Source organism: Ranitomeya imitator, chromosome 7 (genome assembly GCF_032444005.1).
Source record: "Ranitomeya imitator isolate aRanImi1 chromosome 7, aRanImi1.pri, whole genome shotgun sequence".
NCBI classification, from domain to species: domain Eukaryota; kingdom Metazoa; phylum Chordata; class Amphibia; order Anura; family Dendrobatidae; genus Ranitomeya; species Ranitomeya imitator.
The window spans coordinates 198,907,045-198,979,133 of NC_091288.1; positions in this window are offsets into that span (position 1 = coordinate 198,907,045).

Consider the following 72,089-nt stretch of genomic DNA (forward strand, 5'->3'; position numbering starts at 1 on the left):
TGCCACCACCTACTCCTCCCTGCAGAGCTGTATGATCAGAGAAATCACCTCCACCCCGCAGAGCTGTATGATCAGTGCCACCACCTCCTCCCCGCAGAGCTGTATCATCAGTGCCACCACCTTCTCCTCCCTGCAGAGCTGTATGATCAGAGAAATCACCTCCACCCCGCAGAGCTGTATGATCAGTGCCACCACCTTCTCCCCCGCAGAGCTGTATGATCAGAGCCACCACTTCCTCCCCGCAGAGCTGTATGATCAGTGCCACCACCTCCTCCCCGCAGAGCTGTATCATCAGTGCCACCACCTACTCCTCCCTGCAGAGCTGTATGATCAGAGAAATCACCTCCACCCCGCAGAGCTGTATGATCAGTGCCACCACCTCCTCCCCGCAGAGCTGTATCATCAGTGCCACCACCTTCTCCTCCCTGCAGAGCTGTATGATCAGAGAAATCACCTCCACCCCGCAGAGCTGTATGATCAGTGCCACCACCTTCTCCCCCGCAGAGCTGTATGATCAGAGCCACCACTTCCTCCCCGCAGAGCTGTATAATCAGTGCCACCACCTCCACCCCGCAGAGCTGTATGATCAGAGAAATCACCTCCACCCCGCAGAGCTGTATGATCAGAGCCACCACCTCCTCCTCGCAGAGCTGTATGATCAGAGCCACCACCCTCTCCCCGCAGAGCTGTATAATCAGTGCCACCACCTCCTCCCCGCAGAGCTGTATAATCAGTGCCACCACCTCCACCCCGCAGAGCTGTATGATCAGAGAAATCACCTCCACCCCGCAGAGCTGTATGATCAGAGCCACCACCTCCTCCCCGCAGAGCTGTATGATCAGAGCCACCACCCTCTCCCCGCAGAGCTGTATAATCAGTGCCACCACCTTCTCCTCCCCGCAGAGCTGTATGATCAGTGCCACCACTTCCTCCCCACAGAGCTGTATCATCAGTGCCACCACCTCCTCCCCGCAGAGCTGTATGATCAGTGCCACCTCCTCCTCCCCGCAGAGCTGTATGATCAGAGCCACCACCTCCTCCCCGCAGAGCTGTATGATCAGAGCCACCATCTCCTCCCCGCAGAGCTGTATGATCAGTGCCACCTGCTCCTCCCCGCAGAGCTGTATGATCAGAGCCACCACCTCCTCCCCGCAGAGATGTATGATCAGAGCCACCACCTCCTCCCTGCAGAGCTGTATGATCAGAGAAATCACCTCCTCCCCGCAGAGCTGTATGATCAGTGCCACCACCTCCTCCCCGCAGAGCTGTATGATCAGTGCCACCACCTCCTCCCCGCAGAGCTGTATGATCAGTGCCACCACCTCCTCCCCGCAGAGCTGTATGATCAGTGCCACCACCTCCTCCCTGCAGAGCTGTATGATCAGAGAAATCATCTCCTCCCCGCACAGCTGTATGATCAGTACCACCACCTCCTCCCTGCAGAGCTGTATGATCAGAGAAATCACCTCCTCCCCGCAGAGCTGTATGATCAGTGCCACCACCTCCTCCCCGCAGAGCTGTATGACCAGTGCCACCACCTCCTCCCCGCAGAGCTGTATGATCAGTGCCACCTCCTCCTCCCCGCAGAGCTGTATGATCAGTGCCACCACCTCCTCCCCGCAGAGCTGTATGATCAGTGCCACCACCTCCTCCCCGCAGAGCTGTATGATCAGTGCCACCACCTCCTCCCCGCAGAGCTGTATCATCAGTGCCACCACCTACTCCTCCCTGCAGAGCTGTATGATCAGAGAAATCACCTCCACCCCGCAGAGCTGTATGATCAGGGCCACCACCTCCTCCCCGCAGAGCTGTATGATCAGTGCCACCACCTCCTCCCCGCAGAGCTGTATGATCAGTGCCACCTCCTCCTCCCCGCAGAGCTGTATGATCAGAGCCACCACCTCCTCCCCGCAGAGCTGTATGATCAGAGACACCAACTCCTCCCTGCAGAGCTGTATGATCAGAGAAATCACCTCCTCCCCGCACAGCTGTATGATCAGTACCACCACCTCCTCCCCGCAGAGCTGTATGATCAGAGCCACCACCTCCTCCCCGCAGAGCTGTATGATCAGTACCACCACCTCCTCCCCGCAGAGCTGTATGATCAGTGCCACCACCTCCTCCCCGCAGAGCTGTATGATCAGTGCCACCTCCTCCTCCCCGCAGAGCTGTATGATCAGAGCCACCACCTCTTCCCTGCAGAGCTGTATTATCAGAGAAATCACCTCCTCCCCGCACAGCTGTATGATCAGTACCACCACCTCCTCCCCGCAGAGCTGTATGATCAGAGCCACCACCTCCTCCCCGCAGAGCTGTATGATCAGTGCCACCACCTCCTCCCCGCACAGCTGTATGATCAGTGCCACCAACTCCTCCCCGCAGAGCTGCATGATCAGAGCCACCACCTCCTCCCCGCAGAGCTGTATGATCAGAGCCACCACCTCCTCCCCGCAGAGCTGTATGATCAGTGCCACCACCTCCTCCCCGCAGAGCTGTGTCATCAGTGCCACCACCTACTCCTCTCTGCAGAGCTGTATGATCAGAGAAATCACCTCCACCCCGCAGAGCTGTATGATCAGTGCCACCACCTCCTCCCCGCAGAGCTGTATGATCAGAGCCACCACCTCCTCCCCGCAGAGCTGTATGATCAGAGACACCAACTCCTCCCTGCAGAGCTGTATGATCAGAGAAATCACCTCCTCCCCGCAGAGCTGCATGATCAGAGCCACCACCTCCTCCCCGCAGAGCTGTATGATCAGAGCCACCACCTCCTCCCCGCAGAGCTGTATGATCAGTACCACCACCTCCTCCCCGCAGAGCTGTATGATCAGTGCCACCACCTCCTCCACGCAGAGCTGCATGATCAGAGCCACCACCTCCTCTCCGCAGAGCTGTATGATCAGAGCCACCACCTCCTCCCTGCAGAGCTGTATGATCAGAGAAATCACCTCCTCCCCGGAGAGCCGTATGATCAGTGCAACCACCTTCTCCCCGCAGAGCTGTATGATCAGAGCCACCACATTCTCCCCGCAGAGCTGTAGGATCAGATCCACCACCTCCTCCCCGCAGACCTGTATGATCAGTGCCACCTCCTCCTCCCCGCAGAGCTGTATGATCAGTGCCACCACCTCCTCCCCGCAGAGCTGTATGATCAGTGCCACCACCTCCTCCCCGCAGAGCTGTATGATCAGTGCCACCACCTCCTCCCCGCAGAGCTGTATGATCAGTGCCACCTCCTCCTCCCCGCAGAGCTGTATGATCAGAGCCACCATCTCCTCCCTGCAGAGCTGTATGATCAGAGAAATCACCTCCTCCCCGCACAGCTGTATGATCAGTACCACCACCTCCTCCCCGCAGAGCTGTATGATCAGAGCCACCACCTCCTCCCCGCAGAGCTGTATGATCAGTGCCACCACCTCCTCCCCGCACAGCTGTATGATCAGTGCCACCACCTCCTCCCCGCAGAGCTGCATGATCAGAGCCACCACCTCCTCCCCGCAGAGCTGTATGATCAGAGCCACCACCTCCTCCCCGCAGAGCTGTATGATCAGTGCCACCACCTCCTCCCCGCAGAGCTGTATCATCAGTGCCACCACCTACTCCTCCCTGCAGAGCTGTATGATCAGATAAATCACCTCCACCCCGCAGAGCTGTATGATCAGTGCCACCACCTCCTCCCCGCAGAGCTGTATCATCAGTGCCACCACCTACTCCTCCCTGCAGAGCTGTATGATCAGAGAAATCACCTCCACCCCGCAGAGCTGTATGATCAGTGCCACCACCTTCTCCCCCGCAGAGCTGTATGATCAGAGCCACCACTTCCTCCCCGCAGAGCTGTATAATCAGTGCCACCACCTCCACCCCGCAGAGCTGTATGATCAGAGAAATCACCTCCACCCCGCAGAGCTGTATGATCAGAGCCACCACCTCCTCCCCGCAGAGCTGTATGATCAGAGCCACCACCCTCTCCCCGCAGAGCTGTATAATCAGTGCCACCACCTCCTCCCCGCAGAGCTGTATGATCAGTGCCACCACCTCCTCCCCGCAGAGCTGTACGATCAGTGCCACCACCTCCTCCCCGCAGAGCTGTATGATCAGTGCCACCACCTCCTCCCCGCAGAGATGTATGATCAGAGCCACCACCTCCTCCCTGCAGAGCTGTATGATCAGAGAAATCACCTCCTCCCCGCAGAGCTGTATGATCAGTGCCACCACCTCCTCCCCGCAGAGCTGTATGATCAGTGCCACCACCTCCTCCCCGCAGAGCTGTATGATCAGTGCCACCACCTCCTCCCCGCAGAGCTGTATGATCAGTGCCACCACCTCCTCCCTGCAGAGCTGTATGATCAGAGAAACCACCTCCTCCCCGCACAGCTGTATGATCAGTACCACCACCTCCTCCCTGCAGAGCTGTATGATCAGAGAAATCACCTCCTCCCCGCAGAGCTGTATGATCAGTGCCACCACCTCCTCCCCGCAGAGCTGTATGATCAGTGCCACCACCTCCTCCCCGCAGAGCTGTATGATCAGTGCCACCTCCTCCTCCCCGCAGAGCTGTATGATCAGTGCCACCACCTCCTCCCCGCAGAGCTGTATGATCAGTGCCACCACCTCCTCCCCGCAGAGCTGTATGATCAGTGCCACCACCTCCTCCCCGCAGAGCTGTATGATCAGTGCCACCTCCTCCTCCCCGCAGAGCTGTATGATCAGAGCCACCACCTCTTCTCTGCAGAGCTGTATGATCAGATAAATCACCTCCTCCCCGCACAGCTGTATGATCAGTACCACCACCTCCTCCCCGCAGAGCTGTATGATCAGAGCCACCACCTCCTCCCCGCAGAGCTGTATGATCAGTGCCACCACCTCCTCCCCGCACAGCTGTATGATCAGTGCCACCAACTCCTCCCCGCAGAGCTGCATGATCAGAGCCACCACCTCCTCCCCGCAGAGCTGTATGATCAGAGCCACCACCTCCTCCCCGCAGAGCTGTATGATCAGTGCCACCACCTCCTCCCCGCAGAGCTGTATCATCAGTGCCACCACCTACTCCTCCCTGCAGAGCTGTATGATCAGAGAAATCACCTCCACCCCGCAGAGCTGTATGATCAGTGCCACCACCTCCTCCCCGCAGAGCTGTATCATCAGTGCCACCACCTACTCCTCCCTGCAGAGCTGTATGATCAGAGAAATCACCTCCACCCCGCAGAGCTGTATGATCAGTGCCACCACCTTCTCCCCCGCAGAGCTGTATGATCAGAGCTGTATGATCAGAGAAATCACCTCCTCCCCGCACAGCTGTATGATCAGTACCACCACCTCCTCCCCGCAGAGCTGTATGATCAGAGCCACCACCTCCTCCCCGCAGAGCTGTATGATCAGAGCCACCACTTCCTCCCCGCAGAGCTGTATAATCAGTGCCACCACCTCCACCCCGCAGAGCTGTATGATCAGAGAAATCACCTCCACCCCGCAGAGCTGTATGATCAGAGCCACCACCTCCTCCCCGCAGAGCTGTATGATCAGAGCCACCACCCTCTCCCCGCAGAGCTGTATAATCAGTGCCACCACCTCCTCCCCGCAGAGCTGTATGATCAGTGCCACCACCTCCTCCCCGCAGAGCTGTATGATCAGTGCCACCACCTCCTCCCCGCAGAGCTGTATGATCAGTGCCACCTCCTCCTCCCCGCAGAGCTGTATGATCAGTGCCACCTCCTCCTCCCCGCAGAGCTGTATGATCAGAGCCACCACCTCCTCCCTGCAGAGCTGTATGATCAGAGAAATCACCTCCTCCCCGCACAGCTGTGTGATCAGTACCACCACCTCCTCCCCGCAGAGCTGTATGATCAGAGCCACCACCTCCTCCCCGCAGAGCTGTATGATCAGAGCCACCACCTCCTCCCTGCAGAGCTGTATGATCAGAGAAATCACCTCCTCCCCGCACAGCTGTATGATCAGTACCACCACCTCCTCCCCGCAGAGCTGTATGATCAGAGCCACCACCTCCTCCCCGCAGAGCTGTATGATCAGTGCCACCACCTCCTCCCCGCACAGCTGTATGATCAGTGCCACCACCTCCTCCCCGCAGAGCTGCATGATCAGAGCCACCACCTCCTCCCCGCAGAGCTGTATGATCAGAGCCACCACCTCCTCCCCGCAGAGCTGTATGATCAGTGCCACCACCTCCTCCCCGCAGAGCTGTATCATCAGTGCCACCACCTACTCCTCCCTGCAGAGCTGTATGATCAGATAAATCACCTCCACCCCGCAGAACTGTATGATCAGTGCCACCACCTCCTCCCCGCAGAGCTGTATCATCAGTGCCACCTCCTACTCCTCCCTGCAGAGCTGTATGATCAGAGAAATCACCTCCACCCCGCAGAGCTGTATGATCAGTGCCACCACCTTCTCCCCCGCAGAGCTGTATGATCAGAGCCACCACTTCCTCCCCGCAGAGCTGTATAATCAGTGCCACCACCTCCACCCCGCAGAGCTGTATGATCAGAGAAATCACCTCCACCCCGCAGAGCTGTATGATCAGAGCCACCACCTCCTCCCCGCAGAGCTGTATGATCAGAGCCACCACCCTCTCCCCGCAGAGCTGTATAATCAGTGCCACCACCTCCTCCCCGCAGAGCTGTATGATCAGTGCCACCACCTCCTCCCCGCAGAGCTGTATGATCAGTGCCACCACCTCCTCCCCGCAGAGCTGTACGATCAGTGCCACCACCTCCTCCCCGCAGAGCTGTATGATCAGTGCCACCACCTCCTCCCCGCAGAGATGTATGATCAGAGCCACCACCTCCTCCCTGCAGAGCTGTATGATCAGAGAAATCACCTCCTCCCCGCAGAGCTGTATGATCAGTGCCACCACCTCCTCCCCGCAGAGCTGTATGATCAGTGCCACCACCTCCTCCCCGCAGAGCTGTATGATCAGTGCCACCACCTCCTCCCCGCAGAGCTGTATGATCAGTGCCACCACCTACTCCCTGCAGAGCTGTATGATCAGAGAAACCACCTCCTCCCCGCACAGCTGTATGATCAGTACCACCACCTCCTCCCTGCAGAGCTGTATGATCAGAGAAATCACCTCCTCCCCGCAGAGCTGTATGATCAGTGCCACCACCTCCTCCCCGCAGAGCTGTATGATCAGTGCCACCACCTCCTCCCCGCAGAGCTGTATGATCAGTGCCACCTCCTCCTCCCCGCAGAGCTGTATGATCAGTGCCACCACCTCCTCCCCGCAGAGCTGTATGATCAGTGCCACCAACTCCTCCCCGCAGAGCTGCATGATCAGAGCCACCACCTCCTCCCCGCAGAGCTGTATGATCAGAGCCACCACCTCCTCCCCGCAGAGCTGTATGATCAGTGCCACCACCTCCTCCCCGCAGAGCTGTATCATCAGTGCCACCACCTACTCCTCCCTGCAGAGCTGTATGATCAGAGAAATCACCTCCTCCCCGCAGAGCTGTATGATCAGTGCCACCACCTCCTCCCCGGAGAGCTGTATGATCAGTGCCACCACCTCCTCCCCGCAGAGCTGTATGATCAGTGCCACCACCTCCTCCCCGCAGAGCTGTATGATCAGTGCCACCACCTCCTCCCTGCAGAGCTGTATGATCAGAGAAACCACCTCCTCCCCGCACAGCTGTATGATCAGTACCACCACCTCCTCCCTGCAGAGCTGTATGATCAGAGAAATCACCTCCTCCCCGCAGAGCTGTATGATCAGTGCCACCACCTCCTCCCCGCAGAGCTGTATGATCAGTGCCACCACCTCCTCCCCGCAGAGCTGTATGATCAGTGCCACCTCCTCCTCCCCGCAGAGCTGTATGATCAGTGCCACCACCTCCTCCCCGCAGAGCTGTATGATCAGTGCCACCAACTCCTCCCCGCAGAGCTGCATGATCAGAGCCACCACCTCCTCCCCGCAGAGCTGTATGATCAGAGCCACCACCTCCTCCCCGCAGAGCTGTATGATCAGTGCCACCACCTCCTCCCCGCAGAGCTGTATCATCAGTGCCACCACCTACTCCTCCCTGCAGAGCTGTATGATCAGAGAAATCACCTCCACCCCGCAGAGCTGTATGATCAGTGCCACCACCTCCTCCCCGCAGAGCTGTATCATCAGTGCCACCACCTACTCCTCCCTGCAGAGCTGTATGATCAGAGAAATCACCTCCACCCCGCAGAGCTGTATGATCAGTGCCACCACCTTCTCCCCCGCAGAGCTGTATGATCAGTATGATCAGAGCTGTATGATCAGAGAAATCACCTCCTCCCCGCACAGCTGTATGATCAGTACCACCACCTCCTCCCCGCAGAGCTGTATGATCAGAGCCACCACCTCCTCCCCGCAGAGCTGTATGATCAGAGCCACCACTTCCTCCCCGCAGAGCTGTATAATCAGTGCCACCACCTCCACCCCGCAGAGCTGTATGATCAGAGAAATCACCTCCACCCCGCAGAGCTGTATGATCAGAGCCACCACCTCCTCCCCGCAGAGCTGTATGATCAGAGCCACCACCCTCTCCCCGCAGAGCTGTATAATCAGTGCCACCACCTCCTCCCCGCAGAGCTGTATGATCAGTGCCACCACCTCCTCCCCGCAGAGCTGTATGATCAGTGCCACCACCTCCTCCCCGCAGAGCTGTATGACCAGTGCCACCTCCTCCTCCCCGCAGAGCTGTATGATCAGTGCCACCTCCTCCTCCCCGCAGAGCTGTATGATCAGAGCCACCACCTCCTCCCTGCAGAGCTGTATGATCAGAGAAATCACCTCCTCCCCGCACAGCTGTATGATCAGTACCACCACCTCCTCCCCGCAGAGCTGTATGATCAGAGCCACCACCTCCTCCCCGCAGAGCTGTATGATCAGAGCCACCACCTCCTCCCTGCAGAGCTGTATGATCAGAGAAATCACCTCCTCCCCGCAGAGCTGTATGATCAGTGCCACCACCTCCTCCCCGCTGAGCTGTATGATCAGTGCCACCACCTCCTCCCCGCAGAGCTGTATGATCAGTGCCATCACCTCCTCCCCGCAGAGCTGTATGATCAGTGCCACCACCTACTCCCCTCAGACCTGTATGATCAGAGCCATAACCTCCTCCTCCCTGCAGAGCTGTATGATCAGAGAAATCACCTCCTCCCCGGAGAGCTGTATGATTAGTGCCAACACCTTCTCCCCGCAGAGCTGTATGATCAGTGCCACCACCTCCTCCCTGCAGAGCTGTATGATCAGTGCCACCACCTCCTCCCCGCAGAGCTGTACGATCAGTGCCACCACCTCCTCCCCGCAGAGCTGTATGATCAGTGCCAACACTTCCTCCCCGCAGAGCTGTATGATCAGTGCCACCACCTCCTCCCCGCAGAGCTGTATGATCAGTGCCATCACATCCTCCCCGCAGAGCTGTATGATCAGTGCCACCTCCTCCTCCCCGCAGAGCTGTATGATCAGTGCCACCACCTCCTCCCCGCAGAGCTGTATCATCAGTGCCACCACCTACTCCTCCCTGCAGAGCTGTATGATCAGAGAAATCACCTCCACCCCGCAGAGCTGTATGATCAGTGCCACCACCTACTCCCCCGCAGAGCTGTATGATCAGTGCCACCACCTCCTCCCCGCAGAGCTGTATGATCAGAGCCACCACCTCCTCCCCGCAGAGCTGTATGATCAGAGAAATCACCTCCTCCCCGCACAGCTGTATGATCAGTGCCACCACCTCCTCCCCGCAGAGCTGCATGATCAGAGCCACCACCTCCTCTCCGCAGAGCTGTATGATCAGAGCCACCACCTCCTCCCTGCAGAGCTGTATGATCAGAGAAATCACCTCCTCCCCGGAGAGCCGTATGATCAGTGCAACCACCTTCTCCCCGCAGAGCTGTATGATCAGAGCCACCACATTCTCCCCGCAGAGCTGTAGGATCAGAGCCACCACCTCCTCCCCGCAGAGCTGTATGATCAGTGCCACCTCCTCCTCCCCGCAGAGCTGTATGATCAGTGCCACCACCTCCTCCCCGCAGAGCTGTATGATCAGTGCCACCACCTCCTCCCCGCAGAGCTGTATGATCAGTGCCACCACCTCCTCCCCGCAGAGCTGTATGATCAGTGCCACCTCCTCCTCCCCGCAGAGCTGTATGATCAGAGCCACTACCTCCTCCCTGCAGAGCTGTATGATCAGAGAAATCACCTCCTCCCCGCACAGCTGTATGATCAGTACCACCACCTCCTCCCCGCAGAGCTGTATGATCAGAGCCACCACCTCCTCCCCGCAGAGCTGTATGATCAGTGCCACCACCTCCTCCCCGCACAGCTGTATGATCAGTGCCACCACCTCCTCCCCGCAGAGCTGCATGATCAGAGCCACCACCTCCTCCCCGCAGAGCTGTATGATCAGAGCCACCACCTCCTCCCCGCAGAGCTGTATGATCAGTGCCACCACCTCCTCCCCGCAGAGCTGTATCATCAGTGCCACCACCTACTCCTCCCTGCAGAGCTGTATGATCAGATAAATCACCTCCACCCCGCAGAGCTGTATGATCAGTGCCACCACCTCCTCCCCGCAGAGCTGTATCATCAGTGCCACCACCTACTCCTCCCTGCAGAGCTGTATGATCAGAGAAATCACCTCCACCCCGCAGAGCTGTATGATCAGTGCCACCACCTTCTCCCCCGCAGAGCTGTATGATCAGAGCCACCACTTCCTCCCCGCAGAGCTGTATAATCAGTGCCACCACCTCCACCCCGCAGAGCTGTATGATCAGAGAAATCACCTCCACCCCGCAGAGCTGTATGATCAGAGCCACCACCTCCTCCCCGCAGAGCTGTATGATCAGAGCCACCACCCTCTCCCCGCAGAGCTGTATAATCAGTGCCACCACCTCCTCCCCGCAGAGCTGTATGATCAGTGCCACCACCTCCTCCCCGCAGAGCTGTATGATCAGTGCCACCACCTCCTCCCCACAGAGCTGTACGATCAGTGCCACCACCTCCTCCCCGCAGAGCTGTATGATCAGTGCCACCACCTCCTCCCCGCAGAGATGTATGATCAGAGCCACCACCTCCTCCCTGCAGAGCTGTATGATCAGAGAAATCACCTCCTCCCCGCAGAGCTGTATGATCAGTGCCACCACCTCCTCCCCGCAGAGCTGTATGATCAGTGCCACCACCTCCTCCCTGCAGAGCTGTATGATCAGTGCCACCACCTCCTCCCCGCAGAGCTGTATGATCAGTGCCACCACCTCCTCCCTGCAGAGCTGTATGATCAGAGAAACCACCTCCTCCCCGCACAGCTGTATGATCAGTACCACCACCTCCTCCCTGCAGAGCTGTATGATCAGAGAAATCACCTCCTCCCCGCAGAGCTGTATGATTAGTGCCACCACCTCCTCCCCGCAGAGCTGTATGATCAGTGCCACCACCTCCTCCCCGCAGAGCTGTATGATCAGTGCCACCTCCTCCTCCCCGCAGAGCTGTATGATCAGTGCCCCCTCTCCTCCCCGCAGAGCTGTATGATCAGTGCCACCACCTCCTCCCCGCAGAGCTGTATGATCAGTGCCACCACCTCCTCCCCGCAGAGCTGTATGATCAGTGCCACCTCCTCCTCCCCGCAGAGCTGTATGATCAGAGCCACCACCTCTTCCCTGCAGAGCTGTATGATCAGATAAATCACCTCCTCCCCGCACAGCTGTATGATCAGTACCACCACCTCCTCCCCGCAGAGCTGTATGATCAGAGCCACCACCTCCTCCCCGCAGAGCTGTATGATCAGTGCCACCACCTCCTCCCCGCACAGCTGTATGATCAGTGCCACCAACTCCTCCCCGCAGAGCTGCATGATCAGAGCCACCACCTCCTCCCCGCAGAGCTGTATGATCAGAGCCACCACCTCCTCCCCGCAGAGCTGTATGATCAGTGCCACCACCTCCTCCCCGCAGAGCTGTATCATCAGTGCCACCACCTACTCCTCCCTGCAGAGCTGTATGATCAGAGAAATCACCTCCACCCCGCAGAGCTGTATGATCAGTGCCACCACCTCCTCCCCGCAGAGCTGTATCATCAGTGCCACCACCTACTCCTCCCTGCAGAGCTGTATGATCAGAGAAATCACCTCCACCCCGCAGAGCTGTATGATCAGTGCCACCACCTTCTCCCCCGCAGAGCTGTATGATCAGAGCTGTATGATCAGAGAAATCACCTCCTCCCCGCACAGCTGTATGATCAGTACCACCACCTCCTCCCCGCAGAGCTGTATGATCAGAGCCACCACCTCCTCCCCTCAGAGCTGTATGATCAGAGCCACCACTTCCTCCCCGCAGAGCTGTATAATCAGTGCCACCACCTCCACCCCGCAGAGCTGTATGATCAGAGAAATCACCTCCACCCCGCAGAGCTGTATGATCAGAGCCACCACCTCCTCCCCGCAGAGCTGTATGATCAGAGCCACCACCCTCTCCCCGCAGAGCTGTATAATCAGTGCCACCACCTCCTCCCCGCAGAGCTGTATGATCAGTGCCACCACCTCCTCCCCGCAGAGCTGTATGATCAGTGCCACCACCTCCTCCCCGCAGAGCTGTATGATCAGTGCCACCTCCTCCTCCCCGCAGAGCTGTATGATCAGTGCCACCTCCTCCTCCCCGCAGAGCTGTATGATCAGAGCCACCACCTCCTCCCTGCAGAGCTGTATGATCAGAGAAATCACCTCCTCCCCGCACAGCTGTATGATCAGTACCACCACCTCCTCCCCGCAGAGCTGTATGATCAGAGCCACCACCTCCTCCCCGCAGAGCTGTATGATCAGAGCCACCACCTCCTCCCTGCAGAGCTGTATGATCAGAGAAATCACCTCCTCCCCGCACAGCTGTATGATCAGTACCACCACCTCCTCCCCGCAGAGCTGTATGATCAGAGCCACCACCTCCTCCCCGCAGAGCTGTATGATCAGTGCCACCACCTCCTCCCCGCACAGCTGTATGATCAGTGCCACCACCTCCTCCCCGCAGAGCTGCATGATCAGAGCCACCACCTCCTCCCCGCAGAGCTGTATGATCAGAGCCACCACCTCCTCCCCGCAGAGCTGTATGATCAGTGCCACCACCTCCTCCCCGCAGAGCTGTATCATCAGTGCCACCACCTACTCCTCCCTGCAGAGCTGTATGATCAGATAAATCACCTCCACCCCGCAGAGCTGTATGATCAGTGCCACCACCTCCTCCCCGCAGAGCTGTATCATCAGTGCCACCACCTACTCCTCCCTGCAGAGCTGTATGATCAGAGAAATCACCTCCACCCCGCAGAGCTGTATGATCAGTGCCACCACCTTCTCCCCCGCAGAGCTGTATGATCAGAGCCACCACTTCCTCCCCGCAGAGCTGTATAATCAGTGCCACCACCTCCACCCCGCAGAGCTGTATGATCAGAGAAATCACCTCCACCCCGCAGAGCTGTATGATCAGAGCCACCACCTCCTCCCCGCAGAGCTGTATGATCAGAGCCACCACCCTCTCCCCGCAGAGCTGTATAATCAGTGCCACCACCTCCTCCCCGCAGAGCTGTATGATCAGTGCCACCACCTCCTCCCCGCAGAGCTGTACGATCAGTGCCACCACCTCCTCCCCGCAGAGCTGTATGATCAGTGCCACCACCTCCTCCCCGCAGAGATGTATGATCAGAGCCACCACCTCCTCCCTGCAGAGCTGTATGATCAGAGAAATCACCTCCTCCCCGCAGAGCTGTATGATCAGTGCCACCACCTCCTCCCCGCAGAGCTGTATGATCAGTGCCACCACCTCCTCCCCGCAGAGCTGTATGATCAGTGCCACCACCTCCTCCCCGCAGAGCTGTATGATCAGTGCCACCACCTCCTCCCTGCAGAGCTGTATGATCAGAGAAACCACCTCCTCCCCGCACAGCTGTATGATCAGTACCACCACCTCCTCCCTGCAGAGCTGTATGATCAGAGAAATCACCTCCTCCCCGCAGAGCTGTATGATCAGTGCCACCACCTCCTCCCCGCAGAGCTGTATGATCAGTGCCACCACCTCCTCCCCGCAGAGCTGTATGATCAGTGCCACCTCCTCCCCGCAGAGCTGTATGATCAGTGCCACCACCTCCTCCCCGCAGAGCTGTATGATCAGTGCCACCACCTCCTCCCCGCAGAGCTGTATGATCAGTGCCACCACCTCCTCCCCGCAGAGCTGTATGATCAGTGCCACCTCCTCCTCCCCGCAGAGCTGTATGATCAGAGCCACCACCTCTTCCCTGCAGAGCTGTATGATCAGATAAATCACCTCCTCCCCGCACAGCTGTATGATCAGTACCACCACCTCCTCCCCGCAGAGCTGTATGATCAGAGCCACCACCTCCTCCCCGCAGAGCTGTATGATCAGTGCCACCACCTCCTCCCCGCACAGCTGTATGATCAGTGCCACCAACTCCTCCCCGCAGAGCTGCATGATCAGAGCCACCACCTCCTCCCCGCAGAGCTGTATGATCAGAGCCACCACCTCCTCCCCGCAGAGCTGTATGATCAGTGCCACCACCTCCTCCCCGCAGAGCTGTATCATCAGTGCCACCACCTACTCCTCCCTGCAGAGCTGTATGATCAGAGAAATCACCTCCACCCCGCAGAGCTGTATGATCAGTGCCACCACCTCCTCCCCGCAGAGCTGTATCATCAGTGCCACCACCTACTCCTCCCTGCAGAGCTGTATGATCAGAGAAATCACCTCCACCCCGCAGAGCTGTATGATCAGTGCCACCACCTTCTCCCCCGCAGAGCTGTATGATCAGTATGATCAGAGCTGTATGATCAGAGAAATCACCTCCTCCCCGCACAGCTGTATGATCAGTACCACCACCTCCTCCCCGCAGAGCTGTATGATCAGAGCCACCACCTCCTCCCCGCAGAGCTGTATGATCAGAGCCACCACTTCCTCCCCGCATTGCTGTATAATCAGTGCCACCACCTCCACCCCGCAGAGCTGTATGATCAGAGAAATCACCTCCACCCCGCAGAGCTGTATGATCAGAGCCACCACCTCCTCCCCGCAGAGCTGTATGATCAGAGCCACCACCCTCTCCCCGCAGAGCTGTATAATCAGTGCCACCACCTCCTCCCCGCAGAGCTGTATGATCAGTGCCACCACCTCCTCCCCGCAGAGCTGTATGATCAGTGCCACCACCTCCTCCCCGCAGAGCTGTATGATCAGTGCCACCTCCTCCTCCCCGCAGAGCTGTATGATCAGTGCCACCTCCTCCTCAAAGCAGAGCTGTATGATCAGAGCCACCACCTCCTCCCTGCAGAGCTGTATGATCAGAGAAATCACCTCCTCCCCGCACAGCTGTATGATCAGTACCACCACCTCCTCCCCGCAGAGCTGTATGATCAGAGCCACCACCTCCTCCCCGCAGAGCTGTATGATCAGAGCCACCACCTCCTCCCTGCAGAGCTGTATGATCAGAGAAATCACCTCCTCCCCGCAGAGCTGTATGATCAGTGCCACCACCTCCTCCCCGCAGAGCTGTATGATCAGTGCCACCACCTCCTCAACGCAGAGCTGTATGATCAGTGCAATCACCTCCATCCCGCAGAGCTGTATGATCAGTGCCACCACCTACTCCCCTCAGACCTGTATGATCAGAGCCATAACCTCCTCCTCCCTGCAGAGCTGTATGATCAGAGAAATCACCTCCTCCCCGGAGAGCTGTATGATTAGTGCCAACACCTTCTCCCCGCAGAGCTGTATGATCAGTGCCACCACCTCCTCCCTGCAGAGCTGTATGATCAGTGCCACCACCTCCTCCCCGCAGAGCTGTACGATCAGTGCCACCACATCCTCCCCGCAGAGCTGTATGATCAGTGCCAACACTTCCTCCCCGCAGAGCTGTATGATCAGTGCCACCACCTCCTCCCCGCAGAGCTGTATGATCAGTGCCATCACATCCTCCCCGCAGAGCTGTATGATCAGTGCCACCTCCTCCTCCCCGCAGAGCTGTATGATCAGTGCCACCACCTCCTCCCCGCAGAGCTGTATCATCAGTGCCACCACCTACTCCTCCCTGCAGAGCTGTATGATCAGAGAAATCACCTCCACCCCGCAGAGCTGTATGATCAGTGCCACCACCTTCTCCCCCGCAGAGCTGTATGATCAGTGCCACCACCTCCTCCCCGCAGAGCTGTATGATCAGAGCCACCACCTCCTCCCCGCAGAGCTGTATGATCAGAGAAATCACCTCCTCCCCGCACAGCTGTATGATCAGTGCCACCACCTCCTCCCCGCAGAGCTGTATGATCAGTGCCACCACCTCCTCCCCGCACAGCTGTATGATCAGTGCCACCACCTCCTCCCCGCAGAGCTGCATGATCAGAGCCACCACCTCCTCCCCGCAGAGCTGTATGATCAGAGCCACCACCTCCTCCCTGCAGAGCTGTATGATCAGAGAAATCACCTCCTCCCCGGAGAGCCGTATGATCAGTGCCACCACCTTCTCCCCGCAGAGCTGTATGATCAGAGCCACCACATTCTCCCCGCAGAGCTGTAGGATCAGAGCCACCACCTCCTCCCCGCAGAGCTGTATGATCAGTGCCACCTCCTCCTCCCCGCAGAGCTGTATGATCAGTGCCACCACCTCCTCCCCGCAGAGCTGTATGATCAGTGCCACCACCTCCTCCCCGCAGAGCTGTATGATCAGTGCCACCACCTCCTCCCCGCAGAGCTGTATGATCAGTGCCACCTCCTCCTCCCCGCAGAGCTGTATGATCAGAGCCACTACCTCCTCCCTGCAGAGCTGTATGATCAGAGAAATCACCTCCTCCCCGCACAGCTGTATGATCAGTACCACCACCTCCTCCCCGCAGAGCTGTATGATCAGAGCCACCACCTCCTCCCCGCAGAGCTGTATGATCAGTGCCACCACCTCCTCCCCGCACAGCTGTATGATCAGTGCCACCACCTCCTCCCCGCAGAGCTGCATGATCAGAGCCACCACCTCCTCCCCGCAGAGCTGTATGATCAGAGCCACCACCTCCTCCCCGCAGAGCTGTATGATCAGTGCCACCACCTCCTCCCCGCAGAGCTGTATCATCAGTGCCACCACCTACTCCTCCCTGCAGAGCTGTATGATCAGATAAATCACCTCCACCCCGCAGAGCTGTATGATCAGTGCCACCACCTCCTCCCCGCAGAGCTGTATCATCAGTGCCACCACCTACTCCTCCCTGCAGAGCTGTATGATCAGAGAAATCACCTCCACCCCGCAGAGCTGTATGATCAGTGCCACCACCTTCTCCCCCGCAGAGCTGTATGATCAGAGCCACCACTTCCTCCCCGCAGAGCTGTATAATCAGTGCCACCACCTCCACCCCGCAGAGCTGTATGATCAGAGAAATCACCTCCACCCCGCAGAGCTGTATGATCAGAGCCACCACCTCCTCCCCGCAGAGCTGTATGATCAGAGCCACCACCCTCTCCCCGCAGAGCTGTATAATCAGTGCCACCACCTCCTCCCCGCAGAGCTGTATGATCAGTGCCACCACCTCCTCCCCGCAGAGCTGTATGATCAGTGCCACCACCTCCTCCCCGCAGAGCTGTACGATCAGTGCCACCACCTCCTCCCCGCAGAGCTGTATGATCAGTGCCACCACCTCCTCCCCGCAGAGCTGTACGATCAGTGCCACCACCTCCTCCCCGCAGAGCTGTATGATCAGTGCCACCACCTCCTCCCCGCAGAGATGTATGATCAGAGCCACCACCTCCTCCCTGCAGAGCTGTATGATCAGAGAAATCACCTCCTCCCCGCAGAGCTGTATGATCAGTGCCACCACCTCCTCCCCGCAGAGCTGTATGATCAGTGCCACCACCTCCTCCCCGCAGAGCTGTATGATCAGTGCCACCACCTCCTCCCCGCAGAGCTGTATGATCAGTGCCACCACCTCCTCCCTGCAGAGCTGTATGATCAGAGAAACCACCTCCTCCCCGCACAGCTGTATGATCAGTACCACCACCTCCTCCCTGCAGAGCTGTATGATCAGAGAAATCACCTCCTCCCCGCAGAGCTGTATGATCAGTGCCACCACCTCCTCCCCGCAGAGCTGTATGATCAGTGCCACCACCTCCTCCCCGCAGAGCTGTATGATCAGTGCCACCTCCTCCTCCCCGCAGAGCTGTATGATCAGTGCCACCACCTCCTCCCCGCAGAGCTGTATGATCAGTGCCACCACCTCCTCCCCGCAGAGCTGTATGATCAGTGCCACCACCTCCTCCCCGCAGAGCTGTATGATCAGTGCCACCTCCTCCTCCCCGCAGAGCTGTATGATCAGAGCCACCACCTCTTCCCTGCAGAGCTGTATGATCAGATAAATCACCTCCTCCCCGCACAGCTGTATGATCAGTACCACCACCTCCTCCCCGCAGAGCTGTATGATCAGAGCCACCACCTCCTCCCCGCAGAGCTGTATGATCAGTGCCACCACCTCCTCCCCGCACAGCTGTATGATCAGTGCCACCACCTCCTCCCCGCAGAGCTGTATCATCAGTGCCACCACCTACTCCTCCCTGCAGAGCTGTATGATCAGAGAAATCACCTCCACCCCGCAGAGCTGTATGATCAGTGCCACCACCTCCTCCCCGCAGAGCTGTATCATCAGTGCCACCACCTACTCCTCCCTGCAGAGCTGTATGATCAGAGAAATCACCTCCACCCCGCAGAGCTGTATGATCAGTGCCACCACCTTCTCCCCCGCAGAGCTGTATGATCAGTATGATCAGAGCTGTATGATCAGAGAAATCACCTCCTCCCCGCACAGCTGTATGATCAGTACCACCACCTCCTCCCCGCAGAGCTGTATGATCAGAGCCACCACCTCCTCCCCGCAGAGCTGTATGATCAGAGCCACCACTTCCTCCCCGCATTGCTGTATAATCAGTGCCACCACCTCCACCCCGCAGAGCTGTATGATCAGAGAAATCACCTCCACCCCGCAGAGCTGTATGATCAGAGCCACCACCTCCTCCCCGCAGAGCTGTATGATCAGAGCCACCACCCTCTCCCCGCAGAGCTGTATAATCAGTGCCACCACCTCCTCCCCGCAGAGCTGTATGATCAGTGCCACCACCTCCTCCCCGCAGAGCTGTATGATCAGTGCCACCACCTCCTCCCCGCAGAGCTGTATGATCAGTGCCACCTCCTCCTCCCCGCAGAGCTGTATGATCAGTGCCACCTCCTCCTCAAAGCAGAGCTGTATGATCAGAGCCACCACCTCCTCCCTGCAGAGCTGTATGATCAGAGAAATCACCTCCTCCCCGCACAGCTGTATGATCAGTACCACCACCTCCTCCCCGCAGAGCTGTATGATCAGAGCCACCACCTCCTCCCCGCAGAGCTGTATGATCAGAGCCACCACCTCCTCCCTGCAGAGCTGTATGATCAGAGAAATCACCTCCTCCCCGCAGAGCTGTATGATCAGTGCCACCACCTCCTCCCCGCAGAGCTGTATGATCAGTGCCACCACCTCCTCCCCGCAGAGCTGTATGATCAGTGCAATCACCTCCTCCCCGCAGAGCTGTATGATCAGTGCCACCACCTACTCCCCTCAGACCTGTATGATCAGAGCCATAACCTCCTCCTCCCTGCAGAGCTGTATGATCAGAGAAATCACCTCCTCCCCGGAGAGCTGTATGATTAGTGCCAACACCTTCTCCCCGCAGAGCTGTATGATCAGTGCCACCACCTCCTCCCTGCAGAGCTGTATGATCAGTGCCACCACCTCCTCCCCGCAGAGCTGTACGATCAGTGCCACCACCTCCTCCCCGCAGAGCTGTATGATCAGTGCCAACACTTCCTCCCCGCAGAGCTGTATGATCAGTGCCACCACCTCCTCCCCGCAGAGCTGTATGATCAGTGCCATCACATCCTCCCCGCAGAGCTGTATGATCAGTGCCACCTCCTCCTCCCCGCAGAGCTGTATGATCAGTGCCACCACCTCCTCCCCGCAGAGCTGTATCATCAGTGCCACCACCTACTCCTCCCTGCAGAGCTGTATGATCAGAGAAATCACCTCCACCCCGCAGAGCTGTATGATCAGTGCCACCACCTTCTCCCCCGCAGAGCTGTATGATCAGTGCCACCACCTCCTCCCCGCAGAGCTGTATGATCAGAGCCACCACCTCCTCCCCGCAGAGCTGTATGATCAGAGAAATCACCTCCTCCCCGCACAGCTGTATGATCAGTGCCACCACCTCCTCCCCGCAGAGCTGTATGATCAGTGCCACCACCTCCTCCCCGCACAGCTGTATGATCAGTGCCACCACCTCCTCCCCGCAGAGCTGCATGATCAGAGCCACCACCTCCTCCCCGCAGAGCTGTATGATCAGAGCCACCACCTCCTCCCTGCAGAGCTGTATGATCAGAGAAATCACCTCCTCCCCGGAGAGCCGTATGATCAGTGCCACCACCTTCTCCCCGCAGAGCTGTATGATCAGAGCCACCACATTCTCCCCGCAGAGCTGTAGGATCAGAGCCACCACCTCCTCCCCGCAGAGCTGTATGATCAGTGCCACCTCCTCCTCCCCGCAGAGCTGTATGATCAGTGCCACCACCTCCTCCCCGCAGAGCTGTATGATCAGTGCCACCACCTCCTCCCCGCAGAGCTGTATGATCAGTGCCACCACCTCCTCCCCGCAGAGCTGTATGATCAGTGCCACCTCCTCCTCCCCGCAGAGCTGTATGATCAGAGCCACTACCTCCTCCCTGCAGAGCTGTATGATCAGAGAAATCACCTCCTCCCCGCACAGCTGTATGATCAGTACCACCACCTCCTCCCCGCAGAGCTGTATGATCAGAGCCACCACCTCCTCCCCGCAGAGCTGTATGATCAGTGCCACCACCTCCTCCCCGCACAGCTGTATGATCAGTGCCACCACCTCCTCCCCGCAGAGCTGCATGATCAGAGCCACCACCTCCTCCCCGCAGAGCTGTATGATCAGAGCCACCACCTCCTCCCCGCAGAGCTGTATGATCAGTGCCACCACCTCCTCCCCGCAGAGCTGTATCATCAGTGCCACCACCTACTCCTCCCTGCAGAGCTGTATGATCAGATAAATCACCTCCACCCCGCAGAGCTGTATGATCAGTGCCACCACCTCCTCCCCGCAGAGCTGTATCATCAGTGCCACCACCTACTCCTCCCTGCAGAGCTGTATGATCAGAGAAATCACCTCCACCCCGCAGAGCTGTATGATCAGTGCCACCACCTTCTCCCCCGCAGAGCTGTATGATCAGAGCCACCACTTCCTCCCCGCAGAGCTGTATAATCAGTGCCACCACCTCCACCCCGCAGAGCTGTATGATCAGAGAAATCACCTCCACCCCGCAGAGCTGTATGATCAGAGCGACCACCTCCTCCCCGCAGAGCTGTATGATCAGAGCCACCACCCTCTCCCCGCAGAGCTGTATAATCAGTGCCACCACCTCCTCCCCGCAGAGCTGTATGATCAGTGCCACCACCTCCTCCCCGCAGAGCTGTATGATCAGTGCCACCACCTCCTCCCCGCAGAGCTGTACGATCAGTGCCACCACCTCCTCCCCGCAGAGCTGTATGATCAGTGCCACCACCTCCTCCCCGCAGAGATGTATGATCAGAGCCACCACCTCCTCCCTGCAGAGCTGTATGATCAGAGAAATCACCTCCTCCCCGCAGAGCTGTATGATCAGTGCCACCACCTCCTCCCCGCAGAGCTGTATGATCAGTGCCACCACCTCCTCCCCGCAGAGCTGTATGATCAGTGCCACCACCTCCTCCCCGCAGAGCTGTATGATCAGTGCCACCACCTCCTCCCTGCAGAGCTGTATGATCAGAGAAACCACCTCCTCCCCGCACAGCTGTATGATCAGTACCACCACCTCCTCCCTGCAGAGCTGTATGATCAGAGAAATCACCTCCTCCCCGCAGAGCTGTATGATTGGTGCCACCACCTCCTCCCCGCAGAGCTGTATGATCAGTGCCACCACCTCCTCCCCGCAGAGCTGTATGATCAGTGCCACCTCCTCCTCCCCGCAGAGCTGTATGATCAGTGCCACCACCTCCTCCCCGCAGAGCTGTATGATCAGTGCCACCACCTCCTCCCCGCAGAGCTGTATGATCAGTGCCACCACCTCCTCCCCGCAGAGCTGTATGATCAGTGCCACCTCCTCCTCCCCGCAGAGCTGTATGATCAGAGCCACCACCTCTTCCCTGCAGAGCTGTATGATCAGATAAATCACCTCCTCCCCGCACAGCTGTATGATCAGTACCACCACCTCCTCCCCGCAGAGCTGTATGATCAGAGCCACCACCTCCTCCCCGCAGAGCTGTATGATCAGTGCCACCACCTCCTCCCCGCACAGCTGTATGATCAGTGCCACCAACTCCTCCCCGCAGAGCTGCATGATCAGAGCCACCACCTCCTCCCCGCAGAGCTGTATGATCAGAGCCACCACCTCCTCCCCGCAGAGCTGTATGATCAGTGCCACCACCTCCTCCCCGCAGAGCTGTATCATCAGTGCCACCACCTACTCCTCCCTGCAGAGCTGTATGATCAGAGAAATCACCTCCACCCCGCAGAGCTGTATGATCAGTGCCACCACCTCCTCCCCGCAGAGCTGTATCATCAGTGCCACCACCTACTCCTCCCTGCAGAGCTGTATGATCAGAGAGATCACCTCCACCCCGCAGAGCTGTATGATCAGTGCCACCACCTTCTCCCCCGCAGAGCTGTATGATCAGAGCTGTATGATCAGAGAAATCACCTCCTCCCCGCACAGCTGTATGATCAGTACCACCACCTCCTCCCCGCAGAGCTGTATGATCAGAGCCACCACCTCCTCCCCGCAGAGCTGTATGATCAGAGCCACCACTTCCTCCCCGCAGAGCTGTATAATCAGTGCCACCACCTCCACCCCGCAGAGCTGTATGATCAGAGAAATCACCTCCACCCCGCAGAGCTGTATGATCAGAGCCACCACCTCCTCCCCGCAGAGCTGTATGATCAGAGCCACCACCCTCTCCCCGCAGAGCTGTATAATCAGTGCCACCACCTCCTCCCCGCAGAGCTGTATGATCAGTGCCACCACCTCCTCCCCGCAGAGCTGTATGATCAGTGCCACCACCTCCTCCCCGCAGAGCTGTATGATCAGTGCCACCTCCTCCTCCCCGCAGAGCTGTATGATCAGTGCCACCTCCTCCTCCCCGCAGAGCTGTATGATCAGAGCCACCACCTCCTCCCTGCAGAGCTGTATGATCAGAGAAATCACCTCCTCCCCGCACAGCTGTATGATCAGTACCACCACCTCCTCCCCGCAGAGCTGTATGATCAGAGCCACCACCTCCTCCCCGCAGAGCTGTATGATCAGAGCCACCACCTCCTCCCTGCAGAGCTGTATGATCAGAGAAATCACCTCCTCCCCGCACAGCTGTATGATCAGTACCACCACCTCCTCCCCGCAGAGCTGTATGATCAGAGCCACCACCTCCTCCCCGCAGAGCTGTATGATCAGTGCCACCACCTCCTCCCCGCACAGCTGTATGATCAGTGCCACCACCTCCTCCCCGCAGAGCTGCATGATCAGAGCCACCACCTCCTCCCCGCAGAGCTGTATGATCAGAGCCACCACCTCCTCCCCGCAGAGCTGTATGATCAGTGCCACCACCTCCTCCCCGCAGAGCTGTATCATCAGTGCCACCACCTAGTCCTCCCTGCAGAGCTGTATGATCAGATAAATCACCTCCACCCCGCAGAGCTGTATGATCAGTGCCACCACCTCCTCCCCGCAGAGCTGTATCATCAGTGCCACCACCTACTCCTCCCTGCAGAGCTGTATGATCAGAGAAATCACCTCCACCCCGCAGAGCTGTATGATCAGTGCCACCACCTTCTCCCCCGCAGAGCTGTATGATCAGAGCCACCACTTCCTCCCCGCAGAGCTGTATAATCAGTGCCACCACCTCCACCCCGCAGAGCTGTATGATCAGAGAAATCACCTCCACCCCGCAGAGCTGTATGATCAGAGCCACCACCTCCTCCCCGCAGAGCTGTATGATCAGAGCCACCACCCTCTCCCCGCAGAGCTGTATAATCAGTGCCACCACCTCCTCCCCGCAGAGCTGTATGATCAGTGCCACCACCTCCTCCCCGCAGAGCTGTATGATCAGTGCCACCACCTCCTCCCCGCAGAGCTGTACGATCAGTGCCACCACCTCCTCCCCGCAGAGCTGTATGATCAGTGCCACCACCTCCTCCCCGCAGAGATGTATGATCAGAGCCACCACCTCCTCCCTGCAGAGCTGTATGATCAGAGAAATCACCTCCTCCCCGCAGAGCTGTATGATCAGTGCCACCACCTCCTCCCCGCAGAGCTGTATGATCAGTGCCACCACCTCCTCCCCGCAGAGCTGTATGATCAGTGCCACCACCTCCTCCCCGCAGAGCTGTATGATCAGTGCCACCACCTCCTCCCTGCAGAGCTGTATGATCAGAGAAACCACCTCCTCCCCGCACAGCTGTATGATCAGTACCACCACCTCCTCCCTGCAGAGCTGTATGATCAGAGAAATCGCCTCCTCCCCGCAGAGCTGTATGATCAGTGCCACCACCTCCTCCCCGCAGAGCTGTATGATCAGTGCCACCACCTCCTCCCCGCAGAGCTGTATGATCAGTGCCACCTCCTCCTCCCCGCAGAGCTGTATGATCAGTGCCACCACCTCCTCCCCGCAGAGCTGTATGATCAGTGCCACCACCTCCTCCCCGCAGAGCTGTATGATCAGTGCCACCACCTCCTCCCCGCAGAGCTGTATGATCAGTGCCACCTCCTCCTCCCCGCAGAGCTGTATGATCAGAGCCACCACCTCTTCCCTGCAGAGCTGTATGATCAGATAAATCACCTCCTCCCCGCACAGCTGTATGATCAGTACCACCACCTCCTCCCCGCAGAGCTGTATGATCAGAGCCACCACCTCCTCCCCGCAGAGCTGTATGATCAGTGCCACCACCTCCTCCCCGCACAGCTGTATGATCAGTGCCACCAACTCCTCCCCGCAGAGCTGCATGATCAGAGCCACCACCTCCTCCCCGCAGAGCTGTATGATCAGAGCCACCACCTCCTCCCCGCAGAGCTGTATGATCAGTGCCACCACCTCCTCCCCGCAGAGCTGTATCATCAGTGCCACCACCTACTCCTCCCTGCAGAGCTGTATGATCAGAGAAATCACCTCCACCCCGCAGAGCTGTATGATCAGTGCCACCACCTCCTCCCCGCAGAGCTGTATCATCAGTGCCACCACCTACTCCTCCCTGCAGAGCTGTATGATCAGAGAAATCACCTCCACCCCGCAGAGCTGTATGATCAGTGCCACCACCTTCTCCCCCGCAGAGCTGTATGATCAGTATGATCAGAGCTGTATGATCAGAGAAATCACCTCCTCCCCGCACAGCTGTATGATCAGTACCACCACCTCCTCCCCGCAGAGCTGTATGATCAGAGCCACCACCTCCTCCCCGCAGAGCTGTATGATCAGAGCCACCACTTCCTCCCCGCATTGCTGTATAATCAGTGCCACCACCTCCACCCCGCAGAGCTGTATGATCAGAGAAATCACCTCCACCCCGCAGAGCTGTATGATCAGAGCCACCACCTCCTCCCCGCAGAGCTGTATGATCAGAGCCACCACCCTCTCCCCGCAGAGCTGTATAATCAGTGCCACCACCTCCTCCCCGCAGAGCTGTATGATCAGTGCCACCACCTCCTCCCCGCAGAGCTGTATGATCAGTGCCACCACCTCCTCCCCGCAGAGCTGTATGATCAGTGCCACCTCCTCCTCCCCGCAGAGCTGTATGATCAGTGCCACCTCCTCCTCCCCGCAGAGCTGTATGATCAGAGCCACCACCTCCTCCCTGCAGAGCTGTATGATCAGAGAAATCACCTCCTCCCCGCACAGCTGTATGATCAGTACCACCACCTCCTCCCCGCAGAGCTGTATGATCAGAGCCACCACCTCCTCCCCGCAGAGCTGTATGATCAGAGCCACCACCTCCTCCCTGCAGAGCTGTATGATCAGAGAAATCACCTCCTCCCCGCAGAGCTGTATGATCAGTGCCACCACCTCCTCCCCGCAGAGCTGTATGATCAGTGCCACCACCTCCTCCCCGCAGAGCTGTATGATCAGTGCCATCACCTCCTCCCCGCAGAGCTGTATGATCAGTGCCACCACCTACTCCCCTCAGACCTGTATGATCAGAGCCATAACCTCCTCCTCCCTGCAGAGCTGTATGATCAGAGAAATCACCTCCTCCCCGGAGAGCTGTATGATTAGTGCCAACACCTTCTCCCCGCAGAGCTGTATGATCAGTGCCACCACCTCCTCCCTGCAGAGCTGTATGATCAGTGCCACCACCTCCTCCCCGCAGAGCTGTACGATCAGTGCCACCACCTCCTCCCCGCAGAGCTGTATGATCAGTGCCAACACTTCCTCCCCGCAGAGCTGTATGATCAGTGCCACCACCTCCTCCCCGCAGAGCTGTATGATCAGTGCCATCACATCCTCCCCGCAGAGCTGTATGATCAGTGCCACCTCCTCCTCCCCGCAGAGCTGTATGATCAGTGCCACCACCTCCTCCCCGCAGAGCTGTATCATCAGTGCCACCACCTACTCCTCCCTGCAGAGCTGTATGATCAGAGAAATCACCTCCACCCCGCAGAGCTGTATGATCAGTGCCACCACCTTCTCCCCCGCAGAGCTGTATGATCAGTGCCACCACCTCCTCCCCGCAGAGCTGTATGATCAGAGCCACCACCTCCTCCCCGCAGAGCTGTATGATCAGAGAAATCACCTCCTCCCCGCACAGCTGTATGATCAGTGCCACCACCTACTCCCCTCAGACCTGTATGATCAGAGCCATAACCTCCTCCTCCCTGCAGAGCTGTATGATCAGAGAAATCACCTCCTCCCCGGAGAGCTGTATGATTAGTGCCAACACCTTCTCCCCGCAGAGCTGTATGATCAGTGCCACCACCTCCTCCCTGCAGAGCTGTATGATCAGTGCCACCACCTCCTCCCCGCAGAGCTGTACGATCAGTGCCACCACCTCCTCCCCGCAGAGCTGTATGATCAGTGCCAACACTTCCTCCCCGCAGAGCTGTATGATCAGTGCCACCACCTCCTCCCCGCAGAGCTGTATGATCAGTGCCATCACATCCTCCCCGCAGAGCTGTATGATCAGTGCCACCTCCTCCTCCCCGCAGAGCTGTATGATCAGTGCCACCACCTCCTCCCCGCAGAGCTGTATCATCAGTGCCACCACCTACTCCTCCCTGCAGAGCTGTATGATCAGAGAAATCACCTCCACCCCGCAGAGCTGTATGATCAGTGCCACCACCTTCTCCCCCGCAGAGCTGTATGATCAGTGCCACCACCTCCTCCCCGCAGAGCTGTATGATCAGAGCCACCACCTCCTCCCCGCAGAGCTGTATGATCAGAGAAATCACCTCCTCCCCGCACAGCTGTATGATCAGTGCCACCACCTCCTCCCCGCAGAGCTGTATGATCAGTGCCACCACCTCCTCCCCGCACAGCTGTATGATCAGTGCCACCACCTCCTCCCCGCAGAGCTGCATGATCAGAGCCACCACCTCCTCCCCGCAGAGCTGTATGATCAGAGCCACCACCTCCTCCCTGCAGAGCTGTATGATCAGAGAAATCACCTCCTCCCCGGAGAGCCGTATGATCAGTGCCACCACCTTCTCCCCGCAGAGCTGTATGATCAGAGCCACCACATTCTCCCCGCAGAGCTGTAGGATCAGAGCCATCACCTCCTCCCCGCAGAGCTGTATGATCAGTGCCACCACCCTCTCCCCGCAGAGCTGTATGATCAGAGCCACCACCTACTCCCCTCAGACCTGTATGATCAGAGCCATAACCTCCTCCTCCCTGCCGAGCTGTATGATCAGAGAAATCACCTCCTCCCCGGAGAGCTGTATGATCAGTGCCAACACCTTCTCCCCGCAGAGCTGTATGATCAGTGCCACCACCTCCTCCCTGCAGAGCTGTATGATTAGTGCCACCACCTCCTCCCCGCAGAGCTGTACGATCAGTGCCACCACCTCCTCCCCGCAGAGCTGTATGATCAGTGCCACCACCTCCTCCCCGCAGAGCTGTATGATCAGTGCCACCACCTCCTCCCCGCAGAGCTGTATGATCAGTGCCACCACCTCCTCCCCGCAGAGCTGTATGATCAGTGCCACCTCCTCCTCCCCGCAGAGCTGTATGATCAGTGCCAACACCTCCTCCCCGCAGAGCTGTATGATCAGTGCCACCACTTCCTCCCCGCAGAGCTGTATGATCAGTGCCACCACCTCCTCCCCGCAGAGCTGTATCATCAGTGCCACCACCTACTCCTCCCTGCAGAGCTGTATGATCAGAGAAATCACCTCCACCCCGCAGAGCTGTATGATCAGTGCCACCACCTTCTCCCCCGCAGAGCTGTATGATCAGAGCCACCACTTCCTCCCCGCAGAGCTGTATAATCAGTGCCACCACCTCCACCCCGCAGAGCTGTATGATCAGAGAAATCACCTCCACCCCGCAGAGCTGTATGATCAGTGCCACCACCTCCTCCCCGCAGAGCTGTATCATCAGTGCCACCACCTACTCCTCCCTGCAGAGCTGTATGATCAGAGAAATCACCTCCACCCCGCAGAGCTGTATGATCAGTGCCACCACCTTCTCCCCCGCAGAGCTGTATGATCAGAGCCACCACTTCCTCCCCGCAGAGCTGTATAATCAGTGCCACCACCTCCACCCCGCAGAGCTGTATGATCAGAGAAAGCACCTCCACCCCGCAGAGCTGTATGATCAGAGCCACCACCTCCTCCCCGCAGAGCTGTATGATCAGAGCCACCACCCTCTCCCCGCAGAGCTGTATAATCAGTGCCACCACCTCCTCCCCGCAGAGCTGTATGATCAGTGCCACCACCTACTCCCCGCAGAGCTGTATGATCAGTGCCACCACCTCCTCCCCGCAGAGCTGTATGATCAGAGCCACCACTTCCTCCCCGCAGAGCTGTATAATCAGTGCCACCACCTCCACCCCGCAGAGCTGTATGATCAGAGAAATCACCTCCACCCCGCAGAGCTGTATGATCAGAGCCACCACCTACTCCCCTCAGACCTGTATGATCAGAGCCATAACCTCCTCCTCCCTGCCGAGCTGTATGATCAGAGAAATCACCTCCTCCCCGGAGAGCTGTATGATCAGTGCCAACACCTTCTCCCCGCAGAGCTGTATGATCAGTGCCACCACCTCCTCCCTGCAGAGCTGTATGATTAGTGCCACCACCTCCTCCCCGCAGAGCTGTACGATCAGTGCCACCACCTCCTCCCCGCAGAGCTGTATGATCAGTGCCACCACCTCCTCCCCGCAGAGCTGTATGATCAGTGCCACCACCTCCTCCCCGCAGAGCTGTATGATCAGTGCCACCACCTCCTCCCCGCAGAGCTGTATGATCAGTGCCACCTCCTCCTCCCCGCAGAGCTGTATGATCAGTGCCAACACCTCCTCCCCGCAGAGCTGTATGATCAGTGCCACCACTTCCTCCCCGCAGAGCTGTATGATCAGTGCCACCACCTCCTCCCCGCAGAGCTGTATCATCAGTGCCACCACCTACTCCTCCCTGCAGAGCTGTATGATCAGAGAAATCACCTCCACCCCGCAGAGCTGTATGATCAGTGCCACCACCTTCTCCCCCGCAGAGCTGTATGATCAGAGCCACCACTTCCTCCCCGCAGAGCTGTATAATCAGTGCCACCACCTCCACCCCGCAGAGCTGTATGATCAGAGAAATCACCTCCACCCCGCAGAGCTGTATGATCAGAGCCACCACCTCCTCCCCGCAGAGCTGTATGATCAGTGCCACCACCTCCTCCCCGCAGAGCTGTATGATCAGTGCCACCACCTCCTCCCCGCAGAGCTGTATGATCAGTGCCACCTCCTCCTCCCCGCAGAGCTGTATGATCAGAGAAATCACCTCCACCCCGCAGAGCTGTATGATCAGTGCCACCACCTCCTCCCCGCAGAGCTGTATCATCAGTGCCACCACCTACTCCTCCCTGCAGAGCTGTATGATCAGAGAAATCACCTCCACCCCGCAGAGCTGTATGATCAGTGCCACCACCTTCTCCCCCGCAGAGCTGTATGATCAGAGCCACCACTTCCTCCCCGCAGAGCTGTATAATCAGTGCCACCACCTCCACCCCGCAGAGCTGTATGATCAGAGAAATCACCTCCACCCCGCAGAGCTGTATGATCAGAGCCACCACCTCCTCCCCGCAGAGCTGTATGATCAGAGCCACCACCCTCTCCCCGCAGAGCTGTATAATCAGTGCCACCACCTCCTCCCCGCAGAGCTGTATGATCAGTGCCACCACCTCCTCCCCGCAGAGCTGTATGATCAGTGCCACCACCTCCTCCCCGCAGAGCTGTATGATTAGAGCCACCACTTCCTCCCCGCAGAGCTGTATAATCAGTGCCACCACCTCCACCCCGCAGAGCTGTATGATCAGAGAAATCACCTCCACCCCGCAGAGCTGTATGATTAGAGCCACCACCTCCTCCCCGCAGAGCTGTATGATCAGAGCCACCACCCTCTCCCCGCAGAGCTGTATAATCAGTGCCACCACCTCCTCCCCGCAGAGCTCTATGATCAGAGCCACCACCTCCTCCCCGCACAGCTGTATGAGCAGTGCCACCACCTCCTCCCCGCAGAGCTGCATGATCAGAGCCACCACCTCCTCCCCGCAGAGCTGTATGATCAGAGCCACCACCTCCTCCCCGCAGAGCTGTATGATCAGTGCCACCACCTCCTCCCCGCAGAGCTGTATCATCAGTGCCACTACCTACTCCTCCCTGCAGAGCTGTATGATCAGAGAAATCACCTCCACCCCGCAGAGCTGTATGATCAGTGCCACCACCTCCTCCCCGCAGAGCTGTATCATCAGTGCCACCACCTACTCCTCCCTGCAGAGCTGTATGATCAGAGAAATCACCTCCACCCCGCAGAGCTGTATGATCAGTGCCACCACCTTCTCCCCCGCAGAGCTGTATGATCAGAGCCACCACTTCCTCCGCGCAGAGCTGTATAATCAGTGCCACCACCTCCACCCCGCAGAGCTGTATGATCAGAGAAATCACCTCCACCCCGCAGAGCTGTATGATCAGAGCCACCACCTCCTCCCCGCAGAGCTGTATGATCAGAGCCACCACCCTCTCCCCGCAGAGCTGTATAATCAGTGCCACCACCTCCTCCCCGCAGAGCTGTATGATCAGTGCCACCACCTCCTCCCCGCAGAGCTGTATGATCAGTGCCACCACCTCCTCCCCGCAGAGCTGTATGATCAGTGCCACCTCCTCCTCCCCGCAGAGCTGTATGATCAGAGAAATCACCTCCACCCCGCAGAGCTGTATGATCAGTGCCACCACCTCCTCCCCGCAGAGCTGTATCATCAGTGCCACCACCTACTCCTCCCTGCAGAGCTGTATGATCAGAGAAATCACCTCCACCCCGCAGAGCTGTGTGATCAGTGCCACCACCTTCTCCCCCGCAGAGCTGTATGATCAGAGCCACCACTTCCTCCCCGCAGAGCTGTATAATCAGTGCCACCACCTCCACCCCGCAGAGCTGTATGATCAGAGAAATCACCTCCACCCCGCAGAGCTGTATGATCAGAGCCACCACCTCCTCCCCGCAGAGCTGTATGATCAGTGCCACCACCTCCTCCCCGCAGAGCTGTATGATCAGTGCCACCACCTCCTCCCCGCAGAGCTGTATGATCAGTGCCACCTCCTCCTCCCCGCAGAGCTGTATGATCAGAGCCATCTCCTCCTCCCCGCAGAGCTGTATGATCAGTGCCACCACCTCCTCCCCGCAGAGCTGTATGATCAGTGCCACCACCTGCTCCCCGCAGAGCTGTATGATCAGTGCCACCACCTCCTCCCCGCAGAGCTGTATGATCAGTGCCACCTCCTCCTCCCCGCAGAGCTGTATGATCAGAGCCACCACCTCCTCCCCGCAGAGCTGTATGATCAGAGCCACCACCTCCTCCCTGCAGAGCTGTATGATCAGAGAAATCACCTCCTCCCCGCACAGCTGTATGATCATTACCACCACCTCCTCCCCGCAGAGCAGTATGATCAGAGCCACCACCTCCTCCCCGCAGAGCTGTATGATCAGTGCCACCACCTCCTCCCCGCAGAGCTGTATGATCAGTGCCACCTCCTCCTCCCCGCAGAGCTGTATGATCAGAGAAATCACCTCCACCCCGCAGAGCTGTATGATCAGTGCCACCACCTCCTCCCCGCAGAGCTGTATCATCAGTGCCACCACCTACTCCTCCCTGCAGAGCTGTATGATCAGAGAAATCACCTCCACCCCGCAGAGCTGTATGATCAGTGCCACCACCTTCTCCCCCGCAGAGCTGTATGATCAGAGCCACCACTTCCTCCCCGCAGAGCTGTATAATCAGTGCCACCACCTCCACCCCGCAGAGCTGTATGATCAGAGAAATCACCTCCACCCCGCAGAGCTGTATGATCAGAGCCACCACCTCCTCCCCGCAGAGCTGTATGATCAGTGCCACCACCTCCTCCCCGCAGAGCTGTATGATCAGTGCCACCACCTCCTCCCCGCAGAGCTGTATGATCAGTGCCACCTCCTCCTCCCCGCAGAGCTGTATGATCAGAGCCACCACCTCCTCCCCGCAGAGCTGTATGATCAGAGCCACCACCTCCTCCCTGCAGAGCTGTATGATCAGAGAAATCACCTCCTCCCCGCACAGCTGTATGATCAGTGCCACCACCTCCTCCCCGCAGAGCTGTATGATCAGTGCCACCACCTCCTCCCCGCAGAGCTGTATGATCAGTGCCACCACCTCCTCCCCGCAGAGCTGTATGATCAGTGCCACCACCTCCTCCCCGCAGAGCTGTATGATCAGTGCCACCTCCTCCTCCCCGCAGAGCTGTATGATCAGAGCCACCACCTCCTCCCCGCAGAGCTGTATGATCAGAGCCACCACCTCCTCCCTGCAGAGCTGTATGATCAGAGAAATCACCTCCTCCCCGCAGAGCTGTATGATCAGTGCCACCACCTCCTCCCCGCAGAGCTGTATGATCAGTGCCACCACCTCCTCCCCGCAGAGCTGTATGATCAGTGCCACCACCTCCTCCCCGCAGAGCTGTATGATCAGTGCCACCACCTCCTCCCCGCAGAGCTGTATGATCAGTGCCACCTCCTCCTCCCCGCAGAGCTGCATGATCAGTGCCACCACCTCCTCCCCGCAGAGCTGTATGATCAGTGCCACCACCTCCTCCCCGCAGAGCTGTATGATCAGTGCCATCACCTCCTCCCCGCAGAGCTGTATGATCAGTGCCACCTCAACCTCCCCGCAGAGCTGTATGATCAGAGCCACCACCTCCTCCCTGCAGAGCTGTATGATCAGAGAAATCACCTCCTCCCCGCACAGCTGTATGATCAGTACCACCACCTCCTCCCCGCAGAGCTGTATGATCAGTGCCACCACCTCCTCCCCGCACAGCTGTATGATCAGTGCCACCACCTCCTCCCCGCAGAGCTGCATGATCAGAGCCACCACCTCCTCTCCGCAGAGCTGTATGATCAGAGCCACCACCTCCTCCCTGCAGAGCTGTATGATCAGTGCCACCACCTCCTCCCCGCAGAGCTGTATGATCAGTGCCACCTCCTCCTCCCCGCAGAGCTGTATGATCAGAGCCACCACCTCCTCCCCGCAGAGCTGTATGATCAGAGCCACCACCTCCTCCCTGCAGAGCTGTATGATCAGAGAAATCACCTCCTCCCCGCACAGCTGTATGATCAGTGCCACCACCTCCTCCCCGCAGAGCTGTATGATCAGTGCCACCACCTCCTCCCCGCAGAGCTGTATGATCAGTGCCACCACCTCCTCCCCGCAGAGCTGTATGATCAGTGCCACCACCTCCTCCCCGCAGAGCTGTATGATCAGTGCCACCTCCTCCCCCCCGCAGAGCTGTATGATCAGAGCCACCACCTCCTCCCCGCAGAGCTGTATGATCAGAGCCACCACCTCCTCCCTGCAGAGCTGTATGATCAGAGAAATCACCTCCTCCCCGCAGAGCTGTATGATCAGTGCCACCACCTCCTCCCCGCAGAGCTGTATGATCAGTGCCACCACCTCCTCCCCGCAGAGCTGTATGATCAGTGCCACCACCTCCTCCCCGCAGAGCTGTATGATCAGTGCCACCACCTCCTCCCCGCAGAGCTGTATGATCAGTGCCACCTCCTCCTCCCCGCAGAGCTGCATGATCAGTGCCACCACCTCCTCCCCGCAGAGCTGTATGATCAGTGCCACCACCTCCTCCCCGCAGAGCTGTATGATCAGTGCCATCACCTCCTCCCCGCAGAGCTGTATGATCAGTGCCACCTCAACCTCCCCGCAGAGCTGTATGATCAGAGCCACCACCTCCTCCCTGCAGAGCTGTATGATCAGAGAAATCACCTCCTCCCCGCACAGCTGTATGATCAGTACCACCACCTCCTCCCCGCAGAGCTGTATGATCAGTGCCACCACCTCCTCCCCGCACAGCTGTATGATCAGTGCCACCACCTCCTCCCCGCAGAGCTGCATGATCAGAGCCACCACCTCCTCTCCGCAGAGCTGTATGATCAGAGCCACCACCTCCTCCCTGCAGAGCTGTATGATCAGAGAAATCACCTCCTCCCCGGAGAGCCGTATGATCAGTGCCACCACCTTCTCCCCGCAGAGCTGTATGATCAGAGCCACCACATTCTCCTCGCAGAGCTGTAGGATTAGAGCCATCACCTCCTCCCCGCAGAGCTGTATGATCAGTGCCACCACCCTCTCCCCGCAGAGCTGTATGATCAGAGCCACCACCTACTCCCCTCAGACCTGTATGATCAGAGCCATAACCTCCTCCTCCCTGCAGAGCTGTATGATCAGAGAAATCACCTCCTCCCCGGAGAGCTGTATGATCAGTGCCAACACCTTCTCCCCGCAGAGCTGTATGATCAGTGCCACCACCTCCTCCCTGCAGAGCTGTATGATCAGTGCCACCACCTCCTCCCCGCAGAGCTGTACGATCAGTGCCACCACCTCCTCCCCGCAGAGCTGTATGATCAGTGCCACCACTTCCTCCCCGCAGAGCTGTATGATCAGTGCCACCACCTCCTCCCCGCAGAGCTGTATGATCAGTGCCACCACCTCCTCCCCGCAGAGCTGTATGATCAGTGCCACCTCCTCCTCCCCGCAGAGCTGTATGATCAGTGCCACCACCTCCTCCCCGCAGAGCTGTATCATCAGTGCCACCACCTACTCCTCCCTGCAGAGCTGTATGATCAGAGAAATCACCTCCACCCCGCAGAGCTGTATGATCAGTGCCACCACCTTCTCCCCCGCAGAGCTGTATGATCAGTGCCACCACCTCCTCCCCGCAGAGCTGTATGATCAGAGCCACCACCTCCTCCCTGCAGAGCTGTATGATCAGAGAAATCACCTCCTCCCCGCACAGCTGTATGATCAGTGCCACCACCTCCTCCCCGCAGAGCTGTATGATCAGTGCCACCACCTCCTCCCCGCACAGCTGTATGATCAGTGCCACCACCTCCTCCCCGCAGAGCTGCATGATCAGAGCCACCACCTCCTCCCCGCAGAGCTGTATGATCAGAGCCACCACCTCCTCCCTGCAGAGCTGTATGATCAGAGAAATCACCTCCTCCCCGGAGGGCCGTATGATCAGAGCCACCACATTCTCCCCGCAGAGCTGTAGGATCAGAGCCATCACCTCCTCCCCGCAGAGCTGTATGATCAGTGCCACTACCCTCTCCCCGCAGAGCTGTATGATCAGAGCCACCACCTACTCCCCTCAGACCTGTATGATCAGAGCCATAACCTCCTCCTCCCTGCAGAGCTGTATGATCAGAGAAATCACCTCCTCCCCGGAGAGCTGTTTGATCAGTGCCAACACTTTCTACCCGCAGAGCTGTATGATCAGTGCCACCACCTCCTCCCTGCAGAGCTGTATGATCAGTGCCACCACCTCCTCCCCGCAGAGCTGTACGATCAGTGCCACCACCTCCTCCCCGCAGAGCTGTATGATCAGTGCCACCACCTCCTCCCCGCAGAGCTGTATGATCAGTGCCACCACCTCCTCCCCGCAGAGCTGTATGATCAGTGCCACCACCTCCTCCCCGCAGAGCTGTATGATCAGTGCCACCTCCTCCTCCCCGCAGAGCTGTATGATCAGTGCCACCACCTCCTCCCCGCAGAGCTGTATGATCAGTGCCACCATCTCCTCCCCGCAGAGCTGTATGATCAGTGCCACCACCTCCTCCCCGCAGAGCTGTATGATCAGTGCCACCTCCTCCTCCCCGCAGAGCTGTATGATCAGAGCCACCACCTCCTCCCTGCAGAGCTGTATGATCAGAGAAATCACCTCCTCCCCGCACAGCTGTATGATCAGTACCACCACCTCCTCCCCGCAGAGCTGTATGATCAGAGCCACCACCTCCTCCCCGCAGAGCTGTATGATCAGTGCCACCACCTCCTCCCCGCACAGCTGTATGATCAGTGCCACCACCTCCTCCCCGCAGAGCTGCATGATCAGAGCCACCACCTCCTCCCCGCAGAGCTGTATGATCAGAGCCACCACCTCCTCCCCGCAGAGCTGTATGATCAGTGCCACCACCTCCTCCCCGCAGAGCTGTATCATCAGTGCCACCACCTACTCCTCCCTGCAGAGCTGTATGATCAGAGAAATCACCTCCACCCCGCAGAGCTGTATGATCAGTGCCACCACCTCCTCCCCGCAGAGCTGTATCATCAGTGCCACCACCTACTCCTCCCTGCAGAGCTGTATGATCAGAGAAATCACCTCCACCCCGCAGAGCTGTATGATCAGTGCCACCACCTTCTCCCCCGCAGAGCTGTATGATCAGAGCCACCACTTCCTCCCCGCAGAGCTGTATAATCAGTGCCACCACCTCCACCCCGCAGAGCTGTATGATCAGAGAAATCACCTCCACCCCGCAGAGCTGTATGATCAGAGCCACCACCTCCTCCCCGCAGAGCTGTATGATCAGAGCCACCACCCTCTCCCCGCAGAGCTGTATAATCAGTGCCACCACCTCCTCCCCGCAGAGCTGTATGATCAGTGCCACCACCTCCTCCCCGCAGAGCTGTATGATCAGTGCCACCACCTCCTCCCCGCAGAGCTGTATGATCAGTGCCACCTCCTCCTCCCCGCAGAGCTGTATGATCAGAGAAATCACCTCCACCCCGCAGAGCTGTATGATCAGTGCCACCACCTCCTCCCCGCAGAGCTGTATCATCAGTGCCACCACCTACTCCTCCCTGCAGAGCTGTATGATCAGAGAAATCACCTCCACCCCGCAGAGCTGTATGATCAGTGCCACCACCTTCTCCCCCGCAGAGCTGTATGATCAGAGCCACCACTTCCTCCCCGCAGAGCTGTATAATCAGTGCCACCACCTCCACCCCGCAGAGCTGTATGATCAGAGAAATCACCTCCACCCCGCAGAGCTGTATGATCAGAGCCACCACCTCCTCCCCGCAGAGCTGTATGATCAGAGCCACCACCCTCTCCCCGCAGAGCTGTATAATCAGTGCCACCACCTCCTCCCCGCAGAGCTGTATGATCAGTGCCACCACCTCCTCCCCGCAGAGCTGTATGATCAGTGCCACCACCTCCTCCCCGCAGAGCTGTATGATCAGTGCCACCTCCTCCTCCCCGCAGAGCTGTATGATCAGAGCCATCTCCTCCTCCCCGCAGAGCTGTATGATCAGTGCGACCACCTCCTCCCCGCAGAGCTGTATGATCAGTGCCACCACCTCCTCCCCGCAGAGCTGTATGATCAGTGCCACCTCCTCCTCCCCGCAGAGCTGTATGATCAGAGCCACCACCTCCTCCCCGCAGAGCTGTATGATCAGAGCCACCACCTCCTCCCTGCAGAGCTGTATGATCAGAGAAATCACCTCCTCCCCGCACAGCTGTATGATCAGTACCACCACCTCCTCCCCGCAGAGCAGTATGATCAGAGCCACCACCTCCTCCACGCAGAGCTGTATGATCAGTGCCACCACCTCCTCCCCGCAGAGCTGTATGATCAGTGCCACCTCCTCCTCCCCGCAGAGCTGTATGATCAGAGAAATCACCTCCACCCCGCAGAGCTGTATGATCAGTGCCACCACCTCCTCCCCGCAGAGCTGTATCATCAGTGCCACCACCTACTCCTCCCTGCAGAGCTGTATGATCAGAGAAATCACCTCCACCCCGCAGAGCTGTATGATCAGTGCCACCACCTTCTCCCCCGCAGAGCTGTATGATCAGAGCCACCACTTCCTCCCCGCAGAGCTGTATAATCAGTGCCACCACCTCCACCCCGCAGAGCTGTATGATCAGAGAAATCACCTCCACCCCGCAGAGCTGTATGATCAGAGCCACCACCTCCTCCCCGCAGAGCTGTATGATCAGAGCCACCACCCTCTCCCCGCAGAGCTGTATAATCAGTGCCACCACCTCCTCCCCGCAGAGCTGTATGATCAGTGCCACCACCTCCTCCCCGCAGAGCTGTATGATCAGTGCCACCACCTCCTCCCCGCAGAGCTGTATGATCAGTGCCACCTCCTCCTCCCCGCAGAGCTGTATGATCAGAGCCATCTCCTCCTCCCCGCAGAGCTGTATGATCAGTGCGACCACCTCCTCCCCGCAGAGCTGTATGATCAGTGCCACCACCTCCTCCCCGCAGAGCTGTATGATCAGTGCCACCTCCTCCTCCCCGCAGAGCTGTATGATCAGAGCCACCACCTCCTCCCCGCAGAGCTGTATGATCAGAGCCACCACCTCCTCCCTGCAGAGCTGTATGATCAGAGAAATCACCTCCTCCCCGCACAGCTGTATGATCAGTACCACCACCTCCTCCCCGCAGAGCAGTATGATCAGAGCCACCACCTCCTCCACGCAGAGCTGTATGATCAGTGCCACCACCTCCTCCCCGCAGAGCTGTATGATCAGTGCCACCTCCTCCTCCCCGCAGAGCTGTATGATCAGAGAAATCACCTCCACCCCGCAGAGCTGTATGATCAGTGCCACCACCTCCTCCCCGCAGAGCTGTATCATCAGTGCCACCACCTACTCCTCCCTGCAGAGCTGTATGATCAGAGAAATCACCTCCACCCCGCAGAGCTGTATGATCAGTGCCACCACCTTCTCCCCCGCAGAGCTGTATGATCAGAGCCACCACTTCCTCCCCGCAGAGCTGTATAATCAGTGCCACCACCTCCACCCCGCAGAGCTGTATGATCAGAGAAATCACCTCCACCCCGCAGAGCTGTATGATCAGAGCCACCACCTCCTCCCCGCAGAGCTGTATGATCAGAGCCACCACCCTCTCCCCGCAGAGCTGTATAATCAGTGCCACCACCTCCTCCCCGCAGAGCTGTATGATCAGTGCCACCACCTCCTCCCCGCAGAGCTGTATGATCAGTGCCACCACCTCCTCCCCGCAGAGCTGTATGATCAGAGCCACCACCTCCTCCCCGCAGAGCTGTATGATCAGAGCCACCACCTCCTCCCTGCAGAGCTGTATGATCAGAGAAATCACCTCCTCCCCGCACAGCTGTATGATCAGTACCACCACCTCCTCCCTGCAGAGCTGTATGATCAGAGAAATCACCTCCTCCCCGCACAGCTGTATGATCAGTGCCACCACCTCCTCCCCGCAGAGCTGTATGATCAGTGCCACCACCTCCTCCCCGCAGAGCTGTATGATCAGTGCCACCTCCTCCTCCCCGCAGAGCTGTATGATCAGAGCCACCACCTCCTCCCCGCAGAGCTGTATGATCAGAGCCACCACCTCCTCCCTGCAGAGCTGTATGATCAGAGAAATCACCTCCTTAAAGGGGAAGGAGTGGGGATTCTTAGCTGAGGCAAGACCCCACGTCCATCTGTCCTGTAGGACATTATTGCAAGAGAGCTTGGCTGAGTAGATTACACAAGAAGGAAAACACACAGCAAGTCAGCAGGATCTAGGAGCAACATGGCAGATGTGACAACCTACATGGTGAGCTGCAGCATGTGCTACATGTTCACAGATCGACCAGAAGAAGAATCCAATTTCACCTGTCAGAAGTGTAGACTAGTGGCCCTTTTAGAAGAAAAGGTGCGGGGTCTGGAAGAAAGAATAGCAACTTTGAAACTCATCAAAGAGAATGAAGACTTTCTAGACAGAACAGAAGCATCTCTACTGGTCACAGAAGGTGCAAAAAGTGTCAGAGAACCTCCAAAAGCAGATGAGTGGAAGCATGTGACCAAAAGAAGCAAGAAGACCATGGAGAAATCACCAACCACACAACTGAAGAACCGATATCAAATATTTGTAGAGGATGAAGATGGCACACCTAAGGATGAAGCAATACCAGCAAGCAAAAAAGAAAAGGGCACACAGCAACAAGTGACAGCAAAAAGTACAGCCAAGAAGCAACGAAGAGTGGTGGTGGTGGGAGACTCACTACTGAGAGGCACAGAAGCAGCCATCTGCAGACCGGACATAACTGCAAGAGAAGTATGCTGCCTTCCAGGTGCGATGATCAAGGATGTGACCAATAGGATACCAAAGCTCTTCAGCTCCAAGGACGTCCACCCATTTCTTCTGATACATGTTGGCACCAATGACACGGCAAGGAAGGACCTACCGACAATCTGCAAGGACTTTGAAGAGTTGGGGAAGAAAGTAAAGGAACTGGATGCACAGGTAGTTTTTTCTTCTATCCTTCCAGTAGATGGGCATGGCACCAGGAGATGGAACAGGATCCTTGATGCAAACAACTGGCTAAGACGATGGTGCAGACAACAAGGATTTGGATTCCTGGACCACGGTGTGAATTACTGGTATGATGGACTCCTCGCCAGAGACGGACTACACCTCAACAAACCTGGGAAACACACATTCGCCAGAAGACTCGCTACACTCATCAGGAGGGCGTTAAACTAGAAGAAGAGGGGACGGGAAGAAAAACATTAGACTCGTACAAAGACGACCCAGGAAAACATACTCAGAAGGGAGGTAAGAACATTTCTAAAACAATCCACAGTGAGGAGATTGGAACAAAACAAAATCCTCTAAACTGCATGCTCGCAAATGCCAGAAGCCTGACAAACAAGATGGAAGAACTAGAAACAGAAATATCTACAGGTAACTTTGACATAGTGGGAATAACCGAGACATGGTTAGATGAAAGCTATGACTGGGCAGTTAACTTACAGGGTTACAGTCTGTTTAGAAAGGATCGTAAAAATCGGAGAGGAGGAGGGGTTTGTCTCTATGTAAAGTCTTGTCTAAAGTCCACTTTAAGGGAGGATATTAGCGAAGGGAATGAAGATGTCGAGTCCATATGGGTTGAAATTCATGGAGGGAAAAATGGTAACAAAATTCTCATTGGGGTCTGTTACAAACCCCCAAATATAACAGAAAGCATGGAAAGTCTACTTCTAAAGCAGATAGATGAAGCTGCAACCCATAATGAGGTCCTGGTTATGGGGGACTTTAACTACCCGGATATTAACTGGGAAACAGAAACCTGTGAAACCCATAAAGGCAACAGGTTTCTGCTAATAACCAAGAAAAATTATCTTTCACAATTGGTGCAGAATCCAACCAGAGGAGCAGCACTTTTAGACCTAATACTATCTAATAGACCTGACAGAATAACAAATCTGCAGGTGGTTGGGCATTTAGGAAATAGCGACCACAATATTGTGCAGTTTCACCTGTCTTTCACTAGGGGGACTTGTCAGGGAGTCACAAAAACATTGAACTTTAGGAAGGCAAAGTTTGAACAGCTTAGAGATGCCCTTAATCTGGTAGACTGGGACAATATCCTCAGAAATGAGAATACAGATAATAAATGGGAAATGTTTAAGAACATCCTAAATAGGCAGTGTAAGCGGTTTATACCTTGTGGGAATAAAAGGACTAGAAATAGGAAAAACCCAATGTGGCTAAACAAAGAAGTAAGACAGGCAATTAACAGTAAAAAGAAAGCATTTGCACTACTAAAGCAGGATGGCACCATTGAAGCTCTAAAAAACTATAGGGAGAAAAATACTTTATCTAAAAAACTAATTAAAGCTGCCAAAAAGGAAACAGAGAAGCACATTGCTAAGGAGAGTAAAACTAATCCCAAACTGTTCTTCAACTATATCAATAGTAAAAGAATAAAAACTGAAAATGTAGGCCCCTTAAAAAATAGTGAGGAAAGAATGGTTGTAGATGACGAGGAAAAAGCTAACATATTAAACACCTTCTTCTCCACGGTATTCACGGTGGAAAATGAAATGCTAGGTGAAATCCCAAGAAACAATGAAAACCCTATATTAAGGGTCACCAATCTAACCCAAGAAGAGGTGCGAAACCGGCTAAATAAGATTAAAATAGATAAATCTCCGGGTCCGGATGGCATACACCCACGAGTACTAAGAGAACTAAGTAATGTAATAGATAAACCATTATTTCTTATTTTTAGTGACTCTATAGCGACAGGGTCTGTTCCGCAGGACTGGCGCATAGCAAATGTGGTGCCAATATTCAAAAAGGGCTCTAAAAGTGAACCTGGAAATTATAGGCCAGTAAGTCTAACCTCTATTGTTGGTAAAATATTTGAAGGGTTTCTGAGGGATGTTATTCTGGATTATCTCAATGAGAATAACTGTTTAACTCCATATCAGCATGGGTTTATGAGAAATCGCTCCTGTCAAACCAATCTAATCAGTTTTTATGAAGAGGTAAGCTATAGACTGGACCACGGTGAGTCATTGGACGTGGTATATCTCGATTTTTCCAAAGCGTTTGATACCGTGCCGCACAAGAGGTTGGTACACAAAATGAGAATGCTTGGTCTGGGGGAAAATGTGTGTAAATGGGTTAGTAACTGGCTTAGTGATAGAAAGCAGAGGGTGGTTATAAATGGTATAGTCTCTAACTGGGTCGCTGTGACCAGTGGGGTACCGCAGGGGTCAGTATTGGGACCTGTTCTCTTCAACATATTCATTAATGATCTGGTAGAAGGTTTACACAGTAAAATATCGATATTTGCAGATGATACAAAACTATGTAAAGCAGTTAATACAAGAGAAGATAGTATTCTGCTACAGATGGATCTGGATAAGTTGGAAACTTGGGCTGAAAGGTGGCAGATGAGGTTTAACAATGATAAATGTAAGGTTATACACATGGGAAGAGGGAATCAATATCACCATTACACACTGAACGGGAAACCACTGGGTAAATCTGACAGGGAGAAGGACTTGGGGATCCTAGTTAATGATAAACTTACCTGGAGCAGCCAGTGCCAGGCAGCAGCTGCCAAGGCAAACAGGATCATGGGGTGCATTAAAAGAGGTCTGGATACACATGATGAGAGCATTATACTGCCTCTGTACAAATCCCTAGTTAGACCGCACATGGAGTACTGTGTCCAGTTTTGGGCACCGGTGCTCAGGAAGGATATAATGGAACTAGAGAGAGTACAAAGGAGGACAACAAAATTAATAAAGGGGATGGGAGAACTACAATACCCAGATAGATTAGCGAAATTAGGATTATTTAGTCTAGAAAAAAGACGACTGAGGGGCGATCTAATAACCATGTATAAGTATATAAGGGGACAATACAAATATCTCGCTGAGGATCTGTTTATACCAAGGAAGGTGACGGGCACAAGGGGGCATTCTTTGCGTCTGGAGGAGAGAAGGTTTTTCCACCAACATAGAAGAGGATTCTTTACTGTTAGGGCAGTGAGAATCTGGAATTGCTTGCCTGAGGAGGTGGTGATGGCGAACTCAGTCGAGGGGTTCAAGAGAGGCCTGGATGTCTTCCTGGAGCAGAACAATATTGTATCATACAATTATTAGGTTCTGTAAAAGGACGTAGATCTGGGGATTTATTATGACGGAATATAGGCTGAACTGGATGGACAAATGTCTTTTTTCGGCCTTACTAACTATGTTACTATGTTACTATGTTACCTCCTCCCCGCACAGCTGTATGATCAGTACCACCACCTCCTCCCCGCAGAGCTGTATGATCAGAGCCACCACCTCCTCCCCGCAGAGCTGTATGATCAGAGCCACCACCTCCTCCCTGCAGAGCTGTATGATCAGAGAAATCACCTCCTCACCGCAGAGCTGTATGATCAGTGCCACCACCTCCTCCCCGCAGAGCTGTATGATCAGTGCCACCACCTCCTCCCCGCAGAGCTGTATGATCAGTGCCACCACCTCCTCCCCGCAGAGCTGTATGATCAGTGCCACCATCTCCTCCCTGCAGAGCTGTATGATCAGAGAAATCACCTCCTCCCCGCACAGCTGTATGATCAGTACCACCACCTCCTCCCTGCAGAACTGTATGATCAGAGAAATCACCTCCTCCCCGCACAGCTGTATGATCAGTACCACCACCTCCTCCCCGCAGAGCTGTATGATCAGTGCCACCACCTCCTCCCCGCACAGCTGTATGATCAGTGCCACCACCTCCTCCCCGCAGAGCTGTATGATCAGTGCCACCACCTCCTCCCTGCAGAGCTGTATGATCAGAGAAATCACCTCCTCCCCGCACAGCTGTATGATCAGTACCACCACCTCCTCCCTGCAGAGCTGTATGATCAGAGAAATCACCTCCTCCCCGCACAGCTGTATGATCAGTACCACCACCTCCTCCCCGCAGAGCTGTATGATCAGTGCCACCACCTCCTCCCCGCACAGCTGTATGATCAGTGCCACCACCTCCTCCCCGCAGAGCTGCATGATCAGAGCCACCACCTCCTCTCCGCAGAGCTGTATGATCAGAGCCACCACCTCCTCCCTGCAGAGCTGTATGATCAGAGAAATCACCTCCTCCCCGGAGAGCCGTATGATCAGTGCCACCACCTTCTCCCCGCAGAGCTGTATGATCAGAGCCACCACCTCCTCCCCGCAGAGCTGTATGATCAGAGCCACCACCTCCTCCCTGCAGAGCTGTATGATCAGAGAAATCACCTCCTCCCCGCAGAGCTGTATGATCAGTGCCACCACCTCCTCCCCGCAGAGCTGTATGATCAGTGCCACCACCTCCTCCCCGCAGAGCTGTATGATCAGTGCCACCACCTCCTCCCCGCAGAGCTGTATGATCAGTGCCACCACCTCCTCCCTGCAGAGCTGTATGATCAGAGAAATCACCTTCTCCCCGCAGAGCTGTATGATCAGTGCCACCACCTCCTCCCCGCAGAGCTGTATGATCAGTGCCACCACCTCCTCCCCGCAGAGCTGTATGATCAGTACCACCACCTCCTCCCTGCAGAGCTGTATGATCAGAGAAATCACCTCCTCCCCGCACAGCTGTATGATCAGTACCACCACCTCCTCCCCGCAGAGCTGTATGATCAGTGCCACCACCTCCTCCCCGCACAGCTGTATGATCAGTGCCACCACCTCCTCCCCGCAGAGCTGTATGATCAGAGCCACCACCTCCTCCCTGCAGAGCTGTATGATCAGAGAAATCACCTCCTCCCCGGAGAGCCGTATGATCAGTGCCACCACCTTCTCCCCGCAGAGCTGTATGATCAGAGCCACCACATTCTCCCCGCAGAGCTGTAGGATCAGAGCCATCACCTCCTCCCCGCAGAGCTGTATGATCAGTGCCACCACCCTCTCCCCGCAGAGCTGTATGATCAGAGCCACCACCTACTCCCCTCAGACCTGTATGATCAGAGCCATAACCTCATCCTCCCTGCAGAGCTGTATGATCAGAGAAATCACCTCCTCCCCGGAGAGCTGTATGATCAGTGCCAACACCTTCTCCCCGCAGAGCTGTATGATCAGTGCCACCACCTCCTCCCTGCAGAGCTGTATGATCAGTGCCACCACCTCCTCCCCGCAGAGCTGTACGATCAGTGCCACCACCTCCTCCCCGCAGAGCTGTATGATCAGTGCCACCACCTCCTCCCCGCAGAGCTGTATGATCAGTGCCACCACCTCCTCCCCGCAGAGCTGTATGATCAGTGCCACCACCTCCTCCCCGCAGAGCTGTATGATCAGTGCCACCTCCTCCTCCCCGCAGAGCTGTATGATCAGTGCCACCACCTCCTCCCCGCAGAGCTGTATCATCAGTGCCACCACCTACTCCTCCCTGCAGAGCTGTATGATCAGAGAAATCACCTCCTCCCCGCACAGCTGTATGATCAGTGCCACCACCTCCTCCCCGCAGAGCTGTATGATCAGTGCCACCACCTCCTCCCCGCAGAGCTGTATGATCAGTGCCACCACCTCCTCCCCGCAGAGCTGTATGATCAGTGCCACCTCCTCCTCCCCGCAGAGCTGCATGATCAGTGCCACCACCTCCTCCCCGCAGAGCTGTATGATCAGTGCCACCACCTCCTCCCCGCAGAGCTGTATGATCAGTGCCATCACCTCCTCCCCGCAGAGCTGTATGATCAGTGCCACCTCAACCTCCCCGCAGAGCTGTATGATCAGAGCCACCACCTCCTCCCTGCAGAGCTGTATGATCAGAGAAATCACCTCCTCCCCGCACAGCTGTATGATCAGTACCACCACCTCCTCCCCGCAGAGCTGTATGATCAGTGCCACCACCTCCTCCCCGCACAGCTGTATGATCAGTGCCACCACCTCCTCCCCGCAGAGCTGCATGATCAGAGCCACCACCTCCTCTCCGCAGAGCTGTATGATCAGAGCCACCACCTCCTCCCTGCAGAGCTGTATGATCAGAGAAATCACCTCCTCCCCGGAGAGCCGTATGATCAGTGCCACCACCTTCTCCCCGCAGAGCTGTATGATCAGAGCCACCAAATTCTCCTCGCAGAGCTGTAGGATTAGAGCCATCACCTCCTCCCCGCAGAGCTGTATGATCAGTGCCACCACCCTCTCCCCGCAGAGCTGTATGATCAGAGCCACCACCTACTCCCCTCAGACCTGTATGATCAGAGCCATAACCTCCTCCTCCCTGCAGAGCTGTATGATCAGAGAAATCACCTCCTCCCCGGAGAGCTGTATGATCAGTGCCAACACCTTCTCCCCGCAGAGCTGTATGATCAGTGCCACCACCTCCTCCCTGCAGAGCTGTATGATCAGTGCCACCACCTCCTCCCCGCAGAGCTGTACGATCAGTGCCACCACCTCCTCCCCGCAGAGCTGTATGATCAGTGCCACCACTTCCTCCCCGCAGAGCTGTATGATCAGTGCCACCACCTCCTCCCCGCAGAGCTGTATGATCAGTGCCACCACCTCCTCCCCGCAGAGCTGTATGATCAGTGCCACCTCCTCCTCCCCGCAGAGCTGTATGATCAGTGCCACCACCTCCTCCCCGCAGAGCTGTATCATCAGTGCCACCACCTACTCCTCCCTGCAGAGCTGTATGATCAGAGAAATCACCTCCACCCCGCAGAGCTGTATGATCAGTGCCACCACCTTCTCCCCCGCAGAGCTGTATGATCAGTGCCACCACCTCCTCCCCGCAGAGCTGTATGATCAGAGCCACCACCTCCTCCCTGCAGAGCTGTATGATCAGAGAAATCACCTCCTCCCCGCACAGCTGTATGATCAGTGCCACCACCCTCTCCCCGCAGAGCTGTATGATCAGAGCCACCACCTACTCCCCTCAGACCTGTATGATCAGAGCCATAACCTCCTCCTCCCTGCAGAGCTGTATGATCAGAGAAATCACCTCCTCCCCGGAGAGCTGTTTGATCAGTGCCAACACCTTCTACCCGCAGAGCTGTATGATCAGTGCCACCACCTCCTCCCTGCAGAGCTGTATGATCAGTGCCACCACCTCCTCCCCGCAGAGCTGTACGATCAGTGCCACCACCTCCTCCCCGCAGAGCTGTATGATCAGTGCCACCACCTCCTCCCCGCAGAGCTGTATGATCAGTGCCACCACCTCCTCCCCGCAGAGCTGTATGATCAGTGCCACCACCTCCTCCCCGCAGAGCTGTATGATCAGTGCCACCTCCTCCTCCCCGCAGAGCTGTATGATCAGTGCCACCACCTCCTCCCCGCAGAGCTGTATGATCAGTGCCACCATCTCCTCCCCGCAGAGCTGTATGATCAGTGCCACCACCTCCTCCCCGCAGAGCTGTATGATCAGTGCCACCTCCTCCTCCCCGCAGAGCTGTATGATCAGAGCCACCACCTCCTCCCTGCAGAGCTGTATGATCAGAGAAATCACCTCCTCCCCGCACAGCTGTATGATCAGTACCACCACCTCCTCCCCGCAGAGCTGTATGATCAGAGCCACCACCTCCTCCCCGCAGAGCTGTATGATCAGTGCCACCACCTCCTCCCCGCACAGCTGTATGATCAGTGCCACCACCTCCTCCCCGCAGAGCTGCATGATCAGAGCCACCACCTCCTCCCCGCAGAGCTGTATGATCAGAGCCACCACATCCTCCCCGCAGAGCTGTATGATCAGAGCCACCACCTCCTCCCCGCAGAGCTGTATGATCAGAGACACCAACTCCTCCCTGCAGAGCTGTATGATCAGAGAAATCACCTCCTCCCCGCAGAGCTGCATGATCAGAGCCACCACCTCCTCCCCGCAGAGCTGTATGATCAGAGCCACCACCTCCTCCCCGCAGAGCTGTATGATCAGTACCACCACCTCCTCCCCGCAGAGCTGTATGATCAGTGCCACCACCTCCTCCCCGCAGAGCTGCATGATCAGAGCCACCACCTCCTCTCCGCAGAGCTGTATGATCAGAGCCACCACCTCCTCCCTGCAGAGCTGTATGATCAGAGAAATCACCTCCTCCCCGGAGAGCCGTATGATCAGTGCAACCACCTTCTCCCCGCAGAGCTGTATGATCAGAGCCACCACATTCTCCCCGCAGAGCTGTAGGATCAGATCCACCACCTCCTCCCCGCAGAGCTGTATGATCAGTGCCACCTCCTCCTCCCCGCAGAGCTGTATGATCAGTGCCACCACCTCCTCCCCGCAGAGCTGTATGATCAGTGCCACCACCTCCTCCCCGCAGAGCTGTATGATCAGTGCCACCACCTCCTCCCCGCAGAGCTGTATGATCAGTGCCACCTCCTCCTCCCCGCAGAGCTGTATGATCAGAGCCACCACCTCCTCCCTGCAGAGCTGTATGATCAGAGAAATCACCTCCTCCCCGCACAGCTGTATGATCAGTACCACCACCTCCTCCCCCCAGAGCTGTATGATCAGAGCCACCACCTCCTCCCCGCAGAGCTGTATGATCAGTGCCACCACCTCCTCCCCGCACAGCTGTATGATCAGTGCCACCACCTCCTCCCCGCAGAGCTGCATGATCAGAGCCACCACCTCCTCCCCGCAGAGCTGTATGATCAGAGCCACCACCTCCTCCCCGCAGAGCTGTATGATCAGTGCCACCACCTCCTCCCCGCAGAGCTGTATCATCAGTGCCACCACCTACTCCTCCCTGCAGAGCTGTATGATCAGATAAATCACCTCCACCCCGCAGAGCTGTATGATCAGTGCCACCACCTCCTCCCCGCAGAGCTGTATCATCAGTGCCACCACCTACTCCTCCCTGCAGAGCTGTATGATCAGAGAAATCACCTCCACCCCGCAGAGCTGTATGATCAGTGCCACCACCTTCTCCCCCGCAGAGCTGTATGATCAGAGCCACCACTTCCTCCCCGCAGAGCTGTATAATCAGTGCCACCACCTCCACCCCGCAGAGCTGTATGATCAGAGAAATCACCTCCACCCCGCAGAGCTGTATGATCAGAGCCACCACCTCCTCCCCGCAGAGCTGTATGATCAGAGCCACCACCCTCTCCCCGCAGAGCTGTATAATCAGTGCCACCACCTCCTCCCCGCAGAGCTGTATGATCAGTGCCACCACCTCCTCCCCGCAGAGCTGTATGATCAGTGCCACCACCTCCTCCCCGCAGAGCTGTACGATCAGTGCCACCACCTCCTCCCCGCAGAGCTGTATGATCAGTGCCACCACCTCCTCCCCGCAGAGATGTATGATCAGAGCCACCACCTCCTCCCTGCAGAGCTGTATGATCAGAGAAATCACCTCCTCCCCGCAGAGCTGTATGATCAGTGCCACCACCTCCTCCCCGCAGAGCTGTATGATCAGTGCCACCACCTCCTCCCCGCAGAGCTGTATGATCAGTGCCACCACCTCCTCCCCGCAGAGCTGTATGATCAGTGCCACCACCTCCTCCCTGCAGAGCTGTATGATCAGAGAAACCACCTCCTCCCCGCACAGCTGTATGATCAGTACCACCACCTCCTCCCTGCAGAGCTGTATGATCAGAGAAATCACCTCCTCCCCGCAGAGCTGTATGATCAGTGCCACCACCTCCTCCCCGCAGAGCTGTATGATCAGTGCCACCACCTCCTCCCCGCAGAGCTGTATGATCAGTGCCACCTCCTCCTCCCCGCAGAGCTGTATGATCAGTGCCACCACCTCCTCCCCGCAGAGCTGTATGATCAGTGCCACCACCTCCTCCCCGCAGAGCTGTATGATCAGTGCCACCACCTCCTCCCCGCAGAGCTGTATGATCAGTGCCACCTCCTCCTCCCCGCAGAGCTGTATGATCAGAGCCACCACCTCTTCCCTGCAGAGCTGTATGATCAGATAAATCACCTCCTCCCCGCACAGCTGTATGATCAGTACCACCACCTCCTCCCCGCAGAGCTGTATGATCAGAGCCACCACCTCCTCCCCGCAGAGCTGTATGATCAGTGCCACCACCTCCTCCCCGCACAGCTGTATGATCAGTGCCACCAACTCCTCCCCGCAGAGCTGCATGATCAGAGCCACCACCTCCTCCCCGCAGAGCTGTATGATCAGTGCCACCACCTCCTCCCCGCAGAGCTGTATCATCAGTGCCACCACCTACTCCTCCCTGCAGAGCTGTATGATCAGAGAAATCACCTCCACCCCGCAGAGCTGTATGATCAGTGCCACCACCTCCTCCCCGCAGAGCTGTATCATCAGTGCCACCACCTACTCCTCCCTGCAGAGCTGTATGATCAGAGAAATCACCTCCACCCCGCAGAGCTGTATGATCAGTGCCACCACCTCCTCCCCGCAGAGCTGCATGATCAGAGCCACCACCTCCTCTCCGCAGAGCTGTATGATCAGAGCCACCACCTCCTCCCTGCAGAGCTGTATGATCAGAGAAATCACCTCCTCCCCGGAGAGCCGTATGATCAGTGCAACCACCTTCTCCCCGCAGAGCTGTATGATCAGAGCCACCACATTCTCCCCGCAGAGCTGTAGGATCAGAGCCACCACCTCCTCCCCGCAGAGCTGTATGATCAGTGCCACCTCCTCCTCCCCGCAGAGCTGTATGATCAGTGCCACCACCTCCTCCCCGCAGAGCTGTATGATCAGTGCCACCACCTCCTCCCCGCAGAGCTGTATGATCAGTGCCACCACCTCCTCCCCGCAGAGCTGTATGATCAGTGCCACCTCCTCCTCCCCGCAGAGCTGTATGATCAGAGCCACCACCTCCTCCCTGCAGAGCTGTATGATCAGAGAAATCACCTCCTCCCCGCACAGCTGTATGATCAGTACCACCACCTCCTCCCCGCAGAGCTGTATGATCAGAGCCACCACCTCCTCCCCGCAGAGCTGTATGATCAGTGCCACCACCTCCTCCCCGCACAGCTGTATGATCAGTGCCACCACCTCCTCCCCGCAGAGCTGCATGATCAGAGCCACCACCTCCTCCCCGCAGAGCTGTATGATCAGAGCCACCACCTCCTCCCCGCAGAGCTGTATGATCAGTGCCACCACCTCCTCCCCGCAGAGCTGTATCATCAGTGCCACCACCTACTCCTCCCTGCAGAGCTGTATGATCAGATAAATCACCTCCACCCCGCAGAGCTGTATGATCAGTGCCACCACCTCCTCCCCGCAGAGCTGTATCATCAGTGCCACCACCTACTCCTCCCTGCAGAGCTGTATGATCAGAGAAATCACCTCCACCCCGCAGAGCTGTATGATCAGTGCCACCACCTTCTCCCCCGCAGAGCTGTATGATCAGAGCCACCACTTCCTCCCCGCAGAGCTGTATAATCAGTGCCACCACCTCCACCCCGCAGAGCTGTATGATCAGAGAAATCACCTCCACCCCGCAGAGCTGTATGATCAGAGCCACCACCTCCTCCCCGCAGAGCTGTATGATCAGAGCCACCACCCTCTCCCCGCAGAGCTGTATAATCAGTGCCACCACCTCCTCCCCGCAGAGCTGTATGATCAGTGCCACCACCTCCTCCCCGCAGAGCTGTATGATCAGTGCCACCACCTCCTCCCCGCAGAGCTGTACGATCAGTGCCACCACCTCCTCCCCGCAGAGCTGTATGATCAGTGCCACCACCTCCTCCCCGCAGAGATGTATGATCAGAGCCACCACCTCCTCCCTGCAGAGCTGTATGATCAGAGAAATCACCTCCTCCCCGCAGAGCTGTATGATCAGTGCCACCACCTCCTCCCCGCAGAGCTGTATGATCAGTGCCACCACCTCCTCCCCGCAGAGCTGTATGATCAGTACCACCACCTCCTCCCCGCAGAGCTGTATGATCAGTGCCACCACCTCCTCCCTGCAGAGCTGTATGATCAGAGAAACCACCTCCTCCCCGCACAGCTGTATGATCAGTACCACCACCTCCTCCCTGCAGAGCTGTATGATCAGAGAAATCACCTCCTCCCCGCAGAGCTGTATGATCAGTGCCACCACCTCCTCCCCGCAGAGCTGTATGATCAGTGCCACCACCTCCTCCCCGCAGAGCTGTATGATCAGTGCCACCTCCTCCTCCCCGCAGAGCTGTATGATCAGTGCCACCACCTCCTCCCCGCAGAGCTGTATGATCAGTGCCACCACCTCCTCCCCGCAGAGCTGTATGATCAGTGCCACCACCTCCTCCCCGCAGAGCTGTATGATCAGTGCCACCTCCTCCTCCCCGCAGAGCTGTATGATCAGAGCCACCACCTCTTCCCTGCAGAGCTGTATGATCAGAGCCACCACCTCCTCCCCGCAGAGCTGTATGATCAGTGCCACCACCTCCTCCCCGCACAGCTGTATGATCAGTGCCACCAACTCCTCCCCGCAGAGCTGCATGATCAGAGCCACCACCTCCTCCCCGCAGAGCTGTATGATCAGAGCCACCACCTCCTCCCCGCAGAGCTGTATGATCAGTGCCACCACCTCCTCCCCGCAGAGCTGTATCATCAGTGCCACCACCTACTCCTCCCTGCAGAGCTGTATGATCAGAGAAATCACCTCCACCCCGCAGAGCTGTATGATCAGTGCCACCACCTCCTCCCCGCAGAGTTGTATCATCAGTGCCACCACCTACTCCTCCCTGCAGAGCTGTATGATCAGAGAAATCACCTCCACCCCGCAGAGCTGTATGATCAGTGCCACCACCTTCTCCCCCGCAGAGCTGTATGATCAGTATGATCAGAGCTGTATGATCAGAGAAATCACCTCCTCCCCGCACAGCTGTATGATCAGTACCACCACCTCCTCCCCGCAGAGCTGTATGATCAGAGCCACCACCTCCTCCCCGCAGAGCTGTATGATCAGAGCCACCACTTCCTCCCCGCAGAGCTGTATAATCAGTGCCACCACCTCCACCCCGCAGAGCTGTATGATCAGAGAAATCACCTCCACCCCGCAGAGCTGTATGATCAGAGCCACCACCTCCTCCCCGCAGAGCTGTATGATCAGAGCCACCACCCTCTCCCCGCAGAGCTGTATAATCAGTGCCACCACCTCCTCCCCGCAGAGCTGTATGATCAGTGCCACCACCTCCTCCCCGCAGAGCTGTATGATCAGTGCCACCACCTCCTCCCCGCAGAGCTGTATGATCAGTGCCACCTCCTCCTCCCCGCAGAGCTGTATGATCAGTGCCACCTCCTCCTCCCCGCAGAGCTGTATGATCAGAGCCACCACCTCCTCCCTGCAGAGCTGTATGATCAGAGAAATCACCTCCTCCCCGCACAGCTGTATGATCAGTACCACCACCTCCTCCCCGCAGAGCTGTATGATCAGAGCCACCACCTCCTCCCCGCAGAGCTGTATGATCAGAGCCACCACCTCCTCCCTGCAGAGCTGTATGATCAGAGAAATCACCTCCTCCCCGCAGAGCTGTATGATCAGTGCCACCACCTCCTCCCCGCAGAGCTGTATGATCAGTGCCACCACCTCCTCCCCGCAGAGCTGTATGATCAGTGCCATCACCTCCTCCCCGCAGAGCTGTATGATCAGTGCCACCACCTACTCCCCTCAGACCTGTATGATCAGAGCCATAACCTCCTCCTCCCTGCAGAGCTGTATGATCAGAGAAATCACCTCCTCCCCGGAGAGCTGTATGATTAGTGCCAACACCTTCTCCCCGCAGAGCTGTATGATCAGTGCCACCACCTCCTCCCTGCAGAGCTGTATGATCAGTGCCACCACCTCCTCCCCGCAGAGCTGTACGATCAGTGCCACCACCTCCTCCCCGCAGAGCTGTATGATCAGTGCCAACACTTCCTCCCCGCAGAGCTGTATGATCAGTGCCACCACCTCCTCCCCGCAGAGCTGTATGATCAGTGCCATCACATCCTCCCCGCAGAGCTGTATGATCAGTGCCACCTCCTCCTCCCCGCAGAGCTGTATGATCAGTGCCACCACCTCCTCCCCGCAGAGCTGTATCATCAGTGCCACCACCTACTCCTCCCTGCAGAGCTGTATGATCAGAGAAATCACCTCCACCCCGCAGAGCTGTATGATCAGTGCCACCACCTTCTCCCCCGCAGAGCTGTATGATCAGTGCCACCACCTCCTCCCCGCAGAGCTGTATGATCAGAGCCACCACCTCCTCCCCGCAGAGCTGTATGATCAGAGAAATCACCTCCTCCCCGCACAGCTGTATGATCAGTGCCACCACCTCCTCCCCGCAGAGCTGTATGATCAGTGCCACCACCTCCTCCCCGCACAGCTGTATGATCAGTGCCACCACCTCCTCCCCGCAGAGCTGCATGATCAGAGCCACCACCTCCTCCCCGCAGAGCTGTATGATCAGAGCCACCACCTCCTCCCTGCAGAGCTGTATGATCAGAGAAATCACCTCCTCCCCGGAGAGCCGTATGATCAGTGCCACCACCTTCTCCCCGCAGAGCTGTATGATCAGAGCCACCACATTCTCCCCGCAGAGCTGTAGGATCAGAGCCATCACCTCCTCCCCGCAGAGCTGTATGATCAGTGCCACCACCCTCTCCCCGCAGAGCTGTATGATCAGAGCCACCACCTACTCCCCTCAGACCTGTATGATCAGAGCCATAACCTCCTCCTCCCTGCCGAGCTGTATGATCAGAGAAATCACCTCCTCCCCGGAGAGCTGTATGATCAGTGCAAACACCTTCTCCCCGCAGAGCTGTATGATCAGTGCCACCACCTCCTCCCTGCAGAGCTGTATGATTAGTGCCACCACCTCCTCCCCGCAGAGCTGTACGATCAGTGCCACCACCTTCTCCCCGCAGAGCTGTATGATCAGTGCCACCACCTCCTCCCCGCAGAGCTGTATGATCAGTGCCACCACCTCCTCCCCGCAGAGCTGTATGATCAGTGCCACCACCTCCTCCCCGCAGAGCTGTATGATCAGTGCCACCTCCTCCTCCCCGCAGAGCTGTATGATCAGTGCCAACACCTCCTCCCCGCAGAGCTGTATGATCAGTGCCACCACTTCCTCCCCGCAGAGCTGTATGATCAGTGCCACCACCTCCTCCCCGCAGAGCTGTATCATCAGTGCCACCACCTACTCCTCCCTGCAGAGCTGTATGATCAGAGAAATCACCTCCACCCCGCAGAGCTGTATGATCAGTGCCACCACCTTCTCCCCCGCAGAGCTGTATGATCAGAGCCACCACTTCCTCCCCGCAGAGCTGTATAATCAGTGCCACCACCTCCACCCCGCAGAGCTGTATGATCAGAGAAATCACCTCCACCCCGCAGAGCTGTATGATCAGAGCCACCACCTCCTCCCCGCAGAGCTGTATGATCAGTGCCACCACCTCCTCCCCGCAGAGCTGTATGATCAGTGCCACCACCTCCTCCCCGCAGAGCTGTATGATCAGTGCCACCTCCTCCTCCCCGCAGAGCTGTATGATCAGAGAAATCACCTCCACCCCGCAGAGCTGTATGATCAGTGCCACCACCTCCTCCCCGCAGAGCTGTATCATCAGTGCCACCACCTACTCCTTCCTGCAGAGCTGTATGATCAGAGAAATCACCTCCACCCCGCAGAGCTGTATGATCAGTGCCACCACCTTCTCCCCCGCAGAGCTGTATGATCAGAGCCACCACTTCCTCCCCGCAGAGCTGTATAATCAGTGCCACCACCTCCACCCCGCAGAGCTGTATGATCAGAGAAATCACCTCCACCCCGCAGAGCTGTATGATCAGAGCCACCACCTCCTCCCCGCAGAGCTGTATGATCAGAGCCACCACCCTCTCCCCGCAGAGCTGTATAATCAGTGCCACCACCTCCTCCCCGCAGAGCTGTATGATCAGTGCCACCACCTCCTCCCCGCAGAGCTGTATGATCAGTGCCACCACCTCCTCCCCGCAGAGCTGTATGATCAGTGCCACCTCCTCCTTCCCGCAGAGCTGTATGATCAGAGCCACCTCCTCCTCCCCGCAGAGCTGTATGATCAGTGCCACCACCTCCTCCCCGCAGAGCTGTATGATCATTGCCACCACCTCCTCCCCGCAGAGCTGTATGATCAGAGCCACCACCTCCTCCATGCAGAGCTGTATGATCAGATAAATCACCTCCTCCCCGCACAGCTGTATGATCAGTACCACCTCCTCCTCCCCGCAGAGCTGTATGATCAGTGCCACCACCTTCTCCCCCGCAGAGCTGTATGATCAGAGCCACCACTTCCTCCCCGCAGAGCTGTATAATCAGTGCCACCACCTCCACCCCGCAGAGCTGTATGATCAGAGAAATCACCTCCACCCCGCAGAGCTGTATGATTAGAGCCACCACCTCCTCCCCGCAGAGATGTATGATCAGAGCCACCACCCTCTCCCCGCAGAGCTGTATAATCAGTGCCACCACCTCCTCCCCGCAGAGCTGTATGATCAGTGCCACCACCTCCTCCCCGCAGAGCTGTATGATCAGTGCCACCACCTTCTCCCCGCAGAGCTGTATGATCAGTGCCACCACTTCCTCCCCGCAGAGCTGTATGATCAGTGCCACCACCTCCTCCCCGCAGAGCTGTATGATCAGTGCCACCACCTCCTCCCCGCAGAGCTGTATGATCAGTGCCACCACCTCCACCCCGCACAGCTGTATGATCAGTGCCACCACCTTCTCCCTGCAGAGCTGTATGATCAGTGCCACCACCTCCTCCCCGCAGAGCTGTATGATCAGTGCCACCACCTCCTCCCTGCAGAGCTGTATGATCAGTGCCACCACCTCCTCCCCGCAGAGCTGTACGATCAGTGCCACCACCTCCTCCCCGCAGAGCTGTATGATCAGTGCCACCACTTCCTCCCCGCAGAGCTGTATGATCAGTGCCACCACCTCCTCCCCGCAGAGCTGTATGATCAGTGCCACCACCTCCTCCCCGCAGAGCTGTATGATCAGTGCCACCACCTCCTCCCCGCAGAGCTGTATCATCAGTGCCACCACCTACTCCTCCCTGCAGAGCTGTATGATCAGAGAAATCACCTCCACCCCGCAGAGCTGTATGATCAGTGCCACCACCTTCTCCCCCGCAGAGCTGTATGATCAGTGCCACCACCTCCTCCCCGCAGAGCTGTATGATCAGAGCCACCACCTCCTCCCTGCAGAGCTGTATGATCAGAGAAATCACCTCCTCCCCGCACAGCTGTATGATCAGTGCCACCACCTCCTCCCCGCAGAGCTGTATGATCAGTGCCACCACCTCCTCCCCGCACAGCTGTATGATCAGTGCCACCACCTCCTCCCCGCAGAGGTGCATGATCAGAGCCACCACCTCCTCCCCGCAGAGCTGTATGATCAGAGCCACCACCACCAAAACCAGGGATTCAAGCTTCAGGAGGCTAATTTGCATATTCCAGGTGCCTTCTGGGAGAAGCGAAGTCTCCCTAAGCTAGAAGATCGTTGGGTACAGCCGGGACCAGCTGCTTCGAAAGCATCACCAAACCAGGGATTCAAGCTTCAGGAGGCTAATTTGCATTTTCCAGGTGCCTTCTGGGAGAAGCGAAGTCTCCCTAAGCTAGAAGATCGTTGGGTACAGCCGGGACCAGCTGCTTCGAAAGCATCACTAAACCAGGGATTCAAGCTTCAGGAGGCTAATTTGCATATTCCAGGTGCCTTCTGGGAGAAGCGAAGTCTCCCTAAGCTAGAAGATCGTTGGGTACAGCCGGGACCAGCTGCTTCGAAAGCATCACCAAACCAGGGATTCAAGCTTCAGGAGGCTAATTTGCATATTCCAGGTGCCTTCTGGGAGAAGCGAAGTCTCCCTAAGCTAGAAGATCGTTGGGTACAGCCGGGACCAGCTGCTTCGAAAGCATCACCAAACCAGGGATTCAAGCTTCAGGAGGCTAATTTGCATATTCCAGGTGCCTTCTGGGAGAAGCGAAGTCTCCCTAAGCTAGAAGATCGTTGGGTACAGCCGGGACCAGCTGCTTCGAAAGCATCACCAAACCAGGGATTCAAGATTCAGGAGGCTAATTTGCATATTCCAGGTGCCTTCTGGGAGAAGCGAAGTCTCCCTAAGCTAGAAGATCGTTGGGTACAGCCGGGACCAGCTGCTTCGAAAGCATCACCAAACCAGGGATTCAAGCTTCAGGAGGCTAATTTGCATATTCCAGGTGCCTTCTGGGAGAAGCGAAGTCTCCCTAAGCTAGAAGATCGTTGGGTACAGCCGGGACCAGCTGCTTCGAAAGCATCACCAAACCAGGGATTCAAGCTTCAGGAGGCTAATTTGCATATTCCAGGTGCCTTCTGGGAGAAGCAAAGTCTCCCTAAGCTAGAAGATCGTTGGGTACAGCCGGGACCAGCTGCTTCGAAAGCATCACCAAACCAGGGATTCAAGCTTCAGGAGGCTAATTTGCATATTCCAGGTGCCTTCTGGGAGAAGCGAAGTCTCCCTAAGCTAGAAGATCGTTGGGTACAGCCGGGACCAGCTGCTTCGAAAGCATCACCAAACCAGGGATTCAAGCTTCAGGAGGCTAATTTGCATATTCCAGGTGCCTTCTGGGAGAAGCGAAGTCTCCCTAAGCTAGAAGATCGTTGGGTACAGCTGGGACCAGCTGCTTCGAAAGCATCACCAAACCGCGCGCCTTACGGCGCGCAAATTTTTGCCTGTAGGACATTATTGCAAGAGAGCTTGGCTGAGTAGATTACACAAGAAGGAAAACACACAGCAAGTCAGCAGGATCTAGGAGCAACATGGCAGATGTGACAACCTACATGGTGAGCTGCAGCATGTGCTACATGTTCACAGATCGACCAGAAGAAGAATCCAATTTCACCTGTCAGAAGTGTAGACTAGTGGCCCTTTTAGAAGAAAAGGTGCGGGGTCTGGAAGAAAGAATAGCAACTTTGAAACTCATCAAAGAGAATGAAGACTTTCTAGACAGAACAGAAGCATCTCTACTGGTCACAGAAGGTGCAAAAAGTGTCAGAGAACCTCCAAAAGCAGATGAGTGGAAGCATGTGACCAAAAGAAGCAAGAAGACCATGGAGAAATCACCAACCACACAACTGAAGAACCGATTTCAAATCTTTGTAGAGGATGAAGATGGCACACCTAAGAATGAAGCAATACCAGCAAGCAAAAAAGAAAAGGGCACACAGCAACAAGTGACAGCAAAAAGTACAGCCAAGAAGCAACGAAGAGTGGTGGTGGTGGGAGACTCACTACTGAGAGGCACCGAAGCAGCCATCTGCAGACCGGACATAACTGCAAGAGAAGTATGCTGCCTTCCAGGTGCGATGATCAAGGATGTGACCGATAGGATACCAAAGCTCTTCAGCTCCAAGGACGTCCACCCATTTCTTCTGATACATGTTGGCACCAATGACACGGCAAGGAAGGACCTACCGACAATCTGCAAGGACTTTGAAGAGTTGGGGAAGAAAGTAAAGGAACTGGATGCACAGGTAGTTTTTTCTTCTATCCTTCCAGTAGACGGGCATGGCACCAGGAGATGGAACAGGATCCTTGACGCAAACAACTGGCTAAGACGATGGTGCAGACAACAAGGATTTGGATTCCTGGACCACAGTGTGAATTACTGGTATGATGGACTCCTCGCCAGAGACGGACTACACCTCAACAAACCTGGGAAACACACATTCGCCAGAAGACTCGCTACACTCATCAGGAGGGCGTTAAACTAGAAGAAGAGGGGACGGGAAGAAAAACATTAGACTCGAACAAAGACGACCCAGGAAAACATACTCAGAAGGGAGGTAAGAACATTTCTAAAACAATCCACAGTGAGGAGATTGGAACAAAACAAAATCCTCTAAACTGCATGCTCGCAAACGCCAGAAGCCTGACAAACAAGATGGAAGAACTAGAAGCAGAAATCTCTACAGGTAACTTTGACATAGTGGGAATAACCGAGACATGGTTAGATGAAAGCTATGACTGGGCAGTTAACTTACAGGGTTACAGTCTGTTTAGAAAGGATCGTAAAAATCGGAGAGGAGGAGAGGTTTGTCTCTATGTAAAGTCTTGTCTAAAGTCCACTTTAAGGGAGGATATTAGCGAAGGGAATGAGGATGTCGAGTCCATATGGGTTGAAATTCATGGAGGGAAAAATGGTAACAAAATTCTCATTGGGGTCTGTTACAAACCCCCAAATATAACAGAAAGCATGGAAAGTCTACTTCTAAAGCAGATAGATGAAGCTGCAACCCATAATGAGGTCCTGGTTATGGGGGACTTTAACTACCCGGATATTAACTGGGAAACAGAAACCTGTGAAACCCATAAAGGCAACAGGTTTCTGCTAATAACCAAGAAAAATTATCTTTCACAATTGGTGCAGAATCCAACCAGAGGAGCAGCACTTTTAGACCTAATACTATCTAATAGACCTGACAGAATAACAAATCTGCAGGTGATCGGGCATCTAGGAAATAGCGACCACAATATTGTGCGGTTTCACCTGTCTTTCACTAGGGGGACTTGTCAGGGAGTCACAAAAACATTGAACTTTAGGAAGGCAAAGTTTGAACAGCTTAGAGATGCCCTTAATCTGGTAGACTGGGACAATATCCTCAGAAATGAGAATACAGATAATAAATGGGAAATGTTTAAGAACATCCTAAATAGGCAGTGTAAGCGGTTTATACCTTGTGGGAATAAAAGGACTAGAAATAGGAAAAACCCAATGTGGCTAAACAAAGAAGTAAGACAGGCAATTAACAGTAAAAAGAAAGCATTTGCACTACTAAAGCAGGATGGCACCATTGAAGCTCTAAAAAACTATAGGGAGAAAAATACTTTATCTAAAAAACTAATTAAAGCTGCCAAAAAGGAAACAGAGAAGCACATTGCTAAGGAGAGTAAAACTAATCCCAAACTGTTCTTCAACTATATCAATAGTAAAAGAATAAAAACTGAAAATGTAGGCCCCTTAAAAAATAGTGAGGAAAGAATGGTTGTAGATGACGAGGAAAAAGCTAACATATTAAACACCTTCTTCTCCACGGTATTCACGGTGGAAAATGAAATGCTAGGTGAAATCCCAAGAAACAATGAAAACCCTATATTAAGGGTCACCAATCTAACCCAAGAAGAGGTGCGAAACCGGCTAAATAAGATTAAAATAGAAAAATCTCCGGGTCGGATGGCATACACCCACGAGTACTAAGAGAACTAAGTAATGTAATAGATAAACCATTATTTCTTATTTTTAGGGACTCTATAGCGACAGGGTCTGTTCCGCAGGACTGGCGCATAGCAAATGTGGTGCCAATATTCAAAAAGGGCTCTAAAAGTGAACCTGGAAATTATAGGCCAGTAAGTCTAACCTCTATTGTTGGTAAAATATTTGAAGGGTTTCTGAGGGATGTTATTCTGGATTATCTCAATGAGAATAACTGTTTAACTCCATATCAGCATGGGTTTATGAGAAATCGCTCCTGTCAAACCAATCTAATCAGTTTTTATGAAGAGGTAAGCTATAGACTGGACCACGGTGAGTCATTGGACGTGGTATATCTCGATTTTTCCAAAGCGTTTGATACCGTGCCGCACAAGAGGTTGGTACACAAAATGAGAATGCTTGGTCTGGGGGAAAATGTGTGTAAATGGGTTAGTAACTGGCTTAGTGATAGAAAGCAGAGGGTGGTTATAAATGGTATAGTCTCTAACTGGGTCGCTGTGACCAGTGGGGTACCGCAGGGGTCAGTATTGGGACCTGTTCTCTTCAACATATTCATTAATGATCTGGTAGAAGGTTTACACAGTAAAATATCGATATTTGCAGATGATACAAAACTATGTAAAGCAGTTAATACAAGAGAAGATAGTATTCTGCTACAGATGGATCTGGATAAGTTGGAAACTTGGGCTGAAAGGTGGCAGATGAGGTTTAACAATGATAAATGTAAGGTTATACACATGGGAAGAGGGAATCAATATCACCATTACACACTGAACGGGAAACCACTGGGTAAATCTGACAGGGAGAAGGACTTGGGGATCCTAGTTAATGATAAACTTACCTGGAGCAGCCAGTGCCAGGCAGCAGCTGCCAAGGCAAACAGGATCATGGGGTGCATTAAAAGAGGTCTGGATACACATGATGAGAGCATTATACTGCCTCTGTACAAATCCCTAGTTAGACCGCACATGGAGTACTGTGTCCAGTTTTGGGCACCGGTGCTCAGGAAGGATATAATGGAACTAGAGAGAGTACAAAGGAGGGCAACACAATTAATAAAGGGGATGGGAGAACTACAATACCCAGATAGATTAGCGAAATTAGGATTATTTAGTCTAGAAAAAAGACGACTGAGGGGCGATCTAATAACCATGTATAAGTATATAAGGGGACAATACAAATATCTCGCTGAGGATCTGTTTATACCAAGGAAGGTGACTGGCACAAGGGGGCATTCTTTGCGTCTGGAGGAGAGAAGGTTTTTCCACCAACATAGAAGAGGATTCTTTACTGTTAGGGCAGTGAGAATCTGGAATTGCTTGCCTGAGGAGGTGGTGATGGCGAACTCAGTCGAGGGGTTCAAGAGAGGCCTGGATGTCTTCCTGGAGCAGAACAATATTGTATCATACAATTATTAGGTTCTGTAGAAGGACGTAGATCTGGGTATTTATTATGATGGAATATAGGCTGAACTGGATGGACAAATGTCTTTTTTCGGCCTTACTAACTATGTTACTATGTTACTATGTTACTATGTTACCTCCTCCCTGCAGAGCTGTATGATCAGAGAAATCACCTCCTCCCCGGAGAGCCGTATGATCAGTGCCACCACCTTCTCCCCGCAGAGCTGTATGATCAGAGCCACCACATTCTCCCCGCAGAGCTGTAGGATCAGAGCCATCACCTCCTCCCCGCAGAGCTGTATGATCAGTGCCACCACCCTCTCCCCGCAGAGCTGTATGATCAGAGCCACCACCTACTCCCCTCAGACCTGTATGATCAGAGCCATAACCTCCTCCTCCCTGCAGAGCTGTATGATCAGAGAAATCACCTCCTCCCCGGAGAGCTGTATGATCAGTGCCGACACCTTCTCCCCGCAGAGCTGTATGATCAGTGCCACCACCTCCTCCCTGCAGAGCTGTATGATCAGTGCCACCACCTCCTCCCCGCAGAGCTGTACGATCAGTGCCACCACCTCCTCCCCGCAGAGCTGTATGATCAGTGCCACCTCCTCCTCCCCGCAGAGCTGTATGATCAGAGCCACCACCTCCTCCCTGCAGAGCTGTATGATCAGAGAAATCACCTCCTCCCCGCACAGCTGTATGATCAGTACCACCACCTCCTCCCCGCAGAGCTCTATGATCAGAGCCACCACCTCCTCCCCGCAGAGCTGTATGATCAGTGCCACCACCTCCTCCCCGCACAGCTGTATGAGCAGTGCCACCACCTCCTCCCCGCAGAGCTGCATGATCAGAGCCACCACCTCCTCCCCGCAGAGCTGTATGATCAGTGCCACCACCTCCTCCCCGCAGAGCTGTATGATCAGTGCCACCACCTCCTCCCCGCAGAGCTGTATCATCAGTGCCACTACCTACTCCTCCCTGCAGAGCTGTATGATCAGAGAAATCACCTCCACCCCGCAGAGCTGTATGATCAGTGCCACCACCTCCTCCCCGCAGAGCTGTATCATCAGTGCCACCACCTACTCCTCCCTGCAGAGCTGTATGATCAGAGAAATCACCTCCACCCCGCAGAGCTGTATGATCAGTGCCACCACCTTCTCCCCCGCAGAGCTGTATGATCAGAGCCACCACATTCTCCCCGCAGAGCTGTAGGATCAGAGCCATCACCTCCTCCCCGCAGAGCTGTATGATCAGTGCCACCACCCTCTCCCCGCAGAGCTGTATGATCAGAGCCACCACCTACTCCCCTCAGACCTGTATGATCAGAGCCATAACCTCCTCCTCCCTGCAGAGCTGTATGATCAGAGAAATCACCTCCTCCCCGGAGAGCTGTATGATCAGTGCCGACACCTTCTCCCCGCAGAGCTGTATGATCAGTGCCACCACCTCCTCCCTGCAGAGCTGTATGATCAGTGCCACCACCTCCTCCCCGCAGAGCTGTACGATCAGTGCCACCACCTCCTCCCCGCAGAGCTGTATGATCAGTGCCACCTCCTCCTCCCCGCAGAGCTGTATGATCAGAGCCACCACCTCCTCCCTGCAGAGCTGTATGATCAGAGAAATCACCTCCTCCCCGCACAGCTGTATGATCAGTACCACCACCTCCTCCCCGCAGAGCTCTATGATCAGAGCCACCACCTCCTCCCCGCAGAGCTGTATGATCAGTGCCACCACCTCCTCCCCGCACAGCTGTATGAGCAGTGCCACCACCTCCTCCCCGCAGAGCTGCATGATCAGAGCCACCACCTCCTCCCCGCAGAGCTGTATGATCAGAGCCACCACCTCCTCCCCGCAGAGCTGTATGATCAGTGCCACCACCTCCTCCCCGCAGAGCTGTATCATCAGTGCCACTACCTACTCCTCCCTGCAGAGCTGTATGATCAGAGAAATCACCTCCACCCCGCAGAGCTGTATGATCAGTGCCACCACCTCCTCCCCGCAGAGCTGTATCATCAGTGCCACCACCTACTCCTCCCTGCAGAGCTGTATGATCAGAGAAATCACCTCCACCCCGCAGAGCTGTATGATCAGTGCCACCACCTTCTCCCCCGCAGAGCTGTATGATCAGAGCCACCACTTCCTCCGCGCAGAGCTGTATAATCAGTGCCACCACCTCCACCCCGCAGAGCTGTATGATCAGAGAAATCACCTCCACCCCGCAGAGCTGTATGATCAGAGCCACCACCTCCTCCCCGCAGAGCTGTATGATCAGAGCCACCACCCTCTCCCCGCAGAGCTGTATAATCAGTGCCACCACCTCCTCCCCGCAGAGCTGTATGATCAGTGCCACCACCTCCTCCCCGCAGAGCTGTATGATCAGTGCCACCACCTCCTCCCCGCAGAGCTGTATGATCAGTGCCACCTCCTCCTCCCCGCAGAGCTGTATGATCAGAGAAATCACCTCCACCCCGCAGAGCTGTTTAATCAGTGCCACCACCTCCTCCCCGCAGAGCTGTATCATCAGTGCCACCACCTACTCCTCCCTGCAGAGCTGTATGATCAGAGAAATCACCTCCACCCCGCAGAGCTGTATGATCAGTGCCACCACCTTCTCCCCCGCAGAGCTGTATGATCAGAGCCACCACTTCCTCCCCGCAGAGCTGTATAATCAGTGCCACCACCTCCACCCCGCAGAGCTGTATGATCAGAGAAATCACCTCCACCCCGCAGAGCTGTATGATCAGAGCCACCACCTCCTCCCCGCAGAGCTGTATGATCAGTGCCACCACCTCCTCCCCGCAGAGCTGTATGATCAGTGCCACCACCTCCTCCCCGCAGAGCTGTATGATCAGTGCCACCTCCTCCTCCCCGCAGAGCTGTATGATCAGAGCCATCTCCTCCTCCCCGCAGAGCTGTATGATCAGTGCCACCACCTCCTCCCCGCAGAGCTGTATGATCAGTGCCACCACCTCCTCCCCGCAGAGCTGTATGATCAGTGCCACCACCTCCTCCCCGCAGAGCTGTATGATCAGTGCCACCTCCTCCTCCCCGCAGAGCTGTATGATCAGAGCCACCACCTCCTCCCCGCAGAGCTGTATGATCAGAGCCACCACCTCCTCCCTGCAGAGCTGTATGATCAGAGAAATCACCTCCTCCCCGCACAGCTGTATGATCAGTACCACCACCTCCTCCCCGCAGAGCAGTATGATCAGAGCCACCACCTCCTCCCCGCAGAGCTGTATGATCAGTGCCACCACCTCCTCCCCGCAGAGCTGTATGATCAGTGCCACCTCCTCCTCCCCGCAGAGCTGTATGATCAGAGAAATCACCTCCACCCCGCAGAGCTGTATGATCAGTGCCACCACCTCCTCCCCGCAGAGCTGTATCATCAGTGCCACCACCTACTCCTCCCTGCAGAGCTGTATGATCAGAGAAATCACCTCCACCCCGCAGAGCTGTATGATCAGTGCCACCACCTTCTCCCCCGCAGAGCTGTATGATCAGAGCCACCACTTCCTCCCCGCAGAGCTGTATAATCAGTGCCACCACCTCCACCCCGCAGAGCTGTATGATCAGAGAAATCACCTCCACCCCGCAGAGCTGTATGATCAGAGCCACCACCTCCTCCCCGCAGAGCTGTATGATCAGTGCCACCACCTCCTCCCCGCAGAGCTGTATGATCAGTGCCACCACCTCCTCCCCGCAGAGCTGTATGATCAGTGCCACCTCCTCCTCCCCGCAGAGCTGTATGATCAGAGCCACCACCTCCTCCCCGCAGAGCTGTATGATCAGAGCCACCACCTCCTCCCTGCAGAGCTGTATGATCAGAGAAATCACCTCCTCCCCGCACAGCTGTATGATCAGTGCCACCACCTCCTCCCCGCAGAGCTGTATGATCAGTGCCACCACCTCCTCCCCGCAGAGCTGTATGATCAGTGCCACCACCTCCTCCCCGCAGAGCTGTATGATCAGTGCCACCTCCTCCTCCCCGCAGAGCTGTATGATCAGAGCCACCACCTCCTCCCCGCAGAGCTGTATGATCAGAGCCACCACCTCCTCCCTGCAGAGCTGTATGATCAGAGAAATCACCTCCTCCCCGCAGAGCTGTATGATCAGTGCCACCACCTCCTCCCCGCAGAGCTGTATGATCAGTGCCACCACCTCCTCCCCGCAGAGCTGTATGATCAGTGCCACCACCTCCTCCCCGCAGAGCTGTATGGTCAGTGCCACCACCTCCTCCCCGCAGAGCTGTATGATCAGTGCCACCTCCTCCTCCCCGCAGAGCTGCATGATCAGTGCCACCACCTCCTCCCCGCAGAGCTGTATGATCAGTGCCACCACCTCCTCCCCGCAGAGCTGTATGATCAGTGCCATCACCTCCTCCCCGCAGAGCTGTATGATCAGTGCCACCTCAACCTCCCCGCAGAGCTGTATGATCAGAGCCACCGCCTCCTCCCTGCAGAGCTGTATGATCAGAGAAATCACCTCCTCCCCGCACAGCTGTATGATCAGTACCACCACCTCCTCCCCGCAGAGCTGTATGATCAGTGCCACCACCTCCTCCCCGCACAGCTGTATGATCAGTGCCACCACCTCCTCCCCGCAGAGCTGCATGATCAGAGCCACCACCTCCTCTCCGCAGAGCTGTATGATCAGAGCCACCACCTCCTCCCTGCAGAGCTGTATGATCAGAGAAATCACCTCCTCCCCGGAGAGCCGTATGATCAGTGCCACCACCTTCTCCCCGCAGAGCTGTATGATCAGAGCCACCACATTCTCCTCGCAGAGCTGTAGGATTAGAGCCATCACCTCCTCCCCGCAGAGCTGTATGATCAGTGCCACCACCCTCTCCCCGCAGAGCTGTATGATCAGAGCCACCACCTACTCCCCTCAGACCTGTATGATCAGAGCCATAACCTCCTCCTCCCTGCAGAGCTGTATGATCAGAGAAATCACCTCCTCCCCGGAGAGCTGTATGATCAGTGCCAACACCTTCTCCCCGCAGAGCTGTATGATCAGTGCCACCACCTCCTCCCCGCAGAGCTGTATGATCAGTGCCACCACCTCCTCCCCGCAGAGCTGTATGATCAGTGCCACCTCCTCCTCCCCGCAGAGCTGTATGATCAGTGCCACCACCTCCTCCCCGCAGAGCTGTATCATCAGTGCCACCACCTACTCCTCCCTGCAGAGCTGTATGATCAGAGAAATCACCTCCACCCCGCAGAGCTGTATGATCAGTGCCACCACCTTCTCCCCCGCAGAGCTGTATGATCAGTGCCACCACCTCCTCCCCGCAGAGCTGTATGATCAGAGCCACCACCTCCTCCCTGCAGAGCTGTATGATCAGAGAAATCACCTCCTCCCCGCACAGCTGTATGATCAGTGCCACCACCTCCTCCCCGCAGAGCTGTATGATCAGTGCCACCACCTCCTCCCCGCACAGCTGTATGATAAGAGCCACCACCTCCTCCCCGCAGAGCTGTATGATCAAAGCCACCACCTCCTCCCTGCAGAGCTGTATGATCAGAGAAATCACCTCCTCCCCGGAGAGCCGTATGATCAGAGCCACCACATTCTCCCCGCAGAGCTGTAGGATCAGAGCCATCACCTCCTCCCCGCAGAGCTGTATGATCAGTGCCACCACCCTCTCCCCGCAGAGCTGTATGATCAGAGCCACCACCTACTCCCCTCAGACCTGTATGATCAGAGCCATAACCTCCTCCTCCCTGCAGAGCTGTATGATCAGAGAAATCACCTCCTCCCCGGAGAGCTGTTTGATCAGTGCCAACACCTTCTACCCGCAGAGCTGTATGATCAGTGCCACCACCTCCTCCCTACAGAGCTGTATGATCAGTGCCACCACCTCCTCCCCGCAGAGCTGTACGATCAGTGCCACCACCTCCTCCCCGCAGAGCTGTATGATCAGTGCCACCACCTCCTCCCCGCAGAGCTGTATGATCAGTGCCACCACCTCCTCCCCGCAGAGCTGTATGATCAGTGCCACCACCTCCTCCCCGCAGAGCTGTATGATCAGTGCCACCTCCTCCTCCCCGCAGAGCTGTATGATCAGTGCCACCACCTCCTCCCCGCAGAGCTGTATGATCAGTGCCACCATCTCCTCCCCGCAGAGCTGTATGATCAGTGCCACCACCTCCTCCCCGCAGAGCTGTATGATCAGTGCCACCTCCTCCTCCCCGCAGAGCTGTATGATCAGAGCCACCACCTCCTCCCTGCAGAGCTGTATGATCAGAGAAATCACCTCCTCCCCGCACAGCTGTATGATCAGTACCACCACCTCCTCCCCGCAGAGCTGTATGATCAGAGCCACCACCTCCTCCCCGCAGAGCTGTATGATCAGTGCCACCACCTCCTCCCCGCACAGCTGTATGATCAGTGCCACCACCTCCTCCCCGCAGAGCTGCATGATCAGAGCCACCACCTCCTCCCCGCAGAGCTGTATGATCAGAGCCACCACCTCCTCCCCGCAGAGCTGTATGATCAGTGCCACCACCTCCTCCCCGCAGAGCTGTGTCATCAGTGTCACCACCTACTCCTCCCTGCAGAGCTGTATGATCAGAGAAATCACCTCCACCCCGCAGAGCTGTATGATCAGTGCCACCACCTCCTCCCCGAAGAGCTGTATCATCAGTGCCACCACCTACTCCTCCCTGCAGAGCTGTATGATCAGAGAAATCACCTCCATCCCGCAGAGCTGTATGATCAGTGCCACCACCTTCTCCCCCGCAGAGCTGTATGATCAGAGCCACCACTTCCTCCCCGCAGAGCTGTATAATCAGTGCCACCACCTCCACCCCGCAGAGCTGTATGATCAGAGAAATCACCTCCACCCCGCAGAGCTGTATGATCAGAGCCACCACCTCCTCCCCGCAGAGCTGTATGATCAGAGCCACCACCCTCTCCCCGCAGAGCTGTATAATCAGTGCCACCACCTCCTCCCCGCAGAGCTGTATGATCAGTGCCACCACCTCCTCCCCGCAGAGCTGTATGATCAGTGCCACCACCTCCTCCCCGCAGAGCTGTATGATCAGTGCCACCTCCTCCTCCCCGCAGAGCTGTATGATCAGAGAAATCACCTCCACCCCGCAGAGCTGTATGATCAGTGCCACCACCTCCTCCCCGCAGAGCTGTATCATCAGTGCCACCACCTACTCCTCCCTGCAGAGCTGTATGATCAGAGAAATCACCTCCACCCCGCAGAGCTGTATGATCAGTGCCACCACCTTCTCCCCCGCAGAGCTGTATGATCAGAGCCACCACTTCCTCCCCGCAGAGCTGTATAATCAGTGCCACCACCTCCACCCCGCAGAGCTGTATGATCAGAGAAATCACCTCCACCCCGCAGAGCTGTATGATCAGAGCCACCACCTCCTCCCCGCAGAGCTGTATGATCAGAGCCACCACCCTCTCCCCGCAGAGCTGTATAATCAGTGCCACCACCTCCTCCCCGCAGAGCTGTATGATCAGTGCCACCACCTCCTCCCCGCAGAGCTGTATGATCAGTGCCACCACCTCCTCCCCGCAGAGCTGTATGATCAGTGCCACCTCCTCCTCCCCGCAGAGCTGTATGATCAGAGCCATCTCCTCCTCCCCGCAGAGCTGTATGATCAGTGCCACCACCTCCTCCCCGCAGAGCTGTATGATCAGTGCCACCACCTCCTCCCCGCAGAGCTGTATGATCAGTGCCACCACCTCCTCCCCGCAGAGCTGTATGATCAGTGCCACCTCCTCCTCCCCGCAGAGCTGTATGATCAGAGCCACCACCTCCTCCCCGCAGAGCTGTATGATCAGAGCCACCACCTCCTCCCTGCAGAGCTGTATGATCAGAGAAATCACCTCCTCCCCGCACAGCTGTATGATCAGTACCACCACCTCCTCCCCGCAGAGCAGTATGATCAGAGCCACCACCTCCTCCACGCAGAGCTGTATGATCAGTGCCACCACCTCCTCCCCGCAGAGCTGTATGATCAGTGCCACCTCCTCCTCCCCGCAGAGCTGTATGATCAGAGAAATCACCTCCACCCCGCAGAGCTGTATGATCAGTGCCACCACCTCCTCCCCGCAGAGCTGTATCATCAGTGCCACCACCTACTCCTCCCTGCAGAGCTGTATGATCAGAGAAATCACCTCCACCCCGCAGAGCTGTATGATCAGTGCCACCACCTTCTCCCCCGCAGAGCTGTATGATCAGAGCCACCACTTCCTCCCCGCAGAGCTGTATAATCAGTGCCACCACCTCCACCCCGCAGAGCTGTATGATCAGAGAAATCACCTCCACCCCGCAGAGCTGTATGATCAGAGCCACCACCTCCTCCCCGCAGAGCTGTATGATCAGAGCCACCACCCTCTCCCCGCAGAGCTGTATAATCAGTGCCACCACCTCCTCCCCGCAGAGCTGTATGATCAGAGCCACCACCTCCTCCCCGCAGAGCTGTATGATCAGAGCCACCACCTCCTCCCTGCAGAGCTGTATGATCAGAGAAATCACCTCCTCCCCGCACAGCTGTATGATCAGTACCACCACCTCCTCCCTGCAGAGCTGTATGATCAGAGAAATCACCTCCTCCCCGCACAGCTGTATGATCAGTGCCACCACCTCCTCCCCGCAGAGCTGTATGATCAGTGCCACCACCTCCTCCCCGCAGAGCTGTATGATCAGTGCCACCTCCTCCTCCC